Source organism: Embiotoca jacksoni, unplaced genomic scaffold (genome assembly GCF_022577435.1).
Source record: "Embiotoca jacksoni isolate LCO1_2020_lvr unplaced genomic scaffold, fEmbJac1.0.p SCAF_5, whole genome shotgun sequence".
In the NCBI taxonomy this organism is placed as follows: domain Eukaryota; kingdom Metazoa; phylum Chordata; class Actinopteri; family Embiotocidae; genus Embiotoca; species Embiotoca jacksoni.
In genome coordinates this window covers 21,141,174-21,213,262 of record NW_027185403.1, presented here as the reverse complement: position 1 = coordinate 21,213,262, position 72,089 = coordinate 21,141,174, and the positions used below count along the sequence as shown (strand labels likewise).

General features: G+C 39.7%; 1 protein-coding gene across 1 annotated transcript; it reads left to right on the top strand.

The window, feature by feature from the left end:
• Positions 1–42,480: 42,480 nt before the first annotated feature.
• LOC138211643 (craniofacial development protein 2-like) lies at positions 42,481–45,120 on the top strand. Its single transcript, XM_069171617.1, is given in 3 exon segments — positions 42,481–42,565; positions 44,319–44,588; positions 44,591–45,120. Coding segments are annotated over 3 exon segments (885 nt in total).
• Positions 45,121–72,089: the final 26,969 nt, after the last annotated feature.

Genomic DNA, 72,089 nt, shown 5'->3' with positions numbered 1-72,089 from the left:
AAAGCAAAGTAAAAATAAAGCTCAGGAAGAAGTGACAAGTACAACTTGAAAAAAAGAGCTAAACATCCAAATTAAAAGTCTCCACTTAAGCTACTAAGGATTTTACAAGAATGTAAAATGTTCATACCAGTGCAAAATCATCACATTACTACAATACATAAGGATGCAATTCATAACTTGCCCTCTGTTTTATGTTATTCTGCAAGGTAAATAATCAAATTAATAAGCAGTTGTATGGGTATGTCATGGTTTTGGTCATTCTGCCTCAAAATTTAGTTCACTGTCCCTCTGTCCACCCAACAGAGGTCCTAAGTCACTGGCCCAGTCCCAACGTCCACCCTCACAGACTCACAGACTCACAGACTTTGAGGCGTTCCTGGTAAGTCTGCGAGGGTTTAGGTCTGTCCCATTGTCAAATCATCGAGTCCATGAGGACTGTCCCACTGTCAAATCATCGAGTCCATGAGGACTGTCCCACTGTCAAATCATCAAGTCCATGAGGACTGTCCCACTGTCAAATCATCAAGTCCATGAGGACTGTCTGGAGACATTTTGAGCCCTTTAGGCACCCTTTCTGTAGGTACGCATTTCTGCAGACTTAGCTAAGGGAATTACCCACAGTTCATAGCAAAATTGATGATGTATTAAACGTGGTTGTCCCGCCGCCCATAAAATGAAAACAAACCAAGCATGGATTGTTTTTATCTGGAAGTAACAGAACCCGACTGCTCGCTGCTGTTGTTATTTACAGCATTTGTGTACATTTTTTTAAAAATTTTAAGTCAAATGTCTCATGTTAATGGTTTTACTGAGTTTTGGTAATTTGAAAACAATGTATAGGCTGAACATTAACACACAAACACACACATATGTAGACTATATATGCTGTGACGTCAGCTAAATCCGTGAGGGTGTAGGGTCTGGGGTTTAGGGTGGACATTGGGATCGGGCCACTGTCTCTCTCGATGCCAAATGTCCTGCCTTCTACACCCACCTCACCTCCTTCCACTTTCCTAAACTGTCGCAGCTCCAGCCAATCAGTGTACATATATGCTGCGTTCAAATGGGGTCGTATATACCGTGTACACTAGATGTCATGGGAGTTCATTTTTCGTTGGATGTTAAGATAAAATGTTGTAATTTCAGTCAGTTCGTCTTCATAACTTAGATAATAGCCTACGTCTGAGGAAAAATGTTGATCTTCAGCTTCGTCTGTGTTTCTACATTTTCTGCATTGCGTTACCCCACTGGTAGTTTGCTAAATTGTTAGCCACTGTGGCTTGTAGATGCCATCGACGTTGCCGTTGCCTAGTAACTGTGTTTTTACAACTTAACCACTTGAACATCAAGCATACAGTGCACACAACTTCCCATGTTGTAACCATGAGCTCGCGGGTTCCATCTGAACGCATCAATACTCCCAGTCTGTAACTGCTTGTTACTGCAGAATCAGTCGTTCGGCATTCTGTGTCACAAATCTTTGTGATCTTCTGGCTCGAATCAGAACCTGAGTTACCAGGAGTCCTTATTTTTGTCAGTCTTTTGTGAGCGTATGTATTTTCCACCACAGTTTGACCCAATTAGTCCATCTCAAATGCCTGGACATCTCAAAATTGTTAAGTAATTAAAGTGCAACACACGATTACCCAACAGTGGGTAAGGTTCATCTGGCTTGGACGAAGTAACATAAGTCTGCTTAGTATTAACATTATCCCAGGAAGGTTTAGCAATCAATGACATATTACATTTCTGGCACAAAACATGGTTTAGTTAGGAATCAGAGGTAACTTTTCTTGTTTCTTTTCACATTGGTTCTTCAACTTCAGATTATCTTTGTTCAGGGTTTTGATAAAGTTTGCACTGCAGCTGTGAGTAAAACTGTCCCTAATAAAAGTTGCTGTAGTAGTGGTTTCATTCGGTTGGTTAGAGTTGTTATATGCATTTGTTTCAGTCTTTATCGTTCTTGCTATGGACAATAACAAACCAGTAATCCAATGATGTCCTCCTTGTCCGCTGTGTTTGCGATTTCTCAATATGTTCACAGTGTAATGGTTAGCATAACCACCACAGATACATATTTTTGTACATACAGTAAGTTCCATCAAGCTTCTCCTCATTGATGTTTTTGCATTGCTACTTGTAACAACTTGTAACGATACCTTCAGCAGTGCATACACAGAACATAAAGGTGTTCTGACTGCAAATGGAGCATTCGCTCAACACAATGATGAGCTCAGCAGTTTGCTCTTTATCATGAAGCTTTCTCTGGCCAAGTGTAATGGTCCTGTAGATCTCCACCTGGGACATTACCATTTAAGCCGTAACAAATAAGCTATCAGCTCATTTAGACAGTGGAAGTTTACTTAGTTAGATGTGTCTCCTTGAAATGACATTGTCCTTCCAATTTAAAAGGCCTATTGGTGACTAAACGGAAGTCTTGTTGTTGCTGTTTGTCCAGACCATTACACTGTCAGCCATTAGGTGTTCTTATCTGTAGTTTGCATTACATACTGCCATAAGAATAATGGAACAATGTCCCTTTGCAATTTCTAAAGTCACCCCCTAATCCTCTGGGTGCTTTTATTTGTCCAGCTTTTACATCAGGGCTGCTGAGGCAATTCACAAAGTTCAGTAGCCCTCCAAAGTCACCCACAGTGCCCCTATGGAGTCCCAGTTGGGAAATGCACACACCAGCTCCTTGAAGCCTGCCAAAACACAAGCTACACTTTGCTGCAAGCCCTTGGCTGTAATTATACTCAAAGTCAGAGCCAACATCAGTCAAATATACCCATGGAGCACAGATTGAGACGTGAAATGTTGCAAAGGAATCAGTGCAGCAAGTCATTTAAATTTGACAAGATTTGTGAATTTCCAAAGGAAGCACAAAGAGGTACAGTGTTTATTTTTCCACCAGTTTTACCCAGTTAGTCCATCTGTCTACTTTTCCAATAATCTATCTCAAACAGTATCTCAGATGGTTCTGGTCGGTCTCTTACAATCCTCTATGCGGCAATATTTGAATAATTTTTTTGATGAAATTGTATTTACGACTTACAGTAACAACATCTGTGACATAGTTAGTAGCTCCGACATCATAACTAGGCATACGACTTCTGGTTTTGTTGAGTTTGAGGATTGTATCTTTTTTCTTTTTCATCAAACTTGTAAAACTAAAAATATTCAGCAGCAATTTAAGAAATAAAGAAATGATCAATACAGTAAGATGCATGCTCTAATTTAAACCAACAACATTTGCATGCCTGGCAACTGGGTTACCTAATGTGGGACCCAAGATTGGCATTACTTCAAAAGCCGTGTCATAAACTATCTACAATATTTTATGGTCTCCAAAGGTACAGTAGAAAAAAGGCCAGTTGTTGACTGGTACATCCAACGTGTGGAAACTGCTGGGTGCGACTGCTACCACAGTTATATTGAGGTTTCTGTCAGATTTGGCTGCTCAAACCTGAGACTTGTGCTACAGAACAGGATGTGAAGTTAGCGGGGCAACTTCAGGTTCAAACCTGGTTTCCAGGGTAATGACGGTTCACCTCTTTTCAGTATACATCGCCGTGGTAACCTATGCTGCAGACCTAACCTGCTCCGAAGTTGGTTATGATCGAGATAACAGATCAAAATCGATAAAAGAACCACCTACTGACCAATTAATTTTCTTCGCAAGTGGCATCACCATCGTAGAAGTTCCCATGGACCTCGGTGCACAGATCGTTCTTTTGTATACTAATATCATCCTGTAACAGAAGAACTAAAGCGTCATGCCAGTTGTACTTATAAAACATGAAATCAAGTCTATCGGCCAGTTTGATTTATGCTTTTATATTATTTATTATTTGCTCCCCAGTCCATTTGACACTGTTCAGGTTGAAGCCGAAAGAATATGACTAAAATGGTTATACACAACATAACGCTACATGTAAGCACATTAATCAAACAGAATATAATTATTGTCAGATGTACTCGCGCCCTAATGATGGGGAAGTAATATTATAAGCCTATTAATTAATCTATTCACACAGTCTGGGATTATTTTCTAATTGTTCTTTTGCCAGCTGTCCTTTGAGGGACTGCAGCTGTGATGCTTTTCTCCTGTATTATATGTAATTTATTCATATGTGTCTAATATTATAGTTTTATAGTCAACCAGCTTTGTAGTACAGGTCTATGCTCAGTGTTGGTAGGTTTGACTGATAATAAGTAGCCCATTTAGAGCATAGAACCCACAGAATCTTCATAGAAGTCATTTAATTACCATGCAGGATCAGAGTTTTGTCCTTCTTACGTGTCCATACAGCAATGGCACAAATCAGATACTAATCTGTAATCTGTAATTCTGTGCACTGCTTTACAACAACTTTTATGACTACTACTCAAGTCCAAATATTTCAAACACTGACTGTAAACACCATAATGACTTAGAACAGAAGAGTCATCCAAGGACAAAACATTTTTAGACTAGTGCAACAAGGCTCAATGTACCAAAACACTGCCCTATCAACACCAAATCATACAGCTACAGCTGCTGACGTCTACTGGGTCTGAGAGAAACACCAAAACTTAAAACTACTTAAAATACAAACACGATTAATATACATTAGTGCATGTGTCCGAGTGAACAGCAGAGACTTACCATTCCCTGTGGCATCTTCACTTGGCCTGTGTAAAGATGACTGCGCCCTACTCGTGAAAAGCTGAAACACTAACTGGTTTCTGTTGGATCTAGGTGAATATGTTTGAGTGCAGTACCATATTTCTAAAGTAAAAATCAAGCTAAACACATTTATATTGCTCAGTGGTTAATTTCCACCTTAAATAGACGAATCCAAGCTGACCACACCCCTTATTTTTCAGAATAAGCGTTCCCTTTTCTCAACATCTCCTGAATCATGTTTTATGTGCCTACAGCTATCTTCAGAATCCACGAGCTCTTGACTAGAATTGAAATGAAAACGGAGTGTGGGTTTGAACAGTGCTCGGCTGCGTTTGTAATGATGGGCCCACAGGTGAGTTCAGCAGGGTCACAGAGTTTAAATGTGAGATCAATCCCACATTTAAATCTGCCTGTCTCGGAAAAGGTGACACGAGGTCAGCAGGCAGATTCTTCACCATCAGTCATTCTCCTCACTCTCTCTGGAAGTGAATGGTAACTAGAGAATTTTCTGCTCTACCTGAAAGCATTTCAGTTACCTTCCTCCTTCAGAGCCTGTAACTCTGCCAAGAGGGGAGAGGAGGGCATTAGGAAGATGAAAAAAAAAAAAAAAAAAGAAGGGATGGAGGGATTTACTGAAGGGGGAGAAGTCAGGTTATTAATTTTAGGCATGAACACACTCACATGCACACATTCGTATCCTGCCAAGCTGTTTGGTATTAAGCTCACAACATTAATGTCCACATGAGTGAAGCATGGCAGGTTTGTATTATTTTGTGTGTGGTAAAATGATGTGTTTCTGTGTGCATGCATTGTTTCAGAGCTACACAGCGGTCCCCCATCTCACCCCACTTTCCATCCATCTGCCTTCTCCTCTCTCTGTAATCTTACCCATACATCTCTCACTCTCTCCCTCACTCATCCATCCAGTGTGCGGGGCAGTTGTTACGGCTCCAGCTGATCACTGCGTTTCATCACGACACATAGGTTAGGAAGGAAATTACTATCAGTCACAGGGTGTGTGTGAGGAAGCGTGAGAGAGAGGAGTAGATCTGCATGCGTGTCCGCAGGTTTAAGTGGCAGCGTTCAGTTTGCACCTGGAGAAGCAGCCTAATGGTATTTGGGAGACTACCAGTCAAAACAAGTCAAGAGGAGTTGTTTTGAGTGACACTAACACTGAGAACAATTTGAGTAGTTTAATCTGGCCTCTATGAACATGTTGGGTTTTTACAGGCTTTTTCCAGAGATCCTGTTCAGTCCAGTTTGTAACCCAACTAAAACAATTGCCACTGGATCAGAATAAAATACAGGCCTGTTCTAAAATGTATTATGTCAAACAGAGATCAGCTTTAAAATCAAACAAGTAGCATGAAACCCATCTTTATTTAATAAAACAACATTAAAACATAACTAAAACAACAATGAAGATTTACCAATTATTCTCCATAAGATAATCTTTATGGATAACTACTTAGCTTGTCATTTATAGATCTGATGATAAAGATATGCAATGGTTTACAAGCATGTACCTGCTAACTAGATGGATGAGTCCATCATGCAGCTACTCAGCATATTTAATTGGACTCTATGTACTTTTTTTCTATATATCAAAACCTACGACAACCAGCTGAATGAGAAAAATGTGTGAAAACAAGCAAACTATTAGTGTGCTGACTAGTTTATTCTGATCTTGAGATCATCTCATTCCCAACTATTTCTATTGACCTTTTTGAGAAATATTCACCAACATTGCTGTGAATGAGAGACTACATGCCTGTACGATTACAAGCAATTTAAATTCAAATTGCAGTTGATCTTAAACCTGGCTTGTTTTCTATAATGTGTTGCTATTATGGCCGTATAACGTAAGTGGAGAGTGGAAAGTTGTATGACACATGGAGAGTTGGAGAAATGAAGACTCGCAGAAAACAATGTAATATTTAACATCAAGCAGCTTTCATCTTTCCAAATCAACAGGATTTTTTGCACAAATCCTTTTCAACAGACCCCAACAATCTACACCTCTACCAGACCACCAACAATCTACACCTCTACCAGACCACCAACAATCTACACCTCTACCAGACCACCAACAATCTACACCTCTACCAGACCACCAACAATCTACACCTATACCAGACCACCAACAATTTACACCTCTACCAGACCCCCAACAATCTACACCTCTACCAGACCCCCAACAATCTACACCTCTACCAGACCACCAACAATCTACACCTCTACCAGACCCCCAACAATCTACACCTCTACCAGACCCCCAACAATCTACGCCTCTACCAGACCACCAACAACCCACACCTCTACCAGACCACCAACAACCCACACCTCTACCAGACCCCCAACAATCTACACCTCTACCAGACCACCAACAACCCACACCTCTACCAGACCACCAACAATCTACACCTCTACCAGACCACCAACAATCTACACCTCTACCAGACCACCAACAACCCACACCTCTACCAGACCACCAACAACCCACACCTCTACCAGACCACCAACAATCCACACCTCTACCAGACCACCAACAATCTACACCTCTACCAGACCACCAACAATCTACACCTCTACCAGACCACCAACAACCCACACCTCTACCAGACCACCAACAATCTACACCTCTACCAGACCACCAACAATCTACACCTCTACCAGACCACCAACAATCCACACCTCTACCAGACCACCAACAATCTACACCTTTTCAAGACCCCCAACAATCTACACCTCTTCCAGACCACCAGCAATCTCCAAAAATAATATTACATCCATAATGCACTCAGACCCCTGTTGCATCATTTGAAATGTCCCGTACACAGTAAATATTAACCATACACTATTATGCTTGTTATAAATGCTGCCTGCTCTCCCCTTAACCCCTCATGAGCCAATAAAAACTGTTATCACCTGTTCACAACCTACAATAGGCCATCAGTCTGTGTTGAAAGGAGGATGCTGATGACAGAGGTTCTGTGAAGCCAGTAAAAAAGAGCACTACCTGCAAACTAGCTTATTGTGTGTAAAAAAAACATAATAGTGTCCATCTGTGTTGTTGTAAATAGTTTGATGTGTTCTGTTTTTCTATAAATGACATTTTCCGCCATATCATTTTGTATGTCTCAGGTCTACAGTGATTCTAATAGTTCAGTGTGTTAACTTTCAAAAGAGATCAAAATTATGCATTTATGAAAAGTGGTGTAGGAACAACTTATATTTTACTTTGCGTATACTTCAGATGGTCTTTTAGGCAAATTTTACAGGAAAGTTAAGGAAAATATTCTTATCAGTTTTAGAATGCACTCTTTTTTTGTTTCAAAGTCAAGTTTGATCACAGCTCATGAATATCAGGTTAACCATCAGTTATTACCAAGCAGCTGAGCTGAAATATTCATGAAACATTATGAGCGATGAATAACAACCTAATCTACTGTAACTCAGCTTACTGTAACGCGTACCCATCACAGTAGATCATGATTCCAACATGGATTTTGCTATAAAAAAAGACAAATTGTGAGACATGGATGCTTCCAACACATATTTAACCCGACAGCATAGAGGATCTTTGTAATCACCACAGTTTGAACTTGGACAGCCAGGATTGTTGTCCCCAATTCAGTATCTGACCAAAAGAGAAATATGGTCACTATCTGCATTTCTCTTTTTGAGTTATGGCATGGTATTCACAAGAATGGGACATTCGGTAGCAGTAACCTTTAACCTTTGACCAGAACAATCTCATGAGTTCATCCTGCAGTACAAATGAATGGTTGTGGCAAATGTGATGAAATTCCCTGAAGGCATTCTTCAGATAATGTGTTCATGAGAGTGGGACGGACATGAAAGATATTTCAGACATGGCTAAAACCAGCATACATTTGTCAATGGTAGCCTGTTAAAGTAATGAGCTGCACCCAGGTCATGTTATGAGCTATTACTACATTAGCAAAGAAGATCATGTTAGCCTTTATGGATTTTGTGTGAGGAGTATTGGTACAAAAGATGTCAAGAGACTGATTTGAAAAACAGCTCATTGAACTCTGTTATGTTGATTCTTTAGATGGTTTATCATATTGCTGATGTTCAAAGAGTCGGCTACAGCTGGCAGTGGGAAAAAGCAACTTTGAAGACACCGAAGAAATCAAAAAATAAATACAATTTTGACTAATTTCTCTTGATAAACAGCCATTTTTGAGGCCTTATATTGTGGGATTTTGTCACCCTTTTAGTGCCTGAGCCAAAGCAGGAGATTTCTAGCTACTACATTACAGACACCATCTTACCAAAGGTGTATGACTGTGAAAAAGCACACTGACAGCCTGGACATTTCAGTCCTCATCTTCACTACTAATATTTGGACCATCAGCGTCTGACTAATGTCTCTCATTAGCTAAACTGTGCAGTGGATTTTCCTCCCCTGCCAAACTTTCGCAGGTGCACTCTTTGTTCAGTGCACTTTTATGGTACTTTCATGGTAATCGTTGGTCGTATCAACGATTCACTTTGACTGTTATTTTGTAGAAATTGATATTAACCAGACCTCCTGAATCTCATCTTTAACAAACCCGTCTGTCCACCTTTGCTCGCTCCCCGTTCAATACACCACATTTAAGTAGAAAATGACTTGTGACTGTTAACACAGTAAAAGCTTGTCTGCAGTCCCAGAGATCTTTAGCAGCAGCAGCAGGGCGTTAAATAGAGGAGTTGCAGTAGCACCAAAAGTATTAATCGCCACGTCATTCTGCTGCAGTCTCTTTCATTCTCTTTCTCCAACACGTTGTCAAAAGTGGACCCACGCCTCTTTTACTTGGTTATTGGAGAATGTCCAATGCTCTGATATCTCACATTTCTCTTTCCTTCAACATTTTCACCTATTGCAAGAGATCATATGAAGTATGTACTGGTTTCTCGCTCTCTCTCTTTCTCCCTTCCCCACTCTTCTCTGCCTGTTTTTGCCCAGTGCACCTCAGGTTTTCAGGATCTCAGGACTCAGAGGGTGATTTCATCCTTCACTGGGCCATGAAAGCTCTTTATAAGTACATCACCACCGCCAGCGCATTAATCGCCTCGGCCATATTGATTTGGCTGTTCTGTTGTGCAAGCCAGCGTATGGAAGAGAGGAGGAGAAAAAAAAAAAGTGAGACAGAAATAAAGGGTGCTGGAGAGGGACAAAGGTTGGCGAAGGAAATAGAGAGAGTGTTAGGATCTGGTAATTAGACTTATATAATGAGGTGGTCTAAAACTCAAGAGTGATTGAAATTATTATATGCTGGTGAGTTTGGCTCTTCAAGTCCCGAACAAAGCAGATGACTTTAACTGCAAGTTTGTTGAGTCATAGCAGCATCCCTTTTTGATCAATATCATAAATGAGAATTGGTAGAGCAAAATTAGAAAGGTGTGTTTAAACAGAATTCTGTCACATTCATCCAGAGGAAAACATTCACTCTCGATGTGAACTGAGGTCGAGTATCAAAGATCAAATCAATTAATTAAATGACAAAATAGTGCTAATCATATCAGTCCACATACAAAACAAATTGAATACATTATACCTCTAAATCAAACTTAATAGTGGGATAAATATTCTGATTATTTATTTCCCATTAAGAATGTCTTTTTAAAATGTTTTATTTTATGTATCACTTATCTATTTCAGAATGACCTCAACCTCCAGAGCAATATCAATACTGATTGGTTGCTGTGTCTTACAGCAGAAATGCTGGCAGTTTTTTGTTTTAAGTCTTGACAGTAAAATGTCGATTAATTTTGCTCAATTTTGTCAACTAAAATGTAAGCTAATTTTGATTTACATTGGATCAAGTGATTTTGAGGCTACAACAGTCGTTATCTGTGTGCATGGTTACCATGGTTAAATGTGTCGTTTCCATCTATAGTGAGGTTATCAGAAAAGGCCCTCTTTACTTGGTCACAGTGTTACAATGCAGTTATTGTTCCCTTAACTCACGCTGTTTCAACAGAAACACTCACTGTTATTCCTACTCACCCAGCATTAGCATTTGCATCAGGGTATATTTTTCAGACTGCAGTTAGCCGAGGGATAAAGACAGCTTTCACCCTGGCCCAGTCCTGAGACATTTGAGTGGGCTAACTCAAACTTTAACAAGGACTTTTCTGGCCCTGTCCTGAAGCAGGTTTAGCCCTGGGTTTGGAGGGTCATCCCCTGAAAATTGACCAAGTAAAGGGCTAAAAGGAGCTGGTGTGAAACAGGGCTACAGTAAAGTTGCTGCTCGCAGTTAAAGAGTAAGATATGGATGAAGCGTTAATTTTACAATGTCAAGATTAGTTTCAGACATTTAACTCAGGGCTAGAACTACATTGAGTATTGTATAACCTTGTGCTTACGTTAACACGGTTAGAAATGTACGTATGAACAAGGGCCAAGGGCTAAATTCAGCCTTAAGGCTAACAATATGCAGTGTAAAAAGCATAAAATCATTGTATCTTTTAACTCTGCATTGGTTTGGCAGCTCTGTAAACACCCAAACTTTTAAAACACTTTTGATTTAAATTGCACAATTGTTAACCACCATACATGTCATGACTTTATTATATTATATTTAATATATATCATACATGCCAACTGTTCCAGACTGTGTTGATTTGGTCCAATCTGCTCCAGTTATCTAGCTCCCTAAATCATTTATTAATCCAGCTCAACAATTGTAATTTGTCCTTGCCATAAGAGCAGTACACTGACCCTGAGAAATGGATGGCTTGCTCATGAGCACTGACCAGAATAAATGGGTGTGCGGGCAAAGCCAAAAAAATAATGAAAATATTATTGTAGTTTCATTGAGGAGTTCAGTGCTTGATAGAAAGAGGAATGAAGCAGCAAAAGTTTTGATATTAACTTCCTCTGCGCTGCAAAATAAGTCTGCAGGTATATTGTGTTTGTCCTCCTGGTCAAAGTTCATGAGCCGCTCTTATTGCACGTATGACCCGAGCTGGTTAGTCCTCTCTTCTCTCATTTTGTCATGGGATTGTTCCAAAGCGGGGTCATGGCTGATGGGAAAGGGATTATGGCGGAGATGTCATATTCTCACTGTGCTGAATAAAGAACACGACACATTCAGATGGATTTCTAAGGGAGGCATAATCTCGGGATTGACTTTATTATTTAGCTCCGTGCTTTGATGTAGCAGAACTGAGAAGAGGAGATTTTAGAGAGAAAGACAACATCATTTGATAACCATGACTGTAAGGAAGGAGCTGATCTAACTTGATTTTTCATAAGTCTTTCTTTAAAGTGGTTTTGAAAAGCCTTTTTATACTGCGAAAAATATCACATAACATATAGCGTAACATTCACAGAGTTTTACTGGCTGTCAGTTATTGATCTCTTACACTGAAAAGGCGCTTTTAAATGTATGAGTCAATAGAGAGCAATGAAGGCAAAGCTTTTACTCTGATATTTTATGAATTGTTAACAGGATCACAGTTCAAATATTGATACGAGAAAAGAGGCTCCAAAAAGACTGGCCTACAATCAAAACTTTCCAATCACCTGTATGACCCAGCATTTATTAATTACATTTATTCTGTGGACAGTAATTCCACCATAAACTGCTTCCATCGGTCAATAGAAACAAAAATGAGCCAACTGTTCGATTGAAATGATGAAACCATCACAGCGTATCTGAAGGAGTTTCAGCAGAACGGCCAAAATAGTTCACGGTGGATACTTGGTCACAGAGAGCACTCCTACTTTCTCGGCTTCAAAATGCTATATTGTTAATCTGCCACATCAATTCAACAGCAGCTGTCTAAAAATCCATATTTCATAGAGCGGAAGGTGCAGAGAGAGCGAGTCAGAGATTTTGCTTTATTTTGCTGTGATGGCATTAAAAAACGCTGAACTTTTCACATAAAGGAAGATTTAGACTGACGGGAAGTTTTGAAATATGGTATTCCTTTACCCTTTACATGGACGTTACAGCTTATAGTACTCAACAGAGTCCGGATGTCATAGCTAGAGGGAAGACTTTGCACCATCAACCTCCAATTGGGGAACGATAAAAACTGGAGACAGAACCATAATCAGCTGTAGCAGCAGCAGCAGCAGCAATGCTGGCTGATACACTTAAATGCATTAAGAGCAAAAGGGAATCTGTTTCTGTTTAAATACCATGCATGATGATTACTAAAGCATTTTATTAGAAGAGTATTTCAGTGCAAGTGGCTCTTTTTTTAATACTCATGACTACATACTTTGTCTGTTGTTAAAAAAAACAGGGTTGTAAGTGTAATACGTTTGTATTGTATTCAAGCTGGAGCCTGTGTAATTGATTCAACATTTTGAACTTAATAAGTCATAAAGTACCAAAACAAGGTAAAAAAAATAACTTTCATCCTAAACTAAACAGAGCAACAAGCTATTTTAGCATCTGTGGAATGGAGTACAAACCCACAAGACTCCCAAGACTCTTTGCATTACAAAGTAGAAGACAGTTCTTCCAGGAAATCACGATCTTGCGATCGCAATAATTGACGCAAATTCAAGCAAACTCCGCAGTATTTGCAGGAGTTTCAAATTTGTTTTTAATTCCTGTGATTTTTCTGCAAAACAGGTCGTCAGTACAAGCTGTGCTGAAAGTATTACGGCATAAAGTAAGTACTTTCAAAAATAAAACTCACTTTATTAACAAAAATAACTGAATTTCCAACCAGGAAGGCTCTGCTGCCTCTCATTACCCAAAACAAACTCTGTTTACCGGAGGAAGCCGGAACAAGCAGAAAAAACAGAAGTGACAGGGTTTTTGGAAAATATGGTCTTCACAATAACATTTTCAAATTAAATGCTTATTATCAAAGGATGTGATTACATATTACTGTATGCTAAAAACATGTATACACGTCAAGTTTTAAGTGACTGCACTTTGTTTTTGTGCATACAGTAGGTCTATGTGTTGAATTAAAATGAATTAAACATCTAAAGTATTTATATTGACAGAAGATGAAGTCGTTGTTTCTATATAACAGTCACAGACAGTCTGTTTCGTAAAGCTGCATCACTTTTATGATTTTTTGTAACTCAGTTCAATAAATACATAAAAAAAGATGAAAACTACAATATTTCTGATGTACAGCATAATTATTATCAAAGGAAGTGATTACATATTTATTCCTTTATGAGGTAGGGCTTAAACAAAAGTAAAAAAGTTGTTTTCCAACTTCAAATTTTCCCCAAGAAATCTCCCTTAAAACTCTACAAATTACATTGCCTTTTTTTCACAAAATCCACCACAAATCAAGCATTTTTGATTGCAACCATCACAAAAAAAAAAAACTCAGCAATTTCCTGGAGGGACTGAGAAGGCAGTCAGAGAGCGCAGACCTCAGCCAAGGTTAACAGTTCAGCCCTCTATGATGAACTAATCTGCAGCTGCAACCACTATATACATCTGCCAAGAAAACAGTCAACATTTCTTGGAAAGCAGAACACCAAGGGCATCACCAATGACCGTCAATGTTTCAACATGATGCATCTTATAGATGGGTGCAATAAAGTGTTAATAAAATCACATTATAGATTTAAGATTTAAGTATCCAACACCCCACTGCAAAGATTTTCAATTCTGTTGATCAGACGGGGGATCGGAGGTCAGCTTTAAATGTTAGTGCAAAGTCCTTCAGGACATTCGATGAGAGTATCACAGTTCACGGTGACTACTCTAAGACCACAAGACGGCCGGCAGTGAAATTCAATAATGCTAACCTGTCACATCAATTCAGCATCAGCAAATCTAAATTTTCCCACAACATCAGTTATGTCTGACAGAGCGGCGCATGGTGGAGCCGGTACCTCCAAGACTGATGAAAAAGAGAGACTGTTGGAGTCTCAGTGATGCTTCGCTGGTTCCATAGTGAGAGAAACACAAATGCAAATGCTGACAGAAGGAAATGAGAATGGGAGAAAAAGACATGCATTTTTTCCACTTTTACTTTTAGGAATGTCAACACGAACATCACATTTTCTATATGTAAAGGTTCACTTGATACCCTTATGAGAAAATTAAAATGTTTTACCTTATGCTGCCTAATGCTGCTGAAAGACGTGATGAGGTCGCCCAAATCAATACATCTCGTTGGCAGCACAAATGTACACAGTCATTTCCGTGCCAATCTGGCCATTCATTTCTGCAGATATACAAAGAAAGTCAGGGATGGAGAGAATCTCAAAGCCTCAAGAATCTACCGGAGACTTTGGAAGGAAACAGAATGAGGGATTTAAACTGATGCAATGCAAAAGCTTCCCGACTCTGACCTCTGATCTCCTTGCGAAGGAGAACACAAAATAAAATTTCCATGAGTAGTATTTGAGTAAATAGTATTTGTATCACATTATTATAATATGACTGTGTGAATGCACTGCATGAATACAGTTGAATCAGAACATTCCTTTTAATCTTAAATAGATAAAACTGCCTCTTTCTCATCAGTCCACTTTAACAGTCCATAGAGACAACGTGAAAACATTTGTTTTAGATTTTTTTTCAAAGTATGCATTGATTGGACTTTAATATAAACAATGTCACAATTCAAATTGCATGTCAGGACAAGAAACAGGCCATGAAGTCCAAGGAACTCTGTAAACTTTAGCAATAAAACTGTGATTATACAAAGAACAGAGCAGGGATATAAAACCACATCTAAAGCTGAATGTTCCCAGGAGCAAAGTGAATTAATAATTGTGAAATGGCAGGTGTTCTGGACCACCAGGACTTTTCATAAGTCTATGGCGAAATCGCTGGAGATGTCAACACGTCATTTTTCTCTGTCACACACATTTTCTTCTTTGTTTTTGTTTTAGAGTAGTGTCACTGTTCATGTCACTGTTCATGTTTGAGCGGAGTTTTTCCTTGAGAATTTCAAAAGAGGACTTTTGTTTCCTCGAACTATCTTAATGTCAATATAGATTGACTGGCTTGAAATGTATAGAGTCAAAGTGAAACCTGGAACTAAAAAGATCTGGATCCCATTGACTTTTCTCACTAAAACTAAACATGCAACTTTGGATCAAAGCCTTTATAATGTGTGACTCACTTGTTGTGTTTAAATAAGAACCTGACTGTAAACAAAATGATCTATGGGGGTAGTTTCAGGGGCATTCACATTTCAAGAAGGGCAGAACATTACTGTCCAGGACCGAGACATGGACATGGACATGGACATCAGGTAAGGAACCCAACCATGTGGGGTGTCTTTGCCATTTGCGGGCTTTTGGCCTGTGAATTTGTCCCCAAGGGTCAGACTATAAAACAACAATGACAACAACCAGAACTGTTGCACAACAGCACTTGGGTTCTCCAGCGTGACAAAACACATTGGAAATGGGTTTTAAATGTGTTTCTTGCCCACAACAACAATTGTCGATTTGGCTCCTTGTGACTTTCTATTATTCAAAAATTTGACGCAAACTTTGATGTGCGCTCTCTGCTCGGGTTTCAGGTCTATTTTGAAATCACAAAGGTGCATGTAACACAGGTACCGATGCTGATCAAGCAGTGCAAGTCAGAAAACTAAGTTTCGAAGATTATTGCATCCCACTGCTTTGTGCCTGCCACAGTGCTGTGCTTCATTCGTGCACAGCAAGGAATAGTTCAGAAGGGAAAAGTTGAATTGCCCCTCACAGAACTGAGCATTGGAAAGTTCCATGGCAGTGGATGAAGCTAAGTTATGAAGCTGCTGCGTTTTGTTATGTTTACACATACTTTAAGAACTTCCATCAATCCATCCATCCATTATCTATACCCACTTTATCCTGAACAGGGTCGGGGGGCCTGGAGTCTTTCCCAGCTCACTTTGGGCGAAGAAAGGGAACAAACTGGACAGATCACCAGTCTATCACAGGGCCAACAAGAACAAGCAATGAAAAAACAAATACCAGTGGAACTAAATCAAATACAGTATATGAATATCATGGTATGCTGTTAACAGATTTGTTAGATAATAATTCTTTGGTAGAACGTGGCATTATGATGGCAGAAGTAATGTGACAAACTAGCATCGAAATGGCTTTATCTTAAATGATCTGGCTACTTTCCTCCGCCCGGCCACCCTAGAACAGGTTCATTTTTGATTTAGGCCTCAGCGTTGCTCCCCAAGCAACCTCAGTGTCAATGTTTTTAGCACTCTTTTGCCAATAGAAACATTATCCCGCTGGGTGATAGATGGCTCTCGTGTTATCATGTTACAAATGTCTACTGGCAATGTCCACCTGGCCTGATAAGCAGATGATATGCAAAGCTCCAGTGTAATAATCCTCCATTCACAGCCATCTCTAAATAGTGCATTAGTTTCTAGCTCACTCTATCTGACTCAGTTCCATGCCCAGCAAGGATTTTGACATTGAGTAGATATTGACACGACTGCCTGCAGCTACATTCACAGCTCCTTGCTGCCAGAATGGAAACTGAGATCATTTATTTTTCTTTTTTTTTCTTTCTTTCACAATCCCATAATATTGAGAAAATCTTTGTGTGTGTCTGAGCTGAACTTGACCACTTGTTGCAAGTCAATCAAAAGCCTTGCAGAAACCTCTTTCTGTGGATTGCAGGCAGGTATGCTTTCATTGCAGCAGGGAACAGAGCAGGGGAATAGCTTAAAGGTCCATTGTGTTACAATTCTATAAGAGTTGAAAGGGAATGAAAAGATAGCTGTGATGAATACAAATAAAGCAGATATCCGGGTATGAGCTCACTGTGAGGTTATCAGGCTGGGCATGACCAGGCATGTTTTCTGGTAGAAATCACTTCTTGCTTTACATAACTGCTGGTGTAAAAGGCCAAACAGGAGATGTGATAGTGAGGGCACTGAGTAAATGTCAGACTACTCCACTGCATATCAATAACCTTTAACAATTGCAGTTTGCAGTCTGCCATGTGAGCTGTACAAACCTTTGGATTTTAATATTTCATGTTTTTACCCCAGTGCTTCTTGGATAATGAACTGTGCATCTGTGTACATCACCATGTTTATTTGAAGCATGCTGGGATCCTAAGAGTGAACAGGCACACCTGCATCAGTAAGAGGCTGTCATGTTTATTGTTAAGAAAGAGTGAGATGGATGGAAGTTAAGGGCCAACGTTGTTTTTTGAGGTGGTTGGTGTGCTGCCAATTAAATTGTTAGGTAATATGGTGGAGTCCCACACGTGAGCCATATAATGACCTGATGAACATGAGGCTATTTTTAGGGAAATTTCATTACCTTCATTTTCAAGCTCATATCATGGTCATTAAGAATAAATCCATCACTATCCATGCAGTATCCTGTTATTTTCAGCACAGTCTAGTGCTTTCTACATTCAATTTGAAAATACTTTAAGATGTTTTATATTAGTCTTTTAGAAAATAATTTGCCTTAAGAAATTGTTATGTTTTTACATGTAGAAAGGTCTGCTGTTTATTTTGATATGAAGTACATTGGGAAGCCATGCGGACTTTAGGACTCATTCCAATAAGAGTAGTGAGTGTGGAGACGGACACAGCGCTTCATTCAGAGTGGAATGAGACTTCAATTTAATGCAACTTCAAAGTTGATTTAAACGCTTCGTCACATATCAAAATTGTATTTCTAGTTGAGATTAGATCAAGTTTAGATTAGCATGCTACCAATTGCTAACATGCAAACTGACAATTAACATAATCTGCGTGGGACTAATTTAACAGCTATACAAGAGAGTGTACTAGCAAAGCTACCCAAGAGGACAGGAGCTCTGTCCATTCATTGGAAGTGATGGCCTTGTCCTGCACAATACTGGACTTTGCTGAGAAAGCCCCAAAGACAACGACACTGAGAAGTAGGTTAACATTGACACAGGAGATTGTTTTTCATCTTATATTTCATTCTAAGTGTCAACAATACTTCTAACTCTAATTGAAACCAACATTTCTGCTCAAGCAAAACATTGCAGTTAACATTTGCAGTTCAGATCACAAAAAATTAAAGTTAAAAAAGTTATTTTTCAAAAAATGTAACAGTGAATTTGACACACTAAGTTTCTTTCCAAATATAGCACCAACTTTTTTTTTTATTCCTGAATTGCTGCACTTTTCCATCTACAGATATTTAATATTTATTATGCAAATATTACACACTGGTTTGTCTAAATAAACAGCTGATTGCACCCAATCATTGCTAAGGAAGAGGGTGCAATGAGATAACAAAATGCAACCTCACTGGAGAGAGAGGTCCAGTACAAGTTTAACTACATCCATGTGTCTCATGGTTTATTTGCTGACTCTGTTTGAGTTGTACTTTGTTTTATTTAGTTTTTATTGATACAGCAACTGTTCCACTCCAACTAAGCAAATAATATTGACATTTCTGATAAGGTGGAAACCCACTAAATGTGGTGTTGCCTTAAGGTATCTGATCAAAAGGCTGGTGTTGTTCAGGGGGGCATAGAAGTCTTGTTAGCATAACTGTTAAGATATTTAAGTCTGGAACAAATATGTGGACAGACTCAGCGACGTATTGATGACCAACTTACAATAAGTGTGAGCATAAATGTCGGGTCTCTTAAATCCAAGATTGAGGGAATCTTTCTTGACTAAACTTTCATTAACGTTTCGTCAATCATCGAGATTCTCTTTTTTCGCTAATAAGAACAATAAACCAGCCCAGTTACTCCTTGAGGAGAAAAAAAAAAAAAAAAAAAACTTGATGAAAATGATGAAGGAAAGTGTAAATAAAAAAAGTAAATACATGATACTGAAGCGTCTGGACAATGCACAAAGGAGATTTTAAGGCAGATTTCTTCTTATTATGCATAACAAAGTAACACAATCAAACAAACTTGGCCGTTTTCCTCTCTCCTCGACCCTGACTAGGTTAAAGAGAAGAGCAGCAACAGGGAATCAACTGTACAAGCAGCCAAACTATGTCTATTAGCAGCTCTGGTTTCGACTACCTTCCTTGCACTGAAGCCAAATCGGCAATGTGGCGAAAAACCTATCAGTTGCTTATTAGAGTCATTAACCTTGCTATTGTGTCTCATGCTCACAAACTACAAGTCAGGAACCATCAGTCACACCTAACACACACACACACACACACACACACACACACACACACACACACACACACACACACACACACACACCTTCTCATGCAAATCAGAATTGAGATCACAAGTCTACATACAGGTCACTTCTGGCAACTTTCCAACGCTCCTCTTGCTTCGCGCACACACACAGATGGCATTTTGTAACAGAGGTCTTTGGAACAACACCAAAATATACACTGTATGGACTGAATGAGCACACACTCAGAAACCTGCTGTGCGTTCACTCAAAGTTTCAGACACACATAGGCAGACAAAATGTCACTGGGTTTTCTGAAAAGAGTTTGTCCAATGACCAATGAAACAGGCACATGCATGCACAAATGCACTTTTACTTTAAGGTCATTGATTAATTGTGGAATAGACTTGCACATGCACCAAGGCTATTTTTAGCATTTTATTGACGTATTGTTTGGAAACAGTGACTAAACATTTCAATAATGATGTGAAGAAGCGGCTAAATTAAGAACTTGTCTGGCCTACATGCTTTTTATTCTCTGTAAGCAACACTCAGTTGTCAAACATCTCTTTTTGATCACTAACCTTCTCTCCTGGGGCTGAAGAAACCACTTGTGGACATGTAATGCTTCGTAGGTGTCACAGCAGTCCTCCTCTAGCAACGTTTGGCAGCTTTGTGTCACGTTTCACTGAAATAAATTCAAGTTCAGAATGAGGATGAGAGGCAGGAAGGAAAGTGCTGCATTGTGCCTTTAGCACCACATCTGGTCTAGACTCGGTTGTGATGTAAATTAGAGACAGCCACATTCCCCACACATCAAAATGATGTAAGAGGGATTATATAGGATGGGAGGTTGTTGAAAAGATGACACAATAGCCTTCCTTTATCATCCATAAAATCAAGAATGATAAACTATGTTTAGCTGGCATCTCATTTTAGATGTCAGCAACACATTTATTTGATTTCCCTAATTTATCTGGAGAGGAAGCCAAACTACAAAACTGTTTGCTGATACGTGCTCAACTTCTACTGAAGTAACTCTGAGCAGCACAGCGATGCTCTGATTATCGCTGGTGCCTCAGCAAGAGATTTGTAGGTTCCAACTACAGATTGTATGTAAAATGGACGTTACTTCATCACCCACAGGTTTCCTGAACAGTGGTTTTGAAGGTCAATGTGAGTGTTTCCAACCATCTCCATCTTTGCAGTGCCTGACTACACCTAACTCGCGGCAAATTCAAAAATGGGCAAAGAGGTGGTGCGTGGGTCCAACAGCAGTATAGTAGTACTTAGTGGAAAAGAAAAACACTTTGTGTGGTGTTCAGGAACAGCTGCAGCTTCCTCAGAGCCTTAATTTGAAAATGCTTCACGTCAGTGGTCCCGCCCCTTCCTCTACATAGCCAAGACGGTTAAGGTGGAAAGTTTCCAACATGTCACACTTCTTTTTTACACTGTTTTGAGTGCATCATGATGGGACCTGCAGTGCACTGCATGTTTCTGCACTTGACAGCACAAACACACTGATGCACAGAGAATAGTGAGTGCTAGTACGCCATGTGGAACACAGCATTTGTCTGTATGGCTATGGATGACTGTGGCTGGCTGAAACCTGGAGCTACCTGGTCAAATGCCAACGTACCTGGCTGTCAATCAAAGCAGCCCCACTATACATTATTCAGCGTGGTGATGACAACACAATCTATTGTTCACAGCTTATTACTTTACTGTATAAGTTACTGTAGACCTACACACACACACACACACACAGTGCAGTGTACCAGCTGATGACTCAATGGCACTCTTATTTTGATATGTAATGCCAAAAAAAGGAAGACATCAAGGAAGGTGCTTCCACACATGTTCTCTGCGATAATTACAAATTAAACGTGGGCAACTGCCAGAAGCTTTTATCCAGCGTGACCAACAATAACTGCAAGAGTGACAATTCCTCAAACATCAGCAGGGTCCATTGCTTCAGAGTGCACTGAGCAGTTAGAGAAATATTAGTGCAGAAGATTAAATGGGAACATTTTCCCTGTCAGCAGTCCAAAGGTGTAGCAAGAACACATGCCTGTACAGAGCATGCAGGAGTGGAAGCATGGGAAAGCAGTGGAGGTGAGCATTGAGGTAAAACCTTAGATGTCAGGGAACAAGGTGGGACTGGAAGAATTGGATTTTTAGTAAGTGATGTAAAGTAGACAAACTATGCAGAACACCATTCACCATGACATCTGGTTTTTTTTGTACCTGCTGTAAACTCATCATCAAAATGTATTTTATTTCTTTGCTCCAGAAGGCTTTTGTTCTTAATTATATAGAAAGTTGGATGATTGAAAGAACTCAACATAACACTTTAGTTTTGCCGTAGCCACACTCATGTCTGCTGCCTGGAGAGGGCCATGCTCCGGTCTGAAGTTCATGTAGGCTTGCATCACAGTCTGAATGTAGTGTCAGGCATGTTATGTCAGTTCTGGGGGTGAGGTACTCCACCAGGGCCGAGAAAGCCTCCACCTCCCTGCAGCACCTACTCTCCATAGCTGATGCCATCGTCTGGCATTTCCCCCACATACACCTGTCAAACAGGAAAATGTCTTTCATCTCACCCTTCCTCCTCTCTCTCCCTCCTCTCTGACTCACCCATGTGGCAACTAAAACATGGTGTCCATTTACTGTAAGAGAAACTTCATATATTGTGCAGCCAGTATAAAAGCCCAACACTTGGATTGTTGTTATATCTTAATATGTTGTCGCAAACTTTACAGTCCTTTGATGTGAACTCACGAAGACACCTGACCATTTCTCTGCTGCTTCTCTATACACAACAAATTCATTTCTCACTGATAACTGTACCTGGCTCTCAGCAGCTTCATAATTATAAGGCTGTCGTCCATCAGGTGAAGGTATGTTTTTCACTTCTTCAGGGACAACACTACTGGTTTTGATTTATATGTCTCATGGTTAAACTTGACCAAGATTGACCACTCCGGGATGTCACGACAAAGTTGTGTTTATAAGGCAGCTACAAAAAGGACTGTTATTGTAGCCCACGTGTTTCAAGAAATGATACTTAATTGTCCCTAATTTCACTGAGATTGCCAATCCACAAGTTGCTCTTTAAAAGTAACATTAAATTGGAGGTCCTTTGGCTTGTTTTAGCTGATGAACCCTGAAATAAGTAACAAAAATACCATCTGGGCATTTTTCAAACTTACTTCACCAAGAACTGAAAAAGTTTGGACCTCAGCTTATAAACTTATACAAAAGTGCATCATTCATCAATTAGCATGGAAGCACCAAAAAGCACCAACAAGCGCAATATTGAGTTCACTGCAAGAGCCAAGAGTTTGGTTACCACATACACATCAGCTGCTCTACACACTAATTCAGCCCCATACAAATCTTATAACATTTGTTGGCCTGACAGAGAAACAAGTGTTCATAAGCATTTCTGATTTGTTGGGCATCAATTCCTGTGAATTATTTTATATAATTCTCTCCGGATGGCAGCAGAATCACCAGCAGGAATGTAATGATTGATTTCAGCCAGTCCTCCAGATGGTAAAATAATTTACTGGGGCCGGTGCTGAACCAGGGACTCCCACACACATTTAACCCACAGCACAGCAGAGTTGGCAGCTCTCCATTGTGGCTTCATGCAGTATATTTGTAACACCAGATGCTGCAGCGTGCACTCCTTTAACAGTTTTTTCGTTGTTTCTTTTTTCTTTGTTCTTTTTTTTTCAGTTCTTGGCATCTAGTTGTGCTTGAATGTATTTGCTGTTGTATGTCTGTGGAACAATTTAGGATCCTCCTGGAGATCGTCAAATCCCTGAGCTCTCAAAGGCAGACATATTTCAGTGAAATTACTCCACATCTGGGTAAATTAAACTGGAAGTTAAAGCTAATTTAATCAGGGACAGTGTTTGTTTTAATTTACTTTACTTACTTCTAATCAGAAAGAAACTAAAGTTCTTCAGTGAGCATACACTGGCTGACAGTCTGTAATTTGATAGGTGTATTTGGGGACACTGAAATGATCTCTTTCATTCCAACAGCCACACGCAGCCACTTAACCACCGGCATGGGCCAACCGCTGCCTTTTCTTTGTGCTGTCTTTGATTTCAGCGCGTGTTAAAGAGCGTCTGTGTGTTTTCAGCCTAACAAAGGTTCATTTTCCAGGTGAAAGCTAGTTTGGCTTGATTGCTAGCATCCATTTTCCTAACAGAATACTAACTTAAAAGCCCATCTGTAAAATGACAGCAGGCTTTCATTGCTAACAGTTCATTTCTAATGCTAAAGTGGTATATTGCAAAGGAGGTGAAATAAAGAAGACTGTGCAGAGACCTACAGCATTACGTATTAAGTGGTAACTGAGGCCACCTCTGTTGCTGCGTTGGTATGCTGCTGCTCTTAGACGGATGTCGAGTTCGGGAGGCTGACACGGTCTCTGTCGTCAAATCTACGCTTAAAACATATCTGTTTGGCATTTATACAAAGGCTGAATGGACCTTATGTGATCTGAATTGTTTCTTGGAGTTGATATTCTTTTATGTGGTTGTTGTTTTTTGTGGTGATATTGCACTCAAAAATAAAATGAAATTGAGAATTGTAATCAGCAAATTCTTATTAACCCTGAAGGAACCAGTCATATCTACTGCAATCTATTGCACAAGAGACTGAGATTTACAATGTGAAGGAGCCAACACCCAAATAATCCGTATCAAGATTTCCCAATATCTGACAATATAAAGCTACTTTCTAAGTCAATAATGTTGAAACATTAAAAACTGTAAACACTGTCTGTAACGGATTTGATGCTTTTAATTAGCAATATGTCAGTGAGATGATAAAAAAAAGTTGTTTTTACAGTGATACTGCAGCATTGGTGCTGTTCTAATTCAGGTTATGTTAGCTTCCTTAATGTTCATTCTTTATATGTTGCTGCTTCCCAGAGATTCACAGTATAGGAATGCCAAATACCAAAGGGTATTCCGCCACACAGAGAGGAAGACATGATGACATGCTTTACATGCACAGATCAGCTTTCTGCTCTTCACTTGCATCATTTTAGCTGAACCAAAGCATTGCAGAGGAAATGAAACAGAGAGAAGAGGGTGGTCGAAACAGACACAGCGAGCGAGCCGGAATCAGAGGGCAAAGAGATTAGCGAGGGCGAAAAATTGGAAAAGGGAGAGATACACAACAAATATCGGAGGAAAAAAAAAAGATGAGACAGAACAAATTGGATGAGAGTTCAGAAGTGGGAAGACAGAAATTGAGGAAACAATGAAGATGTGAGAGATGAGCGAGAAACGAGGGGAAGGAGAGGGCTGGGAGAAAATGAAGGACAGAAACGCATTAAAGAAGAAAGACATTATTAGCTTTTGGTTCAGAGTAACAAGCAGTCAGAGCAATTATCATTTGGCTCTCAGAGCAACGGCCTCTCCTGTACGACACACTTAAACACACAGGTTAATCAGGCCTGTGCACCGTGGCGTTGTGTATTCACAGTCACAGGTCTGGGTTTAATGATACCCCGACTGATAGTGGGAGAGTAGCCTAATATATCACTCTGTGTGTGTGTGTGTGTGTGTGTGTGTGTGTGTGTGTGTGTGTGTCTCAATGATTAGATTACCTCTCTCGTGTCAGTGGGACATTACAGATACTGTTCACCCACATCCTCTCACACACTCACTTCCTCTCACACCCCAGCAGATGAAGCACTGATGGCATTTCACTGATTTCTTACAAAAGGGAAAATCTAATAAAAAAAAAAAAAAAGCTCATTACTACACTTTTCTGAGTTAATGGTTAGCCGCAAAAGTTTGATATCGAACAGTTATTATGTTGTTAGCTGATATACTGCAAAGACTTGCAGTTTAGTTTTCCTGTTTGTGGCCTTACCGGTCTGTCTCATCTTAATAAACGTAACGTCTCAGAAACTGTTTTTGTTTTCTTTTTTTCTTAATACCTATTTCTGTTTTCCAAATGACATACTTCCTATAGCACACTAATAAATAGTGCTCTTGCACATAAGGACTCGTACTTGTGTAGTGGAGGAATTTTGACAGGGTGTTGTTTCAAATCTCACGCTGCTGTTCTGCATTAACTAGAAATAACCTCATCATGTGAACACATCACCCTCCACAATATCTGCAGCTTTAATTATTCTATCCAGAAATCAACGTGTTTTTGTGTCCTCTGTTTAACACACTCAATAAACAGACTGATTCTTCTCTGTAGTCTGGAACAAAACAAAGCACCAACAATTATGAATTCATACAAAACTCAACAAAAACTGAAAAAAATGTCTGCTTTCAAGTGTAGAACAGCTCTGATGGCAAAATACAACTTCCTGCATTTGTCCCCAGCTGCTACGAGCCTGGTTGGAAGCAAAGACGACTTTCAATATCAGTTCAAAACACATTTTTAAAACAGTTTTGCTTGACTTGAAGTCTAATTTGGCCACTACTTGCACAACAAAACCCGTGAAATGTTACATTATAAGGCAAAGTGCATTAAATAAAGAAGTAAAAGTGAACCTCATTTACTCTGACACAAATAAAAAGACAATAAGCTCTTGTACAAAAAGGAAGTAGAAGGTAAACATTATGGTAATGACTTACTGGGATGAATGGCTGCATATTAACAGCATGACAAAGCAACTAACTTTTAACAAGTGATTTAAATATTATTATGACGTTATTATTTTTAGATAATTAACCTACGCCCCAAATGCAGGTTGTATGAAAGCAGAAGGTGCTTAATGCCCACAGACAACTTTGAAAGTGACTCCTGAGTCAGAACCTCGGAGCAGGACCCACCTCCTGCTCCTCCCTCACGCAAGCAAAGTTCATAAGAGAACATTTTAATGAAAAGCGGATTGTTCACAGTAACTTTTTAAAATAAAAAGGGTCGAGAAGGAGGCTCCACAACACAGTGTGAGTTAACTGTAGAAAATGCTCTTAAAAACATCAATAATCATCAATGCATTACTTTTAGTGATGTTTCTATTAGTTATGCTAAAAAGAAAACATCACTTGAATATATAGATAATTATACTTTGACCCTTTTTTGAAGGTGTATAGGCTGACAAACTTGTTGAAACTAAGTTTTTTTCACACAGTTTTGTTCTGTTAAAAACAAAAAAAAAAAGGTAAATACTTTACCTAAACTAGCTCTTTAACTACTTTAAACTGGACTCAACTATATCAGATCATTTGGATTGGAATGTCGTGTAACCTTTGTGTACAGGATGACTTTGGCCATCCTTACTTTCCCCTAACAACACTAACTTCTCCAAGTTTTAATGTATACAGTGAAATTACTCAACATGGACACTACATTTGGTGCAAACATGAATGGTCAATAGTTGGCCTCTAAATTTGGACCTGGTGCCACTAGTAGGTGTAAAAGGTTTTTTTCACTGTTTAAAACATGTATGAACATGAAGTCCAGTTATCTAACAGACTTACTGACTATTTTAAAACATACAGGATAAAACTGGATCATGGTTTTATTATGATAAACACATTTAATTAATTTAAGTGGGTGCTTACTTTTTGATTAATGTATCACTCTTTTTGTATTAATATATGTATGAACCAAGTATTTATGGAACACATTGTTGTTTCGAATCATTTAGGATCAAGCATATGCAGCACAACTTACCATTTTGTAATGTTCAAACATATAAGGCAACATGAATAATTAGTCCTTAAATTACACTGAAAACTCCTGAAAAAAGATGATGTACGAGATCCAAAGCTTCAGTCAATCAGCGGTATTAGTTGGAGCGACATTATGTAGTAAAAAGCTGCAGGAGAGCGTTTAATAGTCTGAGCCTTCCTAACCTTCTGACTGCAGCAAAGATGGTGCTAACCAGGTACTTTGAAGTTTCTATACTGAAAAAGTTGAAATAATAATTTGCCGTGATTTTATGCTGATGTAGGCAAAGGTGCCTGGAGGGTAAACGAGTACACAGGAGGAGTGTCAGGAGGTGAGTTGGGGAATCAGCTCCCATCTGCTGCGGCGCTTTAGAGGCCATGGACTTTAACACCGCAGACAAGAAAGGACAGGTGCTGCAGGTTAGAGTCGGAGGGCACGGAGCATCTGTATTTCTATCCAATAACAGTCCTTTTCCTGTGTGTGTGGCGGCGCATGTGTGTCAGAAGGACAGATGCTGGCGTAGCGGGGGCTCCGTCCCCTGACAGGTGACAACTCAAACTGCTTTGAAAACCTTATGGCCAACAGACCGGGGTCACATTGTTAGTTAAATACGTTCTGATTCTCCGAGGGCGCTGACTTTAACCCGCCTGCCGTGCTGTGGGGACACTGTTAATTGGGTTCTTTAGGAAGTGTTGGCAGTGCTGGCGTTGTGTCCATGATAACCAGGCAGCTCTCTGAGACTGGAAAGAGCAGACAGGTTTGTTTGTGAATTGTTGGAGTGAACTTACCGTCCTCACATGAAAATAAACTATATGTTCATGTTCTAAAGTAATGAGAACATTTTACTACAGACCACAGGTCTGTGGTTTGACATTGAAGCTTGTTTTTGATGCAGAAAAAACAGTATTAAAGCATAACTTACACAATGTACGTGTGGTTGAGGGGAGTGACGGCCACCTTTTAAAACTTTAAAATGAATCGTTAAACTTCTTACTTTGCATTTGTAAAACAAGCAAAGGTAGTTACAGAGAAAACTCTCGACACTAACTGTCAAACATCACTTTCACTTGGAAAGAAAATATTATTTTCTCAAATCTCTGCGGGATGAAGTAAGTAAACAGTCCATCATTAATTTAGGACACAGAATTCAGTCAATCTGAACTTTCAAAGTTTCTGAAAAGTTTAGTTGCATAAATCATCAAATACTATGAAACTGTTTCTCATGACGACCGTCCAGAAAGAAAGACCGAGATTTTCCTCTGCTGCAGAGAAGTTGATTAGAGTTAGCAGCCTATGAAATCAACAATAAGCAGCACCTCAGATTTGAAGCATCATCAGTGCTTCCCAGAGTTCAAGTAGCAAACATCAGCTGTTGGGAAGACAACAATTTGTGTACATTTTACCTTCGTGGTCAATCTGTTGCACAGAAACCACTCCGGAGTGACAACGATAAGAAGAAGAGAACTTGTTGGATTGAGGACTTTAGACCAGTGGAAGGCTGGACTTTGGTCTCATGAGCCCAATCTGGATGTGTGGTTCCCTCTGTGAGGCAGCGAGGAGGAGACATGGTGGAGTATTGGGAGGCTTTGCTGGTGACACTGTTGGACATTCATTCATAATTTAAGACGAGATTCAACCAGCAATGGCTGCAACAACATTCTGCAGAGACCTCTGCTTTGAGCTGAGTGGGGCTATCACCAGTTTTTCAACAGGACATCAATGTCCAGGCTCTGCAAGGGCTGTTGGACCAAGAAGCAGAGTCATGGAGAGCTGCATCAGATTTGCCTGGTGTGAACCGGAACCACCCTCCATAATTATTTGCAGTGGTTCCATCCTACTTGGCGTAGACCTCCAGTTCATTTGAACAAATCAGCCTGTGGCGAAACCATCTATCACTCTGCAACTACCTGCGGCCCTTGTCCACCAACATGTTTTTTTCCTGATTACAGCACAAATTTGTTTTTATTGTTTTAATTATTGCCAGCAGGGTGACGAGGTGCTGAGAAATTATCCTGTGCCGAATGCTGAACGTTTGGCAATTTGTTCCGGTGAACAAAAGTTGAAAAATATAAACACTGTGCTGGTCACTGTCACCAGCCGTCCAATCACAGCGAAGGTGGGGTTGGACAAACACTGTTAACCACCGACACTGGTCACCGATTGGTCCGGCCTTCAGAGCTGCTGAGCCAACGCTAATATGAGCCGAGTTACCAGACTCTATTCACTGCGAAGAAAACTGAAGCGGTGACCGACAGTCGGCGCTGCCAGGCGAGCATCAGATGACCAGCTGAGATCCTTCAAGACTTTTCAAAGAATGGACATTGTGCAAAGCAAAAGGGGGCTTCTCTGAAGAATAGGAAATTTAACATGTATTTTTCTTTTCCATACTTTTTTGTTTACATGGTTTTTCATAGTTTTTCAGTTTTTTACTTTGTAGAAAATAATATATATGACCTTTATTTAACCAGGTAAAATCAATTGAGAACCAATTCTCATTTACAATGATGACCTGTCAGCACAGTCCACTTTACTTTTACTTTACTTTTACTTTCTTTAATGAAAGTAAAGAAAAGCCTTTAATTTGTAGGTGTGTCCAAACATTTAGCTGATACAATAATTGTCACTTTATATGCTCATAGAACATTATGTGTGTAATTCTGTGACTATTTTGCATTACACAGTATTTGCAAGATACAAATGGGTTCAGGACACATGTTCTAAAATCAGCGTTTTTCCTTGGAGAAGGATTTAAAAAACAAAACAAAACAAAAAAACAAGTTGAGAAACAGGATGCCATTACATATACAGACTGTTACACATATAATAACAATAATAACAACTTTATTTATACAGCACCTTTAAAAACAGAGTTTACAAAGTGCTCTACAGAGAAGCAAAGCATAGTCATACATAACGTCAATACCCGTAAACATTTAAGAAAACAGGAGGCAAAAAAAGACCATACCATTAAGGTAATGAATACAAGAAAACCAAACAAATAACCAAAACGAGCAAATGGAATAGAAAACAAACAAATAAATAAATGAATAAAATAAACAAACAAAAACAGGGGAACAAAAGAACTGCATAAAAGGACGACATCACTTAAAAGCAATTCTATAAAAATGTGTTTTAAGTAGTGATTTAACAGAAGTCAATGATTCTGCAAGCTTTATCTCCTCAGGTAGGTCGTTCCAAAGTCGAGGGGCCCCAATGGAAAAAGCACGGTCACCCTTTGATTTAAGTCTCGACTTTGGAACGGCCAGAAGGGCCCACCGGAAGATCTAAGGCTGCGAGTTGGCTCATATGGGGCTAACATTTCAGCAATGTAGCTCGGGGCCAGACCGAGGCGGGCCTTAAAAGTGATCAACAAAATCTTAAAATCAATTCTAAAACCAACCGGGAGCCAGTGGAGAGAGGCCAGAACTGTGATGTTGTCTGTTAAAACCAATAATAAGCCGAGCTGCTGCATCCTGGACTAGTTGGAGGCGGGAGAGAGAGTTTTGGTTAATGCCAGAAAGGAGGGAGTTACAGTAATCGAGTCGAGAGAAAGTGAGTGCATGGATTACTTTTTCCAGGTCAGAGTGTGACAGTATGGGTTTGATCCTGGAGATGGTTCTTAATTGAAGGAAGCAGGACTGGACCATTTTTTTGATCTGTGTTTCAAAGCTTAACTGAGAGTCAAACATTACTCCCAAGTTTCTGGCAACAGGTTTTAAATAAGCAGACAGAAGACCAAGTTGACTCTTAATGAGACTGGTGTTATTGTTTGGGGAATTAAACAATATGACTTCTGATTTTGAGTTGTTGAGCTGAAGAAAGTTTTGAGCCATCCAATAGTTAATGTCAGAGAGACAATCTAAGACAGCATCCAGGCTCTTTGGGTCACCAGGTCTCAGCGGAAGGTATATCTGTGTGTCGTCTGCATAGCAATGAAAAGATGCATCGTGTCGTTGGAGGATTTGGCCGAGTGGAAGCATGCAGATAGAAAATAAAACTGGACCTAAAATTGAACCTTGTGGTTACCTCGTGGAAGACGAGTAATTACCGATGGTGACCGAGTAGGTTCTTTCTAAAAGGTAAGAATAAAACCAGCTAAGTGCAGCGTCCTTGATGCCAACCCAGGTTTTGAGGCGATCGATTAAAATGGTGTGATCTACGGTGTCAAAAGCTGCACTTAGGTCTAACAGAATTAAAACTGCACTCTCCCCCATCTGCTGCTAAAAGGAGGTCATTAGTTACCTTGAGGAGGGCAGTTTGTGTGCTATGTAGTGCTTAAAACCAGACTGAAATTTATCAAAGATGTTGTTATGATATGGACAACATAGGCTATTGCTCCATATGGCTTAAAAATATACACAGATTTTACAATTATAATATGATAATATCAGATGAATTAGTTGAATATTATATTACATTAGACTTTATTAATCCTACAGTGGGCAAAATAATTGTCACCTTTAACACTGTTTCGCTCTCTTTTGATTCCGTTCAACCTTTGGCTCTGTCTGTGTTCCTCGTCCTTGAAAACAACGTGGCCTCAGGCCAGACTGAAGGGCATCTTTGACAAGAATGAGTAGGTTTGTTCAGGAATAAATGGACAAATGCCCAAAATTTGAAAGTAAATTCCTTTTTCACCTTGGCTTGATGATCAGTGTGGAATGGCTTATCTTTCTGGAGCGGGTCCAGTGGGTGCCATTTTGTCAGGCTCCCCTGCAAGACAATTCCTCTGTAACAAGGTGGAGGTGGCTGGCACAAATCAAGCCTTCACACACCAATCATGTTTGCTCATTCAGCCGCCAGGGTGCAGCGGAGACAGGCCGCAGAGCCAAAAGCAGCCAATACGGAATGATAAACTATGAAGACAGCTATTTGCTTAAACATTAAGTCAGGAACATTATTTTAAGCCACTAAGAGGGTACTAACATTGCTCCTTAGTTCAGTTAATCATCATAAACTGCCCTTTTCCTTTGACAGAACATAGACGGATATAAAAGCCTGTGGAAGCCTTTTAACTGGAGCGGATGGAAAAATGTTGCAGCTCCTCTGCAATACATTTCAAAAATAGTTGACATTTTTGGACAGATGCAAATCAGCTTTGTAGCAAAGAGTTCCATCTGTCTTTCTGAATGTCATTGGCATGTGTCAGCAGGTTAGCTTAGCATAACATAAAGACTGAAAACAAGGGGAAAGAGCTCACCAGCTCCTTTTAGCACCCCTAAAGCTGATTTAAAACATCTTTTATCGTGTTTGTTTAATGTGAGCCCCCCCCAAAAAAGTAAGTTGTGCTTTTTACAAGAATGTGTGCTGAATTATTTCTTTAGCTATTTTATTTCATATCTGTGACAGACATCTTTGGTGTCACTGTGGGTTCTATCGGCTGAACACACAACACTTCGCCAAAGTACGATGTTCCAACTGGTTTATTCCACACAAACGATGACTTTTAACTCTGGTGCTCTCCTGCCAGGAATTCGAGCACATGCCACACAACCTGTCCGCAGCCAGGCAGCCAGCCAGCCAGCCAGCCTTTCCGTGTCCCCAGGAATGAGAGACCTGGTGTCCTGCTGCCTGGGTTTTTAAAGGAAGAGAGGGACAATCAGTCATTGACTTCAGCTGAGGCTAATGAAGCCTCTTCCAGGCACCTTTCCCTGAACCACTCCCCCAATCAGTCCCTCCTGCAGCTGAGCCAAACCACCCCCCCACCACAATATCTTATTTACAGTAGGCTATATGTATATTTTATTTGAGCCGGGATAGCCCTTTTCAACTATCTAAAGTCTTTATGCTAAACTACACTGCTTTTCCTAACCAATTTATTTGTGCGCAGAGATGATTCAAATAAAGTTGGAAAGAGAGATGGTTCCCTTTATGGCATTAAACCCACCGTGAAAAGGTGATGTGAACCCAGTACGGCTAAGGTTTATGTGAAGGGCTCGAGTCTAAAGTAGCTTCTAGTCAGGTCAGTGGAGACAGTCAGCATTAGTCCTGACTGTTGCTCAAGAAAAATTGTGATTTATTTCCACGAGTTCAGTATTTTTAGATCTGGAGATCTGAGTATCCTATACTGCTAAAAATACTGGAGGTCCGGCGAGCCAACAAATACAAGTCAAACAATGGGAGAGGTTCTCCAAAAAAAGAAGATTTGTTTGGGATAAAAAAAATAAATATTACGGTGATATTAATACCTAAATTGCAATGTTAAAATATGTATTTGCTTTTGCAAGTATAATGGCATAAAAACTGACAGTATAAAAATGAACCCGTGATTTTGATAAAGCATACTTTTCCTTTAAAATTTCTCAAATCAAAAAGGTAGATTTTCAGGGGCTTTAAGGTGGAGCCTGAAAAACATTATTTTAGTCCTGCCGATAAAACGTACAGTTCTCAACTTTGTTCAATTATATTTAATTTGCGTGCAAGAGTTTTAAAAGCACATTCAACGAGATTAGAAATGGTCATATTTTAAGTTTTAATTTCCTAAAGATACTTTTTAAAAACTTTTGTTTGACAACAAAGAATAATGGACAGAAATACTTTGTAAGAAGTTTCAGGTCTGGATGATACTTCGGCTAAGGGGCCTTTGCCATGATACACACTGCAAGATGTCCTGCTGGTGAGCAGATCAGTGGACGTGACTTGGATGGTCATCGTGTGTGTTTTTGTGTGGGTGTTTGTTGAATGAATGTTTGCCTGGTCCTATTTGAACTCATCCAAACGTTTCCACACAAGGCCACGGTTCAGCAGCCCATCTGTGTGTGTGTACACCGAAAAAGCCGAGCATTGTGTGTGTGGTCATGACAGCTAATCTGTGAGCAGGTGTGGTTTTTGAACACACACACACACACACACACACACACACACACACAGTAAATCAGTTAAATCTCGCTGTCTGTGGATGATGCATGACACCACTAGAGGCACATCACTCACGCTGTCACGACATGCATTTGGACCAAACTCGCTCGCAGAGATTTCTCCTTTCAACTTTTCCTCTTCAGATGACTTCAAAACTCTCTGAACCTGCTGAGAAGGTTTGTGGTCAGATTTGATGCTTTTGGTGGAACTAAAAAGAAGACTGAACAAATTATAATGCAAAATAAAGGCAGAAATTCTTGCAGCAGTCACAAAAGCTTTACTTTTACCACCACACTTTTTTTTATTTTTTTTTTTAAAACAAAGAAAAATGTTTCCTGAACTATACTCTATTTTTTTTCTCTCTAGCTACACTGCAGTTACCACACTGCTCACCATACAAATGATAATATTGATTATCGGTACAATTAGCGTTCACTCCAGCATCCACCTGTTCGCCCACAGTGTTTTAAAATGGAGACAAATTATCATTGCAACAATTTACCGAAATCAAACTTTAAAACAACAACATTTAATTTCCTGAGGTTTTAGTGCATTTTGACTTATTAATAGTTGCATTTCAGTACATAGCAAGTCCACTCCTTTTGGAAAGTGTTAAGATGTATTACAATGATAACGTGCCGACAGTCCATTTGTAAGGTAGTTTTCAATAAGGTGAGACGGCTGCGTCTCCTTGCTGTTCTGCTGTGCTCTGTCCTTTTTGCCTTCACTTCCTGTTTGTAGTGGGACTCTTCCTGCTCTGGATTCGTGACCCAATAATGAACTATCTCACTAATAAGTATAGCATGTTTAACTAAAGCCTGATATGTTATTATTTGGTGTCTTGGAGCTCCGTTGTCGTCGGAAAAACTATTAGTCAAAGCCTGTATATAAAGATGGACGACTCCTTACCACTTCGTCCCGCTGCACATTGCACGCGGCCATCTTGCGCTGGTTGTAACGAGGTCTCACTTCCAGCACACACCCATTGAACTCCATGTAGCTTTGGCATTTCAATAGTTCCTGTAGTGGATGTTCACTGTATGCTTTTCTAAATCAACAGATTTGTAGTAACTGCTGCAGTAGTGATGCATCAGCTCCTGTTTCCCTATAGATTGGTTGTGTGGTGAGCCTGCAGGTTATAACATTAGCAATAACTTACTCATCAAGTTAGTCTTTGTAACAAAAACTGAAATCATCAAACAGCACAAATATCATGCCTGTCAGAAAAATGAAAACTTTAACAAACACCACGAACACACACTATCATTACAATCCTACGTTTAACACCGTGCAGCCTTCCAGCCCTGTACAATTTAACTGTAAAGATTTATGTCCTCAGTAGGAACGTATGAGCTTGGGGCTCTTTAATTAATCATGTAAAGTCTTCTTTTGTAAGAATTCCTGTGCATTGTCCCTAAACAAAGGATACAACCCTCTCTCCATCTGCTCCTGCATTCTTAAACAATGTATTTCAGCCAAAACACATCAGGACACTTGAACATGAAGCCGTGTGCCGGTTTGCTTCTGTGGTCTGTGTCTCCCCCCAATGTCCCAGTGTAAGGCGGTGGAGCTGTCAGTGTTAGACATGGTCTGTGGGTTATCAGAGCTGGAAGCTGCTATCCAGTGCAGGACAGGACAGTTAAAGCAGACGGGCTGACAGGCTGACAGGTGTCAACTCTCCGGGATTTAGGCTGATCCAGACCTCTCACTCGCCACAGTGTTTCAAGAACAGGTGGCTCACGCTGATATTTCACCACACACACACACACACACACACACACACACACACACACACACACACACACACACACACACACACACACACAAACACACAGAGCCATGTTCACACACACGCAACAGAAAACACACTGCCTCAGAAGCACGGATGCGTGTACAGGGAAGCATGAGGGGTTGGCAAGCATCAGTAAGCATGCATGTACAATATGCATGTAGGTGCTAAAACTGATGCATCACGCCTGGTACATGAGTGTGGTTGTGTTCTCATACAGTGGTGATAAAACCACACACACACAAACACACCAGTATATACTGTATGTTTACAGGCTGCACTAATTATTAAAATACTGTTACATCTATGAAACAGATCATACATCTGTCAGAACTTGTGTCACACACACTCTGACACGTGACACACATGCATGGATGAATACTTCTGTCCCCCCTTGATAAACACCCCGTTTTTTGTGCACAAAAAATGAAATGCTGATTAAGGTTGTGAATAGAGACCAAGCAGCAACCAACAGTGACGTCACCCGTTGGTTTGTAAACGGCCGTATCGAAGCCTCGAGTTCAGAATATGGCCGGCGCCATCTTGCTGGTCCCGATCGGTTTGGAGTCGGTAGTGACCATATTTGAGCGAGCTGGAGGGGAGCGAATGGGGGATCTGACCCATTACCTGACTGCAACACAGGCCTGTCAATCAAACAGACACACCCCCAAAAACATGTCTTTTTGAAGCTTATTTTATAATTAATGACGTGATTATTTTCAGATGGACCTCCAGTACATTCATGTGACTTTAGCGAGTGGCAGACAGAAAACTTTTATTGACTGAGAATTTCATGAGAGAAGTTAAAATGCTAGTCTGAGGAAACCAACGCTTTTCGTAGCCAACCTCTAGCTGCACCTTGTGGTATTGCAGTTTATGGCATTTGCGTTGGCCTCATTTTTCAGAGCTGGAATCTACGTCCAATTTTATATAAAGTCTAAAGAACAGACATGATCTTAGTGTCCTCTGGAAGATACCTTGTGGTCAGCAATCAGGAGAGATCTATGGCATTGACTATTGTTTGTCCTAAACGTCACACTTCCTTAAGTTGTATTGTACTAAGTTTCAAGTACTTTAACCTGCAGCCATTGTTCACCTGCTATAAATATGGCTGAGTTAAGTTTCCAGAGTCAAGTTTCCAGCAGAATATTGCTGACAAAGCAGCATTGTGATAGTGGGAAACATGGCATCAGATCTAAGTGAAAGTGTCAGAAGTCAAATTGTTATTCAAAGCAAAGATGTGCTTTCTCAGCATCAAATCATGAAGACTTCTAAGGAGCAAGTGCATGGAGCTCTGAAACACTGTGGAGACTGGATCCCTTGTGTCCAAAACACAATCAGGCAGGCCAACAGGGATGACACCATCCGAGGATCAATAAATCAAGCTCTGTTTACTGAGAGAGAAGCAACTTCTTCTGACATACAGAATTTGGTAAATAAAGAACACAACTCTCCAATCAGCAAAAGTCCCGTCAAAAGAAGACTGCGTATTAGAGGTCTGATAAACCCCACCCTGACCGAGGAGAGGAAAAACTCCATTCAGTTTTGTGGATGAGGATTCACACTGCAGCAGAATAATGACATCAACCCCTCTGAATATTTATGGAGGCACTGGAAGACTGAGAAAGCCAAAGATGTCTGACATTACAAGAAGCTCTTTGGAACATTGTCACATCATAACGGGAGAACACGGGCTATTAGGTTTGAACAAACGTGTGGAGTCCAGCTTGAGTGCTGCTGCAGACACTAAGAACTGAAATATGCAGCAACTTAGCATCAAATTCCAAATTAATGCAAAATAGAAGTACCGTTTATGGTCGTCTCACACATATACTTTAACATACACAAGTAAGGAGACTGAATGTGTTCAGAGCCTCACATTCTTGCAGCACGTTCCAAAATCATCCACCCTGACAGCTTGTTGTGTAGTTTAATTTCCTGCCTTAAAGCAGCTTTTGAATGCGATTACTCAACGTCTCACTGTTCGCCTAACATGACGCATGCACACATGTACAAAAGCACACATCTGTCACACCCTCAATTAAACAAACACAGCTGCATGACGAGTAGTATCCAAAAAGATCAGGCTCGCTGACTTCTTGAGATGTATGGTGTCATTTAGAAGAAGAGGAAAATAAACTGTTCTCGGAAGAGTTATCACCTAAACAGATCACAGTAATTGAACACAATCAAGGGGAAAGTGGTGGGAGATGAAAGGGGTGGGGGGCACTAAAGAGAACCCCCAGTAATGAGCTGTCAAACTGATTACCGTCATACAAACAGAGCCTGAGCATTGTCTTCATAGCCATTCTGTCTCTCACCCCCTCCATTGTCTGTGTATTTATATATATATATATATATACACTATTATATACCGTATCGCATCATTGTATTCATTTTGCCACTATTACATTATATTATACAACAAGTACTTTGGACCAAGGGATCTGATTGTTCAACTGTATGTTTGGAACGTGCTTAAATCATCATAACATCACACTCTGCTCATCACTGGAAATATCACTTCGCTTTCTCAATGGGAACATAGAATTGGAATTGAATTTCATACAATATGCAATATAATGTTGTTTTTACTTGTTATAGGTATATTAAATGTGACCCATTTGGTGAAATTGGGTCTCTTTGGTCCTTGTTTGTTGCACCTGTACAGTAACACCATGGACAAAAATTCACGAGTTCATTGATTTATTGTTTTGCAGATATGTTAGTTACAACCAGACTGAGCTAGCTGAGCAGTTTAGTGTTTCTATGTCTCTAGAAAGCAATAAAATGGACTAAAAATCCTCTCTGTTGCTAGGTGGTTGCTAAGGGTCGGACTAATTATTGGAGTAGTAAACATTACATACATTACATAAGAGTCTACTGAACCGACTGATTGTTTTCCAGCTCTTAGTCATGGTGTTGCCATGGAAACAGAGGTTGACGGTAAAATAAAAATAATATTTTGAGAGCATAATTGCCACACAATATGAATACATGTTGATTGCATATTTTATTTGGATTATGACTTGTAGTATGATCGCAATATTACACAAGGGTGACGTTAAAACACCCTCTCGTGTAATATCGTTTCATTAGTTACATCAGTATCCATTGCAATTGCACACTTGATTGTATCAAATATTCCATTGTATGACATTGCTACTATAAAACATTATTATTACTGCAGTATGATTGTTACTATTATACTGATATGATATTATGATATATTATATAAGGGGTGTTAATTCAGGTATGTAATTAAGGCCGTGAGGTATTTTTCATACATTGACCCCCAAAGCTTTTATAGAAAGTGCAATACTGGCAAATGATGGTAAACACACAACATGCTGCTGATGACAGAGCTTAACAAAATAGTTCAGGCTTACCAACAGTAACATTACCTTAAGCAGGATACACAGTGTGGCTACATCTACTGTATGTGCTGACACTTGCCAAGGACACACACCCATACTGGCCTCTCATTGAATAGCTGCTTCGCCTGCTAAACACAGAAACCCCCCCTAGAAAGTCTCTCAGAAGGGTATAAATGTGCTTCTAGTGCCTGTCAAAGCAGCACTGATCTTCCCTCTTGGCAGAAACACACACAGTCTTAGAGGAGCTGACATGGCTGGTTAGCTCTGACTGCCGGCATTATGCTCCTATCCATGCTACATTGTGCAGTGGTCAGTCACTCTGCTGTTCACTGGATTCATTCATAAGCATATCCAGTCAAAGTATAGCTTCAGCAGAGACTTTTAAATATCAAGCAATCAACATTTATTTGTATAGCACATTTTAAAACACAACACAGGTTGCCCAAAGTGCGGCACATAGATAAGCAGTCATACATTCGAAATGACTGGATTAATACAAGTAAGTAACGTTAAAATTAAGACAAACTAACAAATCACACAAAAATGCCAAGTTAAGATCAAAGCAGATGGGCCAGGGAAAATAAATATTTTTTTTAAATGGCTTTTAAACTTTGGTAAGGTGGATGACAACCTAATATGAAGGGGAAGGTTGTTCCAGAGTTTAGGGGCAGCAACAGAGAAGGACCGGTTGGCCCAGGTTGTCATTTTTGTTCTAGGAACAACTAAAAACTGTTGGTTGAGAGACCTGAGTGAGCGAGGTGGGGTCAAAACTGACTTTGACAACAGACACAACTTGGAGATCCAATATAAAAGATGAGTCCAAAATCACACCCAGGTTTTTGATATGGAAATGACAGTGGGTTGCCATGGGGCCAAAACACAATGAGGGAGTGTCCGGTATAGCAGCTGAAAGGTGAGAGGGATTGATTAGCAGGATCTCTGTTTTACCTTCATTGAGGAATAGAACATTTGACATCAGCCGGGCAGCTCATTAATCAAATTATAGAGGCAGTTCCAGATTTGAGGGGAAGGTATATTTGAATATCGTCTGCAGAGAGGTGATAAGAAATGTTATGTTTTTGGAAAATGGATCCAAGAGGAAGCATGTAGAGTGAGAACAGTAGTGGACCCAAAATGGACCCCTGTGGTACCCCACAGGTCAGGGGGGCCTGTTGAGAGGAGCAGTTGCCCACGTTGACAGAGAATGATCTGTCATTCAGGTAGGACTTAAAACATCGTAGGGCAGTACCTCGGATGCCGACGGAGGGCTCAAGGCGGGAGATTAAACTCTCATGGTCCACAGTGTCAAAAGCAGCAGTGAGATCAAGTAAAAGCAAAATGACGGGATCACCAACATCAGCAATGAGTAAGAGGTTGTTAAACACTTTTAAAAATGCAGATTCAGTGCTGTGAGACGTTCTAAAACCAGATTGAAAAACATCACAGATGCCATTAAAACTGATAAAAAATTGAAGCTGTTGAAATACAACGTTCTCAAAAATCTTGGACAGAAAAGGGAAGGTGGTTATTGGTCTGTAATTTGATGGGTCAGAGGGCTCCAGATTAGTTTTTTTTGATGAGAGGAATCACTGTTGCGTGTTTAAAATAGACTGGGACTGAACCAGAAGACAGACAGCTGTTGATAATTGACAGTATACATTGGAAGGTTGTCCAATTTCAACAAAAAACTTTTTAAACAGACCTGAGGGGATGATGTCAGAGTGGCACATTGTAGTTTTTAGTTGATCAACAATTTTACTGAGAGCCGTGAGGGAAATGGGCTCAAAGTGGTCCAACACAGCAGAGGAAGTGGGAGAATTAGTTGGATCAATGTAATGGGATGTAACACCAGACCTAAGTTTGGAGATTTTATCCTGGAAGAACCTAAGAAAGGTGTCACACTGTGTCGGAGACGTACTTGAACATGTCGAGTGCCCGAGTGGCTTCAATTAACCAGGATCGAGGCTTCAGATTGGGGCAGTATGACCTCAGGGGGGCGACACTATCAAGAATTACAAAGCAGGTGGAGTTAAAATTTGTTAAAAACATCCCAACTGGGGAGATTCATTAGTAGAAATTGGGGAGTTTCATTAGTAGAAAACAGTGGCATGTCATTTAAAAACTGTTGTGCGGTGCTGGAGGTGATAAAACGAGAGCAGCGAACAGGAGAGGGAGTGTCTGAGTCAGCAGTAACAGCGTCAAAGATAACAGGCTTGTGGTCCGAGAACGTTGCTTCAAAAATTTGACTGATGCTTACAGAAATACCAAAAGATAAAACAAGGTCCAATGTATGACCATGTTCATGAGTGGGACCAGAGACTAACTGCTCAAGATTAAAAGAGTCAATTAGGTTTAAAAAGTAATTCACCATCGGCTTAAAAGAACAACACACATGAATATTACAATCCCCCAAAATGTTAATACTATCATATCTTGGGAAGATTTCAGCTAAAAATTCTGAAAACTCCTGGATAAAAACTCCATTAAGTTTAGGAGGCCGATAGACAAGTGCGCATAAAGTTCTGGTGGGCTGTGAAAACTCAAAGAGTCGAAGCTCAAAGCTAGAGAATGGATCCATTTTAACCTGGCGGCAAAAGAGACGGCTCTTAAAGACTGTGGCAAGCCCACCACCTCTACCATTGCGGCCTGTGATATCCAAAAAGAGGGAGACCTGATTTCTGAGACACCGAGAGCAGATGACTGGATGTGGGAAATGTGTTTTGACTGAGTCGTTGCCACCGATATAAAATCCTCAAGATTGTTTTGGAGCTCAGACTTCAGGCGATGAATGGAATCCTCCAGATGTGAGTAAATTATTTTGTAGTCCTTACATACAGCCATATTAAAATCCAGACATCCAATGGTAAAAATCTCGTATCTTATAAAAAAAAAAAAAAAATGACCACTTGAAAAACAGAATGAAAACAGAATTAAAAACGGAGCTCCCGACAGCACACCGACAGTCAATTTAAGAAAAGGTTTGCAGATGGCACGAGGTCCGAAAATGAAAAACCTTCTCAGTGTGGTCAGTCTTCCTTCATACATTACTTTGCAAGATGGGCAATGCTGCCGATCTGAGAAGGTTTCGCGATGATACGGGTGTGCTGACCGACAGCTGTGTGCTCTGTCTGCTCATGAGAGGTTTAGAGGTGGTCTGCTTCAACTGCAGCATCTGAATGAATGTTATATAATACCTGAAGCGCACAATGTGATTGGTTGATGCCAATAATTTTGGTGTAAAAGTTTAAAAAAATTCACCTCCCTCTGCAAAAATAAAGTGCCACTTTTCCCTGCGTAATATTTACATTCTGTGTAAAAGGGCTTGTGACTAAAAACAGGCTGAAAAAAATATATTGACCAGAAATTTAATTGAATAAAAGTGTATGAAGGATGCTGCTTTTATGACTGTAGTTGTTTTCTTATTGGACTTGTCCAGAATATGGTGAGAGATGAATCATTGGACTGCATTATGTGTTTTTTCGACATCTCGTTAGACTCGTGCCACTCAACTCTCAAATGTGTATTTGTCTTTGTATTGAGGGGGTTATAAACTGTAACCTTACAATAACATCCATGTACAGTATATGTAAAGGCTCTTTTGGAAGAACAGAGTTATATCAAAGCTCCAGAAACTCAGATCATATTTGCCAATGAGGCCTAAAACTGTTGTTATAGGAGTACATCAACTTTTTCTTTAATTTTTCACCTGTATGTATACAGTACGTCATATACACATACATTTTCATGTTGAAAAATGGTAATGATACCGATTTAAAACCATTAACATGTTTATTTTAGTTCAATTTTTCACAGGAAGTCTGCGTGCTCATTTCCTCTGTGAGTGACTCTGTGCACAGTAACGGGTTAGACATATTCCCCAGACTAGATGGGAGATCAGGGTGGTGTTCCCAACAAAAAGGTTCATGTTAGGTGCACACTGCAGAAGTGGTGAGTCGAGCTGTATACAAGGGCGAATAATCCCACTGTGCATCAACAGCTGAAAGCTCCAGTGCAGTGCAAAGATCTGAATCTTATATATCAAGGACTTGCTGATATACATCTCTTCATAACCATAACCACTCCCTAGTTTTGTTATTGATGTAACAGAACACATCAATAAATCCTAGGCTGTACACAGGCACACTGTAAACCAGAGCGACCTTGACATTAGAGGTGCGAAAGTGAACTCCATAAATATGACACGCTGTTCTATGTAGAACACATTGAAGCTATGCAATCAGATAACAAGTGTGAGACATTGTGGTTACGAGAGCAAATACAACATGTTTATCAAGATAAAGCCGCATCCCATCAGTTACACACCAAGATTAGAATTACTGCAGTTGTCTGTCTCCGCTAACCACCCAAGTTGTTGTTGACATACATACCCGTCCAACCTCGTGTGTTGTTGCCAAAGCTATACATTATAAAATGTGGATAGTTGACACACAACTTCAATCCTGACAGTACAGATGATCACCCAGATGTAATGTTGTCAGGTCAGATGTCAGGAGATTTATGGAGACCGGTGAGGAGGGTGGCTGGACACCCTGGTGGAATTAAAAACAAGATTCATCTCTAAAGGGCGTATGAGCTCATGCTGTATATGAGCCATTGGCCATCCAGCAACTCTCTTCAGCTTCCTGACACTGGATAGATGAAGTTCATTAGCCCTGTAAAGCAATTAGTCTGGGAGAGGGACCTCCAATATAAACATCCCCCTTCCAATCCACACCAGGCCAACGTGGAAGGATAGGCCTACAACCAGCATGGAAAAAACACAAAGCCAAAGGCCCTATTATCCCAGACCAAGGTGGCAGTCTGACCAGAAATGGAGCAGGGGATGCTACGAATCTCTGGGTAAAGACAGGCCACAAATAGAATCTGAATGTAGGAACGTATAATGTCAGGATGCTGATGCAAGAAGAGAGACTCCTAGAACTGGAGGAGGAACTAGAGGGGATCAAATGGGACATCGTAGGAATCAGCGAAGTACGTAGGAAGGGCGAGCAGTTTGAAGAACTAAAAAGTGGACACCATTTTTACCATATTGGATTGAAAGACAAAAGTCAAGCAGGGGTAGGTTTCCTTGTGCATAGAAACCTCGTAGGAAACGTAATAGAAATAAAAGGAGTAAATTAACATTTGGCACAACTCACACTGAAAATTATAAAGTAAAGATGATTCAGGTGTATGCACCAGCATCTACCCATGGAGATGAAGAAGTAGAACAACTCTATGAAGACATCGCAAACCTGTTAGAGGAAGGGAATGCACAGTTTAAAATACTAATGGGAGACTTCAACGCTAAGGTGGGGAAAAAAGAAGACGGAGAAGAGGAAGCAGTTGGAAACTTCGGTACAAACCACAGGAACAACAGTGGAGATAGACTTGTGGAATTTGCCATAAGCAACAAACTGAAGATTTTGAATACCTTCTTTAAAAAGAGGGGTTCAAGGAAGTGGACATGGAAAAGTCCAGATGGGAGAACAAAGAACGAAATAGACTTCATACTGTCAAACAAATTAAACAACATTCAAGATGTCACAACAATCAACAAAGCAAATATAGGTAGCGACCACAGAATGCTAATGTGCAAGTTGAAAATCAACACCCGTCTCGAGAGAAATAAACTGGTCAGACCCAAATACAGCAACATCAATTTAGAAAAGCACCAGGCCCAGACAATATACTAATGGACACACTCAAAGAAGGTGGAGATATAGTTTGCACAGAGTTTGCGAAACTATTCTCCGCATGTATACAACAAGAGAAAGTACCGCAAGAGTGGAAAAAAGTCAACATGATAATTCTGCACAAAAAAGGGGATAAGAAAGACTTGAAAAAGTATAGGCCCATCAGTTTACTTTCGAACATCTACAAACTTTTCACAAAGATTATCACCAACAGACTGGAAAGCACATTGGATGAAAGCCAACCAAAAGAGCAAGCAGGTTTCAGAAGAAATTACTCAACAATGGACCACATACACTCTCCAAATCAACTCAAAGAGAAGTGCCTTGAATACAACATCCCTCTCTGTGTAGCGTTTGTCGACTACGAGAAGGCTTTTGATTCCGTAGAGACCCAGTTTGTATTGAAAGCACTTCAAGAACAAGGCATTAATGGTAAATACGTAGCGTTAATAAGAGACATCGACTGTGACTGCACTACCACAGTGAGATTACATAATCAGTATCTATCATAAATGTGAAATGTGGTCACAATCTCTTCTTCTGCTCCTCAGTAATGGTGTTACATAATGCACATCATATCTATATATGTTTTTATTATTATTGATTTTTGGCCACAAATGTGTTTTGTGAGGTCACAGTGACCTTTGACCCAACAAATTCTAATAGGTTTGCCCTTGAGCACAAGTAAATGTCAATGCCAATGTTAATACAAATCCGTCAAGGTGTTCCTGAGATATCGCATTCACAATAACAGAACTGAACGAAAGGACGGCTGCTATATTAACAAAATGTCCTCACTTCATCGTTGAGTCCAAGTGAATACTCCAAATTGACTTGCTAAATTTGAAGAAAGTCCCTCAAGTCATTCCTGGGATATCGCGTTCACAAGAAAGATGAGTTCACAGTGACCATGACCTCTGACCTCTGACCACCAAAAATGTAATTACTTTATTGTTGAGTGAAGATTTGTGAAAAAATTGAAGAGTTCCACAGATGTTTTGCTCACAAGCGGCATCAATGTGAGGTGACCTTGACCTTTGACCTCTAAAATCAAATCAGTTTATCCTTTAGTTAAAGTGAATGTTTGGGACAAATTTAGATAAATAATATATCATATTCAGTCTAGCAAGTTTAAGATCACACGTTTTCCTGAGTAACTAATAGATACACTTTTTTGTCACATTTCTTCCATTCAACAAAAATATGATCATTAGGGGGTTAAGAACATAAAGTCTGATAAGATGCTTTTTCTTACGTCAATTTCCAGTGTTTGATATTAATGTCTGAAGAGCTGCATGCCAATAAACCTGCATTATCAGCTTTCAGACCATATCTTTTCATAACATTGCCACCCAGTGGATATAATCAGCAATAGATCAGCCATCCAGGCCAACTTAAGCAGTCAACAGACAACATATTTTAAGTACAAGAAACGTGTCCTGTGAAACACTCCACTGAAGCCTGATTGCAGGTCACGTCACCCTCCAGGCTGCTCACAGACCCTCGTGGAGCCTAAAACCACTTTTCTTTAACAGTAGACAAGTTCATACTCAGAAGTTACTTCATTTTTTTGTCAGTTGGCCCCATTTGCTGCTGTTTTAGTCATTCTCATCTCAGCTGCCTGGCAGATCCGTGACTGAATATGTCTTTAAATCCCAACAGCTCTTTTGACAGCCTCCACCAATTTACTTGCTCACAATCACACTGTGGTGCCAATCAAGCAACAGCCCAGGAGGCCCTGTTGCACCCTCCATACGTAATTTCTGAAAAAGTGATTATACTTTCAGGGAAGGCTTTTCATGTGTGTAATTTTACCTAAAATAGATTGTCTTGGCCAAGCCAACCATTGTGTAGATAAATAATGCCCTATGGAGGCTGGTAAAATAATTAAATTTCCACAAATTTAAGCATAATTCGCTTCGATAATGCACACTTCTGGTGTTGTGAGAGTGACTGTTCCATGATTTTGCAGTATCAAATACGCAATCTCAGTTTTTGTCTTAACCTTTTTCTGACCTGACAAAAGAGGAAACATCAAACTGGTTAACAGCAGAAAGGAAACTGACCACCACTGTGTACGCCCGGTTGTTGGTGGCTGCAGTCAGGTACACCATGAATCATAAATGTTAATTTAATAAGTAGCCCCATGTATTTTATATTTTTATGATTTATATATAATTGCTCAATATATATTATAATCTGTGGGCTTTCTTCAGCAATGCACACGTATGCACTCTTTGCTTATAAACTTGTGTATTCTTCATCCAAATGTTTGCCAGCTTATGAATTTAACAAAGTTAGTTTTAAATGTCATTCTGAGGCCCCATTGAATTGAGTCATTTCCAGCAGTGCTTCAGGAACGTTCAAGTGTATTAGAATGCCCCAAATTTTAAACCGACATTCACATATTTTGTCTACAATTTTTTAAATTGGTCTGCTCTTTCAGCCATTTCTGAAGCAATATAACTCACTAACTTGTGACTTTGGTTGTCTGCAGACAACACAGCTATCTGTGAACTGAAACACTTCCCACAATTTTTCACATACATGGACATTAACAATAAAAAACAATGTTCAGCTGTGTTTCCTCTAACATCTGATATTGTTATGTCAGTGATATTTATACCGATATTAATGTTCCTGACGTCTGTCTCTCTCTTTTATGCCAAACCCTTTTATTATTAGCACTACTAGCTGGCATTATTACAATCAGATCTATAATGTTTCTTCTGTTTATCCTTTTATATATTTGCCGTCAACAGTAGATTATTTATTTCCTTTAAGGTCTGTTTTTGTTCCCTGTTTGAGACTTTTCTCCTTAAAATGTGTACAATAAAAAGGAAATGGAGAGAAAACAGATTCCTGAGGTGATAGTGGGAGGTGGAGGTTGATAGAAATAAAATAAATAAAAATAAAAAAAGGAAACGCACTGAGTTTTGTCGCTTCATGATAATAAATGGATACTGCTCCTTGGATCATTTTAACGCATCATAAACTCTCCCCTTCTCTTGCTTTCCCTCCTACCTTCCCGTTTCTTTCAGCAACTCTCCCTCTGCTTTCATTTGAAAGGTGCATGCTTCAGAGGTTTGGCTAATATTCCCAACTGGCTGTCAGGTTTCATATGGAGCCCCCCCCCCCCCCCCCCCCCCCCCCCCCCTGCTAACGTAGCATACAACCATTGGCCTTTGTTAAAAGGAAGAGTGGCACCTCAAAGAGATTCAATATTAAAGGGAATCATTTTTGGACAGCAGAGACAGAAGAGACAAAAGAATGGAGATAAATACAAAGTGTGAGAACAAGCTATTAAGAAACATGACAGCTGTGGTCTGTTTCCCGCGTCATCTTCTTTGTTGATCAGTGAGTTTAACTTCCTGTCTGGAAGTTCTTAAAAATGTATCTCCTTCTTGGTTTATGTCACTGCAGTCACATTAAATCCACACAAAACATCACCAGAGTCTCCTTGTAGGAACTGTGTTGATTTGCACTTCGTCGCAGAAACTCTCACATGTCAGATTTGAGACATTCTCCATTCAGTATCAAAGGTTTGGTTTGATGTCACAGTTCCCAAACACTTAATAAATCCAAGAGTCGGAGTCAGCTGTCACATGCTAGTTCTAAAAATATACTGTACATTCAAAGAAGTTCAAAGCAGTCAGAAATAAATCATAGTATCAGAATAACCAAATTATTTAATTATTCAGTACAGTGTTGAAAAGGTTATTTCTGAAGTATGTTTACACAACCTCTCTATGCAACTAGATTATATTTGACATTGTTAATTTCGTTCAAGTTGAAAATTAAATATCTAAAAATCAAAAAAAGTAGTCAGCTTCGTAATGTGATAAGAAATAGATGGACATTGGATATTAAATTATGTGGAACACTTCAATATTACTCAAAAGGACAATTGTTTATGTGACAATAATTGTCATATTAGGGTTAGGGTTGGTGTGATGGCTTTTTTGTGTGTTCACAAATATTTTAGGAGTTGTCTAAAAATATGACTTGCCAAAATAATGGAAAAAAATAAATGTTTAAGAAAACAACAACAAAAAAAATCATATTAATATACAAAATAATGACATTAGATATATTGATAAAAAAAGTGAGTCAAACTCCAGGTGTATGCAGAAATGTCATGTTTCATTTAAATCTATCACAAAAGTAAATAACTGTTAGTACATATGCATGCATTTAAAACCCCTTAACATCCACCTAGTTTTCGCAATAAAATACAAAATGATTCGCAGCATTTTGTTCACTGGACTCATGTTGTGAAAATTGTGTGCACATAGTGAAGTATGTGCTACTATGACAACACAAAAGGCAAGAATGTGCAATTTTGCTATATATGCACTCGTATCACAAAGTACTATTATTGCTGTGGGATTGGCCTCTTCAAAAAGTTTTACACAGTTTGAATCATGACAATTGTGTGCTTTTATACAATGATTCAGAATGAGCTGATGTCATTCAAAATACAGCAGCAGAATGGTCGCTTGGTATTATTATGTTATTATTATTTGTGGAGTCGAGTCTTAAGGGTTTAATCAGCTGTTGTCAATTCATACAAAAGGTAGCTTCGACCAATAAAACCGGTCAACTGTACATTTGGAACGTTCTCAAATCAACACGACAGCACACATGGCGCTACTATCGTAAAAATACACGTGTCCAAGGATTTCCTTTTTCTGAAGATTTCTTAGTAACACCAAGATTGAGCAGTTTTGTGTTTCTATGTGTGGTATTTATTCAGTATGAGAAATCCCACCATATCTAGAAGCATTAAAACAGACTAGAAATCGTCTCTGTTGCTAGGTCGTTAGCAAGGGTCGAGAGTGATGCTTACAGACCTCAGCGCAAGTGCTTCGGTCCTGACCGCGTCACTGTTGTACCAATTCACAATATGAAAGCACACCTGTGTGTGTAATATAGCTTGACTATTAAATGTTAACAATAAATCAAGACAGCTTGTGTGTATGAAAAGGACCACACATTGTAATAAATCAACAGAGAATTGTCACTCAGCTCAACTCAGAACCCTTTCAGATCCACCAGGACGGTGAATTTTAGACTTAACTTTGCCATTTGGCCAGTGAAAGCGGACCTTGCTCTGTGACTGCTGGATGTGTGAATGGTAACTAACATATCAGCTTTATAAGTTCAATAGATGTCTGTTTGTTTCTGCTGCCCCTAAGTGGCCACATTTTTTTTTAATGTGATTTAAGATGAAGAATTGTTCAATTACCACCTTAATAGTTTCACAAATGAATCACTCTATTGGTGTGAAGTTAACTTTATTGAGTGAGCATCAAAGCACAATACGCATGTGCTTTGATTGAAGGTAGTACTGAGTCGAGCTAGTTGAGCTTTGGTTGAAAGACAGTTAATCACTGCTATCTGTGCACACAACTTTGGTATCATATAAACTTAAACTGGAGAGCTTTTTCAAACAAAAATTCCCGTGCAGCACACCTGAGTACGACTCCTGTCATTCGGTTATCTGGTTAACTTGGTCATTTCCATTTTCAAACATTTCCAGATGAATGGAGTGTTAACGCATTCATGTTGACATCTCTAACTGTAAAATAAAACCCACTGGTTGGTTCCATTAGACTGGACTTTACTAGAGATAGAAGTTTACTGAAGGTTCAGTGTTGTAGCACCGTTGGCTTTTACAGTTTGATCAATCTTTTAAGAATGAAAGATAAAAAACAGATGGTGTGAGAGGGTGCAGTGTTTTAGTCCCTAATAGAGAAACACAGGGGTAGAAAAGGAAACAGAGACAGACTAAGAGCTTGCAGTCGGCCAGCCAGCTAGTAGTCAGTAATTTAGACTAAAAAGGTCAGAACAACTGATGGCTCCATCCATCTAAAATGGCAGCTGACCTGTGCGAGTGGGTTTGGGGTCAGGGTGGATTAGACAGAGATGCACAACAACGGCCGTGCGATGCCAAACTGTGAGAGCCGAGCCGATTCTCTGCTGTCGACGACGGGCTTGTCTTCATTTTCTGTTTGCATTTCATTTAGTCAATGACACGTCCTAATATCTCTCCTTCATTTCATCTCCAGCAAGAAGTTGCAACGGGTTGTCTGATGGCTCCATCGATCTAACATGGCAGCTGACCCCTGTGAGCTTCCAAGAGTTGGGCGGGAAGAAGCAGGAAAACACATGCAGATGACTTTAATAAAGCTGGAAAGAGAAAAACTATCATCGCCACAGAGAGTATTTACCAGGTGAGAGAGAGAACTAAAGCTTCTATTTTGGAACAAGATGTGGATTTGGAGATTGGGTTGAAGCTCTACGTCTGTACCTCCATCATATCTAACAGCCCCTCTCCTCACTACAGGCTATCTGCTGATGGCTTCATCCATCTAACATGACAACCAACCTCTGAGAATTGCTTCGGGGACATGATGGGTCAAAGCTAGAGAGATAGAAAGATCGAAATACAAAGAGACAGAGAAAGAGGGTGAAACGTGTTTGAGTTCGCTGGTCTTTAATATAACTTTGATGATGAATGATCTAATCAAGGACCAGTATTGATACGACGGGGCCCTGTGAAATCTGGATAAATACAAATTAATTTCTCCCTTTAAAGTCGCATGGGTAACTCGTACAATACTGGAGAACCAGAATTCATACATTTCATGTGACGTGCTTGTTGTATTTATAAGTAGCAGAGGAAATGTAGCAGCCTGATCTGAGACAGACAGTCTAAGTCATGGAAAGAATTATGAACACACTGAAGAGTCTCTATAAAGTCTCCATAGATCCTCAGGTTCGATAAACCTGCACTGGTGCAATGGTTGCGCTACAAAAACCGGTATGACCACATCATCATGTATTTTAATCATGGCAATCAAAGGCTTCTTTATCCTGTGGGACAACGATGAGTGTATCATTTTATTGGATGTTATATTGTGTGAGATGACTCCAATGACTTCTCTATCTCAATCTGTGTCACACAACTTTATTCCTTTCACCAAAACCATCGTTTTGGAGTGACGACCACAGATTTCACCTCGTTTCTCCTTCGATTCTCAACCTTCATCTCAGACGGCTGGAAATCACACAATGGAAACGAGGCCTTAAATCTGTAAGTCAAAGTGTCCCTCTGGGCATATTTGTCTTATGTCAATGTCAATGATTTTAAGGCTGCCAGTTCTACTTGCAATCTCTTTCTTTATGCAAATGATGTTGCATTGATTGCATCGTATTTATTTATTTACACCAATGGCAAAAATAATCATTATGTTAGACAAGCTTTACATTCTAATTTACCTCTGCCTCATAATTAATGTAATATCATGACTTCCTCTATGTTCACTTGTTGCCTTAATACATTCTGTGTAGCGTCCATTTCCACAACATGGATTCCAACAATAGTCATGCTCATCACTCTGCTGCCTTTAATTTCATGTCTAGAATACATATCAATTAACCACCTATAAAGTCCAGTCCTTTATCTAATCATCCAACTGGATGTAAAGTTGGCCCAACAACATAAGAGAATAAGTCAATTTTGAGTCTGATTCTCCCTTCCTGACAATTGTAGCTGGTCTGAACCGATCAGCTGCCTAAATGATCCCGTCCTCTGGTTGGGGTGTACATATAACATTGTAGTGTTAACTTGTGGACCAGTCTCCCCGATTTTCCAAAAACTGAACAGAAACCTGCAATAGCCAATGAGAGAAAGCTGACTAGGAAGCACCACCAACTTCTATGCAAGCCCAAAGTACAGTGGTATGTAATATTAAACTTTCAGGAATGTGCTCTACATACAACAAACATGTGTCACACAAGAACGGCCTCATTTACAGTCCTCTGAGGGGAATTTCATCCAATTTCATCTCAGTTTATTTCACCAATCCGGACATTTTAATTATTAACAACTTCAGTATTCATCTAAATAATGCATCTGACCCCCTCAGTGAGCCAAAGTCTTCACTTATCGACATATTTGCATGCAATCAACTTGTATATGAAAAGACCTGCGAACACCTTTGATCTGGATGTGGCTCGATTAAAATATCGCTTCTGATCTAACAGTTCTGTCATATCCTTCAGCTCGTTCTCGTCATGTATTTTTTATTTAAACTGCCATGTCAACTGACTAACGGTTGACACCGTGGCAACGAAGCTGAAAAGACTGGAACGAGTCAAAGTATTTTGAAGAAATGAAAGGTCAACAGGACGTCATGTGTCTGATACTTGGTAGAGAAAAGAGTGACTGATTAATGATGTTTAGATTTAAGGTTTTGATCAGTATGTGAACTTAACTAATATGAAATATTTACAACTAGTTTAATGGATGGTTCAGCTCGACTTAAAATGACTCCAAATCTAACAAACGTTGAGGGGGAAGGAGAGCAGAATGTACCCCCGTAATGCCGTTGAGGAAACAGAATCAGTAGATTACTTCCTAACATGTGACTGTCAGCCCCATGGGTGTGGATGTTCAACCTCTTTTAACATCAAATGACTTGGCTTGCTTACACAAGACATCTTATTCCCAGGCACAGCTAATTATCTTTGCCTCAGCAAAATCACACAGAGCCTGGTAGGATCATGCAACAGCAGCAGGAAAGAGGTCAGGAGGCATGAAAATGCAGAAAGAGAAAATATGATCAAAGGAAAATTTCACAATCATTGTGGTTTTCCTAAAAAAGCGAGTGGATTCTTAGGGCACATGGATGAATGTGCCCTATGGGACACCTGTTTTCTTGTGTGTTATTCCTGGCCGTGAAGCATTTAACAACATGACGGCAACTATTAACGTTATCTTATTCAATTCATTGTTTGATGACTGCAAACATTTTGGGTGTCAAAATGAGACATTTTCAAATTCTACATTTGATTTTGAACAAAGTGGTTTTGTCAAAAGAAAAAAAAAAGGGGGGGAGGCACACCTTAATATTGTTTTCATGGAATCAGAGACTTGTTAATGTAGGCAAAGATACCATGAGCACAAATTTAGCATTTCAATTTCTAAAATTGGACTTCCAATATTCACTGCATTTTCTCAGCTGAATAAAACTGAATGTGCACATTTTTTTCCCAAGTAAGGTAACAGCATACTTTGCTTCACCGTGCCGACAGAGAACAAGCAATTAAAGTGGATGAAATGATATTGTAGCCTCTTAACTTTGTTGCATATTCCGCTTATTTTGACATCTGTCAGAGAATGAAAGGCTGCATAAAAGAGGAATGGTTTGCAGACAGTTATGAGTCTGAATTTATCATCCTAATAGAAACTAGTCTAAACAGGTCGCTGCTCTACCGACAGTCAGCTCTGTTAAATTAAGTCAGTACTGATTTTTGGATCATATTCAGTCTCAGCCCTAATTTCAAAACCAAAAGAGGAATTGAACACTCCATGCAACTTTTAAAATGGATATATTTATTGAACACAGTAAAATGTCTTGTTAGGAGTTCATCTTATGTGTGGAGAACATGACGGCCTAACCATGATTCTAGTATGTCTAGAAGCACACGCAAATCAGCTGTTTTGAGTCCGCAGCTACTGACAGACATGCTGCAGAAATCTTTAATTGGCCTTTAATAGCACTTCTGTTTGCTCTTCAAATTTCATCCATTTGTTGTTTTTTTGTTTTTTTTATTTGGGTGCCCCTAAAATTAAATATGCGCCCTGTTACAAATAAATTAGGTACAAACTCAGAGGAGTTTATGATTGATTGGAGCTAGCATGTGTCTGCGGGACAAGCTCGTTGGCAGTTAGCTTCCCAGCTACAGCAGTTAACCCACGAACCCCCTGAATAAATCAGGATGACAGTTTGTACAGACAAATATTTCACCATGAAAGGTGAATGAATTGTGTAGTGCCACAGTCTGGTGTAAAAAGAAAAGGAAGAGTGACTCACTGAGTAACTGAGGTGTTTCGGTATATATTTTGAACACACACCTGCCAGCTAAGTAGAAACATGAAGATTTGTATTGTATGTCATTAGCCATACTACATAAGTGCTCCCTCACAGGAGGAAAAACAAAAGGCAGTTGATGAAACCAAGTGCAAACTGAATCGGAGCCGTTTACATGCTGACACAGATGGACTGAAGGCTGCGGGAGAGTCTGTCTAACTAAGATGAGCTGGTTCTATCTGCTCTATCTGTTCTGATTCTGCAGCATGCAGCGCTCAGCCCTGGGCCAAATGTGTGCTGCAAGTTACTGTTGACATCACCATATGGCTGGGAGCCACACGGGGAGAGATCAGCGAGGAAACCAAGGAAGGATGGGAGGGAGGGAAGAAGCATGAAGCAGCAATTAAGCTGCTGCTTAAAGAGGAGATGAAGGGTGTCGGAGATGAAACGGCAAAGGTGGGATTCCTCTTTGGAGCGGTGGACGGCAAAGAAAAGAAGACCGATGGAAGGAACACAAAAATGGAACAACTGAGAAAAGAAGAAAGGATTGTACGGTTCCACAAATGTTGTAGGTGTTAGCTTGCTGACGAGCCCCGTGACGAGTGGGTACGTCAAGTATTGTGTCGCCTCTGTCCCAGAAATATTCTTAAAATGAGCATAAATCTGTGAACATGTGGAGGACGGCCAAAGGTATTATTTTCATATTTGTATCTATTTTAATTATTTTCCCTCTGTATTCACTTAATACATTTAATTACATTTATTTATGTATTCATTTATTTACACTCAGGTCACTTTTTGTCCTCTTTTTTTTAACATAACGTAACAATGAAGAAACAGCTTAAATAAAACCTGATGTATGGAAATAGACGTAGAATTAAATTCAAGACATAAATTAATTGGTCTTTTTTCATCACGTCTACATATATTTGTCATTATTGTTTATTGAATTATTGTATTCCGCATTCATGTATTTATACTCAAGTTGTTTTGTTACATATTTATAAAATAAAAACAATATGCATCAAACATTTTAAAAAAGTCAGCTATGATGCTGCTAAAAAGTATATTTATTTTCACTTGTAAATAGCAGCGCAGACATTTTCCTGTTCCTCTGTGCTAATGTGGGGTAAACATTAGGCGAACTATACTTAACGTGAGATAGAAATGATACCAATCAGATTGTTTCTTCAGCGTTAGGTTAGACTTTTCTGTCCATATTCACAAAATGGTTGTTTTTGTTGTCTTTTTTTTTTTTGTTGCTCGATCTCTTGTCACCTCGTGTCCTCTGTCCAATTCGTTTGTTGTGGTGAAACGTATATTCTTGAGAAGACAAAGAATGAAAGAGTGAAGACAACATGAGTGGGTACGGTAGAAGTAGGAGGGGGTGGAAGTGAAAGAGGGACGGTTCCTCGTCGTCCCAGGAGAGTGCGCTGGCTGGGAGGACATGACAGACATCTTGGAGGAGCGTTTTCAGTCCGTATGTTGCCTGTCAGGCGACAAAGCTTTGCCCTGTTGCACAGACACCCTGGAGGAAAGAGATTTACAACGGAGCTCTTTTGAAAATGATACACACACTCACACACACATATCGACAGACTCACACACCCTCACTCATGCATGGAAAACCACCCACACAGGAGAGGAGGGATTTACAACTGAATTGCTGTTAACACAGGGCCTCTTGTGGAACACACATGGCTGGTTTTGAAGCCAGCGTGCTGGATAACACTGAAGCCGTCATTCTATGTAAAATCCTCACATGCTGCCGAGTCACATCTGAGGGACATCTGCCCTTTTTCACAGAAACTACACAATTACAATTTGGTGTCAAATTTTTGGGGGGAACAGAAAGAAGTCGCAGCGAGAAATCCCGCAAGTTGAGGGGAAGAGCTACGATTGTGTTGTTGAAGGGGGAAGGACTTGTGCATTTTTGAGGCACGTTGTTGTGTTGGAGAACCCACGTGACATCGTGCTCCAGTTTACGTAAATGTTTCCTCTCAGCCACCTCAGGACATCACAGCTGAACGTGCACACAGTTGAATTCACGGTGCACAACCCTGCAGATGTCAGAGGACACCCACCTGCTTGCTCTCCTGACCTGACGCACTTTTGTCAGTGACGTTCTGAAAACAACTGTCACTCTGAACACTTCGCCTGGCTCGTTGCTTCGATGCTGGAGATTCTCTGAAACATTTCAAGGGTCTCTGTTGACAATTGTCTGACTTCTGCTCATGTCTATGGTGAAACCTCAGATGCTCTCAGACCACCAGGCAACAAAAACATGTCACTCAGGCGCTGAAATACTTACTAATGACAGTTATAGCTCTGTGCACTTCAACAGCAGCAGACTCTGACTTTTTTAATTGCCCTTCTTATTTTACTTTTTATAACAGCATGAACTGTATTATTCCAGTAGCATGAAGTCATGTGGCTTAACTGTGATTTATCCAGATAATAGAGAATGCAATGAGGAGACCTGTCAGTCGTGACAGCATCACTTTGTTTCACTCACACCTTAGAGATCTTCTTAATTACAACATATGTTCCATAATGCTGAGCTAGAATCTGTTAGGTTTTTTTTCTTTCATTTTTGTAACTTAGTTTGGTTCCACAGTGATTTGTAATTTATGAAATATTTTAAGCTTTACTGTCAATGAAACTTGGAGATATGTTTAATGTATGGTGACTTAATAGTTTTTGGCAGGTCTATCATTTTTGGGGGTAATGGATTTGATATGTTTGATGGCACTAAGATTCATGATTATCAGACATCGTGCCCTTTAATCACCCATTCTTTTCTATTTTTTGACCTTTGAAAAGTTTTGAAGTTTCATGGATGTCAATTCAGTTATAGTTATCATGCTATTTCTAATCTTCCTCTCCTTGATTAAATGCCTAAAAACTCTGTTCATCAAAATCACATACATTATTTCGAAGAAAACATCTACTTTCAGCGTGGCTGAGATGTAACTCAACACCCCCCCCCCCCCCACCCCCCACCCCCAAACACACACACACACAATGTATAAGTTGGTGTGGAAAATGCTTTTGAATTTAATATTAAGTGAGACAAATCATTAATTGAAAGCAAAAACAACACCTGCTTCTACAGCGCTGATTATGATTCTCCAGGAAAATAAACTTTGAATAGATTTGATGAAGATTCCCTATTGAAAGGATTAAAATGATGCTAATCTCCTGCAAGACAAATATGTATTATCTGTTCTCTGCTCGGCCCGCCTTCGTTTACGTTTCCCACATTGTGATGCAGCAGTGCTTTCCAGTCAGACTGGTGTGTAACTGATAGCATTTTCTTCATTTTATGAAATTCTACCTTTTCTGTTTTCAAATGACCATAAGCCGTCAGAAATAGCACACATGCAACAGATCGGATGGATATATTACATTTTATCTGTTAACAATGAAGCTTGAAATCAATGACAAGAACTGCAGCACGCCGTCTCTGACTGCTGAAATATTTAACGTTTTAGTCTGTCTCACCTTCAGATGGTTGAATCGCACTGCCAGATATTATACAGTTTAAACCCAACTGAGCTGCCACCATCATCCAATCAGAGGACACGGACACTGTTGTGGCTTATGAGCAGCCTGAACATCACAAAGCATGTGAGTCACCACATTTGTTTTTATTAAAGACACCTTTCAACGAAAGTATTAGTATTGCTTAGTATTTGCAGTGCTGTGTACTAATGATAGTTTTAAAACACGGATTCAGACAGCCAGGGTGTCATAAGTCACATACATGTGGAACCGATTACAACTTAAACTACAAAATCTCAAGAGGGACAATTTCAATAAGTACATAATGCTGTCTTAGGAGGTGAAAGTTAATTTCTTTGTGTATTTTTGGGGGGATTTACACGCTAATTCTTGCACGCTTCAGAAGTACGTTGTGTCCCACAAACACACTGCGAAGTATCAGGAATGGTTAGCTGAGATAAGTAGTGATTTTGAAAGATGTGCCGAAACACTTATAAACTCGGGTCAATGAGAATTAAAGCAGATGAGTTTCATATGAAATCTGAAAAGCACAGACTCTATTCTGGTGTTTGATAAAATATGGAGTGTTGTGTGTCTGCTGCCGTAACATCCTCAGCTCCCTCACACACTTCCCAAAGGTCACGACTCCGGACATTTAGAAAACATAAAAAAGTTGTGAAAGAGATAAATCAGCGTACATAGTAAGAACTGGCATTTCATATTTATCAAAAGACACAAGTCACAGATGACACGCTTAACACGTTACTCGGGTTCACCTGTGTTAACGTGTCTTCTGCTGTGGACTTGTTTGTCTTAAAAGTTATTTTAAAAAGTGTGCAGCAACCCTGCTCCCTGTGGCATAGATCAGTAGTCACTAATGGACAGATTGACAATCTAAATTTTTAACCTTTTGTGTTAATGACTAAACTACACTTTTTAGTTTTAGAATAAGCCGGAAAAGCTGTGTTCCCTTGTTTCTGGTCATTATGCTAAACTAATTGCATCCTGTTTTGGCATCAACCTCCTCATCTGGAACTGTGTATGAAACATGAAAAAGAAAATAGTTTTGAAAATATTCAACTATTTCTCTGAGTTCATTAGCTTGACAGCTGTGAATCTGGATCCGCCCAGAGATTCAAGGTCAACTGTTTTGTAAAAAAATGTCTATAGAAAAGCATTTTTGGTGGACCTGGGAGGAACTCAGCTATGATAAACTGCATTATTATTGTTAGGAAAAATAGTAACTCATTGTCAGTGTGTAAATTAAGTTACTGTTATGTGTGTAAAGTTTCCGTTAGTCTATGCATTAAACTGTAGTTGAAATGTCTCATACTGCATGCACATTCCACGAGTTCCTCACTTGCATTATATGGCCCCTTGGGGGAAGGAGGAACTGGTTTATCTAGTTTAGCACACATAGGTTAAAAGCAAATGGATGTTAAAAGCAAACATACCCATATAGGAGACAAAGAGACCACATGCTGTTTTATCACCCCATGTATACAATAAAAGGAGCAAAGAGGGAAGTATGTGTTGGAGTTGGCTGATGCCAGGTGAAGACCCTGCACGGACTTCCCTTGCTGCAAGTAAAACTCAGATTTGGGTCCAAGCCTTGTTTTGTCTGACTGTGGGTTTGATTCTTATCCTATCAGCGCTATGTTATAGTTCTGAACCTAACATATTACTTGGTCCTTCGAGCCGGATGCCGAAAAAGGCATCAAACCAGTAATAAAAGACATGATAAGAGCAGGAATCTTAATAGAAGCCCCCGAAGCTACATGTAATACACCTATTTTTCCAGTTAGAAAGGCAGACTCAGACAATTGGAGGATGATTCAAGATTTAAGAGCGGTTAATGAAGCTGTTGAGAGTATGGCCCCATGTGTACCGGACCCACACACATTATTGAATCAGTTGAAAGCAGATCAAAAGGTGTTTACGGTAGTAGATCTAAGCAATGCATTTTTCTCCATCCCAGTGGACAAAGATTCACAGGGGTGGTTCGGGTTTACAATAGAGGGAAGAAAATATACGTACACCAGGCTCCCACAAGGGTACTGTGATAGCCCCACTATATTTTCAATGGCAATACAGAACTGCTTGGCAGATTTCCCTACACCTGAACATTCACAGGTGATAGTGTATGTCGATGACACATTGATTGCAGCAGACACCAAGGAACACTGCATACACACGTCCATAGCATTGCTGAAACACCTCGCTCAAACAGGAAATAAGGCATCACTGTCTAAACTACAGTGGGTGCAAGAGGAAGTGACCTTTTTAGGTCATGTGGTCAGTGGTGACGGAAGACGCATACAAGAAGAAAGGAAACAAGCTATAACGCAGACACCAAAACCACAAACTAAACGACAAATGATGCAATTCCTTGGGTTATGTAACTACTGTAGATTATGGATCCCAAACTATGCAGAGCAGACTCAACCCCTGCTAGATCTCATCTATGCAAGTCCAATGAACCTCTCTGAAAAGATTAAATGGTCACTGGAAGGAGAAACAGCATTAGTAGCCCTTAAACAAGCATTAACCAGTGCCACGGTTCTGGGACTGCCGGACTATGATAAACCTCTCACACAAACAGTGGACTGCAAAGGTCTGTTTATGACATCGGTACCGACACAAGAATATGGAGGAAAAATGAAGCCAGTAGCTTTCTACTCTAAAAGATTGGACCCAGTGGCGTGTGCACTACCCCCGTGTGTAAGAGCAGTATGCGCAGCAGCACAAGCCGTACAGTGCTCCGCGGAAGTGGTGTTGTTTCACCAATTAACACTGCTAGTCACACACGAGGTGGATGTTCTGATGACACAAACTAAAATGACATTCTTATCACCAGCAAGACATCTCGCTATAATATCGTTACTGCTTTCACAGCCACACATAACTCTGAAGCGATGCACCACATTAAATCCATCCACACTCATGCCCACGCCAGAAGACGGTACACCACACAACTGTAAAGCCTTGACAGAACAAATGTGCAAACCCAGACCAGACTTAACCGACATACCCCTAATAGAAGGTATGACACTGTATGTTGATGGTTCAAGCTCAAAGTCACCAGATGGAAAAACACAAACAGGATTCGCTGTGGTCACAGACAAAGAAATTGTACAGGCGAAAAAATTAGCCTCGAACCTCTCAGCCCAGGCGGCTGAAGTTATAGCCTTAACAGAAGCATGCAAAATAGCACAAGATCAGAGCGTCACTATATATACTGATAGTCAATATGCATTTTCTACACTACATTTATTCGCAGCCCAATGGGCACGGAGAGGAATGACCACATCCACAGGAAAACCTGTCGAGCACGCGGACTTATTAAAAGAACTCCTTAAAGCAGTCCTGTTACCAAAAAGAAAAGCAGTATGCAAATGTGCAGCGCATACAAAGAAAACGGACAGAGTAAGCAAAGGCAATGCATTTGCCGATAAAACAGCCAAAGAAGCAGCAACAGGACAATATGGCATATACACCATAGTCCATCAGAAACCAAATGAGGAAATCGAACCAATATCTAATGAAATTTTAATAGATATGCAAGCAAATTCACCAACATCAGAAAAACAGCTATGGTTAAAAAATGGAGCACAAATACAAAACGGCATATATCACATAAACAACAAACCTGTACTACCACGAAACCTGTACAAAACAGCAGCCATTTTGAGTCATGGGCCTTGCCATGTCTCAACAGGAGGGATGGTTGAAGGGATACATCAACATTTCTATACAATAGGATTCAATTCATACTCAAAAAATTTTTGTAGATCATGCTTAATCTGCTGTAAACATAACTCCCAAGGAAACGTCAGACCAAAACGCGGTGTATTCCCGAGAGCTGAACACCCGTTTGAAATAATACACATGGATTTTATTGAATTAAATAAAAAAAATAACTTCCAATATTGTTTGGTTCTGATATGCCCATTCTCCAAATGGGTGGAGATTATCCCAAGCAGAAAGGCAGATGCTATAACAGTAGCTAAAGCTATATGCAAAAACATCATCCCACAGCATGGCATGAGCTTCTCTAAGACCCTGCACGGACTTCCCTTGCTGCAAGTAAAACTCAGATTTGGGTCCAAGCCTTGTTTTGTCTGACTGTGGGTTTGATTCTTATCCTATCAGCGCTATGTTATAGTTCTGAACCTAACAATTATATAGAAGCAAGTATGAGATATTTTAAAACCCACAAACTTGGAGTTAAATTAATAGTAAACAATCCCAATTTAAATTACAGTATTGGTCAGAAAACTTCTATTTGATATGTTCCTCATAGTTCAGCTCCAGAGATTACATATCACAGGTTTTCTGTGTTTAGCCAGTGCATTTTTCAACTACAAACAATTTAGTCACACTTTTAGCTCATGTTCCAACATTAATGGGATGTTTGCATGGTAATTAAAGTGTTGAGTAAAATTCTTCCACCCCGGGCGCCCGAGTCCTGTTATAAACCCTTAAATCCCAAAATAGGCTGCACGAGCATCAATGAGCTGTCAAAGTCTACTTTTTATCCTTCAACTGTGAATCACGCTGCTACAGGCTTTAGGTTTGCTGTAATAAAAATTAAATTAAGCGGTTGTACTAATTAGACTATTTATGCTAATAATAATGTGTAATATTACATGAACAGGGTCATAAATTTAATTACACTAGCCGTCACTGAAGAACTGAGCCTTTCAGACATGAATCTTATTAAACATGAAATATCTTTTAAATCGCCTGTGAACCTTCAGCCTCCTTCCATTTAGCACTGAAGAATGATGCTGCAATCCTCAGTAACTGTCAACTAAACAGGAAGTCATTAAAAGTAACAAAGCCTGAGATCAAAATGTAGGGAAAGACCAAAAGGTAGAAACTAAGAAACCAAAATGTAATATGGTTTGCAATCTGGAGAAAGACCAACATGTTCCACTTGAATGTACAGTAGAAGCGGCAGAGAATAAACTCTCATTTTCTGACACACACACACACACACACACACACACACACACACACACACACACACACACACACACACACACACACACACACACACACACGGGTCGGCTCTAATATGGGGATTATTAATTGACAAAATGAGTTTGACACTTGTTTGATAGATGTGCAGAACAGAGCAGAAGGCAGACCTAATCACTCCGGCCCTAAATGGATTCATTATGACGACAGCCTGACATGCTGCTACCGCTACTGCTGCAATGCAGAGAAAGAAGGGTGTGTGTGTGTGTGTGTGTGTGTGTGTGTGTGTGTGTGTGTGTGTGTGTGTGTATAGTACCATGACAGCAATAAAATCAGCTTTGGCTTTACGACAGGACATTACACGAGCTGAGAGCGGCGTACGGTCCAGGACTGATAGTAACTTCAGGTTCTATACACTCCCTCATCCAGCTGGAATTATTTAGTTTTAAAAACAATACGAGGGTATTATGGTTCGTGTTTAAGTTTTTTTTTTTCAGCAGGTTTTTGAGTTTGTTTTGTTTCTACAATGTTCTTCTTAAAGGTTAGAAAATATGCTCTAAAAACATTGTGGAAGTGTTTCCAGTAACATGTTCCTAGATTTATGTTGTTGTGTATTTTGGCCTTCATTTGATTCAGACAGTTAGAGAGCTTTGATGTGTGGATGAAGAGCAGTGGAGTGACATGTAGCTAGTTAGGGCTTTGCAGTTCAGAGCTTCTGTGCCCAGGTGTTTTGTGCACTGACAACTCAACTATCAGATGATCTAAGAATAAAGCAGAAAAATGTGCTTGAAAAAACATTATTCAAATGTAGTAAACATCCTGAAAACATTCCCTGAACGCTGCATTGAGACTGTTCTTCCTCTGTAGGAATGTTTTATAAAAGAAAAAGTTGGTACCTAAACAACATTCCTCAAACATCTTCTGAATGCTTTAGTTACAATAATCTTAGAGGAACATTATTTGAATTTGGAAACATCCCTTAACCGTTTTTTTTGCTTATTAGATTAAAACATAACTTCAAACATTATTAGAAATTGTAAATAATGTCACTTATGGGAAACACGGCATAGACTTCATTGCCAGTTTATGTTTCTGGGATTTCTGTTTGTTCCTGGTTTATTCGGTGCAGAACATGTAGCTCTGAACACAGTTTGCCTGCAGTCATTAACACAAATCCAGTACATCTTTATATTTTAACCACACCATCTTTTTTTAGTCTGCTTAATTTTTCAACATTTTGGGAAATACATGTATTTGAGCAATACCACGCTACCAGATATAACTGAGGTGATCCATAACGACCTGAATCAGGTGACAACAGCTAGCCTATCAGTACAGAGTGGAAGTGGTCTCGACTTTTTCATCTGACTCCCAGCGAGACAGAACATAATAAGATTTCCTAAAATGCCTAACTATATCTCAAACTGACAGGACACACAGCCTGCTGAGATCTGAACCAATTAGTTTCATATCTGAATAACAACTTACCAAAACATCATGAGTTCTAAGTAGGTAGTCTGAAGGAGTATAGTTGAACATTTTGGGAAATCTGATTATGTTCTGTCTCGCTGGGAGTTTGAGGTTAGCATAGCTCCATAAGCTGCATTATGTACTATTGGTAGCGAAGTTGCAGTGTGTGTTATGTAGGGTCCAGTTTTTGAAAGGAAGAATGGATGTATTGAAAAAAAAAAAAAAAAACATATGTATGATTATGTTGCAATGAATTTGTATTTGTTTTTTTAACTATCCATCATAAGTCAGATAAAATGCTGTGATTCTGCATCTAGAGGTGTCTCTGGTACAATTTGTACAAATTTTCTTCATCCAAATTTTTTTTTTTTTTAATTTTAAACTAGTTTATCTTGTTTACCAGGAAGTATGGTTACAAATCCCTGTATACATTTTAATATTAGTATCCTCGTTACTAATCACTTAATGCTATTTACACGGGCACGTCTTTACAAACACATGCTATCTCAAATGACAGACTTCCCTTCGTACACTAGCAAATAGTTCTCTTGTTGTCTCAAAACAATACTTAGTAAGGAGTCTGGTGGCTTTAAAATGATCTATGGATAGAACTCAGAAAGGCTGTCTGACAGCAATGTGAAACATTGGGCATATTCTTAATACGGCATACAATTAAAGGGATGTTAAGGTTTTTAGGCAGCTAAAATATATATTCTCCAAACTGGAGATGTGCCTGACTGTAGGTAAGACTGGCCTGATATGATTAAGTACCTGATACAAACCCACTTCAAACAATCCAAACGATCCCTTCAAAGCATTAGCATTGCCTCAACCATCTTCTCAGGTATTCCAAGCAGGAAGTTTGAAATAATAAAGCCTATCTCAAAGAATTTGCATAGACAAGTGTTTTTTGGAGATTAAAAACACAGCTGTGGTGCAACATTTTGGCATTTTGCCTTTATCTGAACATGACTCTGAGGCTTAATTTTATCTGCGAATGTTTTTTAAGTACATGAAATGCCCCCTAAGCAAAGGAGCTGTCTGACACTGAATGTACTGAGTAGTTTGTTTTTCCATACAATACTTGGTTTGTAAAAGGAGAGAGATAAAAAAAAAATAAGTGAAATTAAATAAATACTGCAGTATTTGGGGGCCTACGGTGCTTTTGAAGGCAACATTTTTCCCATAATTTTGACCTAACTCAGAATGACGAGAAAATATCTCATAATTTGTAGCATATTGTGCAACAGACTAACGGGACAGGAATCACTACAATGTAGAACTTCAGGTGTTTAAAATGTCTTCAGAATTCAATTAATTCAGTGATAGGATTTAATATATCCAGTGGCACATACTGTAGCGAAAAGTAATAGCTAATATGGCGTACTTCATTTTCGATACCCACAGTGTCACTCACTGTATCCATGGCAACACTAATGCTGTACTGTATGCTGTAGATAGGATATTATTGTAACAGTTTTCAGTTTTCACAAAAGTGAAATATATCTAGCATTTACATAATATTCCCCATGTTACATTTATGTTGGTATTCGAGCATATACTATATAGCTTATTACATTGATGGCCTAAATGGGACAGATAACTCAGGTAGCACCAGCATGCCTTTAACTTCTCAAACAGACCGGATTAATTACCACCTTAACCTTTTCTCATAATTACCAGATCTGGATCGTAACACAGGAAAAGGAACACAATATTTAAATCCAGCTAGTTCAGGGCTGTGTGCAGTACAACCCTGATCAGGTTTAAGATTACAGCTCCAGATGTGGACACCACAGCATTCGTTTACAACAGTATTGAGAGGAAAGTGTAATCTGGTTTTGCAAATAGTAGATGTTTACTTGTCTTTCAGTATTATATCTGTGTATCTGTGCAAATGTTAAAGTAACAACCACAACTTTGGGTTGGGAAATAATATCATGTCTAATCCCAACTAGACTGAGTGTGTTTTACATTGGTGGACTGAGAATAGTAGTTAGATTGGGGGTCATGACCAGGCACACATTCAGAAACTTTTACTTCCCCGTAAAAGACACCAATTCACCGGTTGTTGTTCCAAGCTTGACCTTTGTTGTTTAAGAGACAAGAAATATGTCTGTGAAATATGTACCAATAATCCAATCATGTGGCAGCAGTGCAGCAAAAAAATCCTGCAGATACGAGTCAGAAGCTTCAGTTAAACATCACATTTAAGAATCAGAATGGGGGAAAAAAAAAAAAAGTCTGGTTTTAGTGACCGTTTAGTATTTCTGAAACTCTGGCTATTTTAATAAAACACCTTTTGGGCCTCACCTAGCATTAGTTTGGTGTTCCTAAAAACAGAGCTCAATTAAATAGCTGATAAATCAAGGAGCTGTTTCATATTGATGCCAAAGTCATAAAATAAAACTCACTTAACCTGTTTCAGTGCCTCAAAGCTTTAAATCGCATCGTATCAACCTTCGCCAATGATTTCCAAACTTTCTTCGCTCGTGATGCATTAAAATGAAGCCCGTGAGCACCACCTGCATATATCAAAGTTCTGAGGACATCAATGAAAGAGTTTTCTTTTCTTTTTTACTTTGTCCACCTATCCATCAATCCTTCCATGTTCCATCTTCTACTACTAATCTGGTGTCCAGTCCCGATGTCAGCAGGTTGAGTAAGTTAGCTCACACGTCCCTCTCCCAACACAATTTTCCAGCTGCACCTGGGGAGATCCAAAGGTGTTCCCAGGACAGATGAGACATGTAATCCCTTCAGCCTTTCCTGAGTCTACCCCGGGGTTTCCTACCAGTTGGACATGCCAAGAAAATCTCCAACAGGAGGCTCCCAGAAGGCATCCCAGTCTGAAACACTACAACTGGCTCCTTCCAACAGGAAGGAGCAGCTGATCTACTCTGAGCTGCCTCCAGATGTCAGAGCTTCTTACCCTAAATTCAAGGCACAACCTGCCCACCCAGCACAGTAAACATATTGCAGCCGTGTTCTCATTCTTTCTGTCTCTACCCAGCAAACAAGCGACTCATGGTGATGTTCACATCATATCAGTATGTCGTCGGTCGGTCCAGACCCACATGTACGTCTGGTGGACCAGGAAAGGTTCAATATCTGAACAACTGAGTTGGACCCTATTTGGACATCCACAGGCGTCATGGATGGGTTCAATATCATTCTGACTCCTCAATGGGTGTCATTACAACTTTGGCAAAGATGTTAAACCTATGTCTTTTGGACATTTGAGGTTCAGAACGTAGGTCCCTCCTCGCAAAAACAACCCAAATGAAGCTTTTGTTTGCCCAAATTAAGACACCAAAAGTGGATAATTTGTATTTCACAATGCAGAAAGCAGGACCAAAGCATGTGTCTCTTTGTTAGTGACATCGGCAGCTGAGCTGTGGTACATTAAGAGGGACATTTTCCAGAACAGGTCCCTTACCGTGCTGTCACCATGTACCATAGAGTGTCTCTTCACGCTGCCAGCTGTGGAGGACACTCCACACGTAGAGGGAGGGTAGGAATAAATTAATTCTTACAATGGATAGGATTTTCTACTGTTTACTGTTTAACATGTCACCATGGATGCTTATTAGAGTCTTGCATGCTAAATTGCTGCGACAACTTCCCTTATTTCACTGCACGGTGATGCAGAGAGAGATGAGCCAACATGTTACAAAATTAATTAAGCATTCTACTTTCAATTCTTAGATATGGATACAAGTCAAATATTTAAAGTTGCAATTCTTAAAATGTTTAAATTAAATCCTGTTTTTGGCACCGTTTAGACAACAATGTTGCTTTTGTTGTTTTCAGAAAAAGACAGTCAATATATGTATTATCAGTAATGACCTATCAAGATGTTAGTTTTTATTGTAAGTCTGCTATTCAGTGATGCAAGGATTACTGGAGCAGTCAGTGAGCTGTTGGATGACCAGCTGAGGCAACACCTCTGACTTCAAAGCAAGGTACCAAACGTTGCTGTATCCTGTTGTTCTGTGGAAAGCCGCATGCTGTGTGCAGCATGTGTCAAATATTGCCATTTTGTAACAGCCTGCTGGTATCTCGGACAGACACGGTGCCTCAGGTTCAACAGTCAAACTACATTCCTATCTTCACCTTTGACCCTGAACTCTGAGTAGTGACCAAAAGAACAAGGTACAGGAGGTTTCTCCACAGGCTCTGCAAAGTCAAGGAAAAGATGAGGAGCTCAGATGTTAGAAGAAAGCTCTGACTCTGACTGCTGATCCTTCATGTTAAAAGGAGCCAACTGAGGTTGTTTGGGAATCTGAAAAGGATGCCACCTGGACACCTTTATTAATAGATATTCTGGGCGTGGGAGGAGACCATGGGGAAGACTTATGTGATATGGTGATATGCTTGAGAATGCCTCGGGAACCCTCAAGAGTGTGAGGAAGTAACTAGTGATCAGGGTACTTTGACTGCTGCCGAGACGGCCTGGTAGCCAAATGGTTGGGAACGTTACCGCATGCTCAATTCAATTCCCTGTTGGCCAGACCTTACATATTGTATCTCTGCATGCATTCCACTGTTCTCTTTCCCCACATTTCTTTTCAAGCTTGCACTATGAAATAAAGGCAAACAATGCCCAAAGTAATAATCTAGATACAAATAAAATAAACACAACTTGTGTGGTTCCACTTGTCTTTCATAGTGTGATGAAATATTGTAAATTAGCAGAAGTAAAGACTCCCCAGTTAAAAAAGGTTTGTTATGCATTTTTACTCCCCTCTAGCTGGCTTGGGATCTGCATATCGTGGACCGTCAAGACAAATATGTGAAGAGTGAATAAGGTGAGGATGCATTTGCAGGAATTAGCCTGACCATGCGATTCTTTGGATTCAAAGCATCCCGATACATCAGCAAACCAATCAAACTGGCAATATAAAAGTGTGCCTTCCAGCCTCATGGAAATTATCATGTAAACTGATAATCAGAATCACCTTCAATCTATTTGGAGTTATTACACTCATCAGATTATCAGGATTATGTTCCGTTTGGCTCAGTGAAGCTGCACCTTTTGTCTTCTGTTCAAAAACATTTCATTGCTATCCTTGGATCAAATCCCTCTATTTTCAAAAGGCTACTAACCACTTGCCGTGTAGCGGTGTGTGGCTGTTTTACGGGAGTTCAGACATTTATCTAACATAGTGCTTCCATCAATATTCTGTGGGCTTCCAAAGACTGGTGTCCCTGCTTGCTCTCTGGTTTGCTGAATGCTTTATTACTCATTTAGCCCAGTCTCAGACTCACAGGAGATCATACAAGAACACCATTAATAGCTTTGTCCAATTTACACAGTACAAAGTTAGAGGAATCTTTTCAAAGATAAATAAAACCAAGCTATTAAAAGCAGGGCAAAGCACAAAGATAGGAAAACAAACAATTAAACCAAAGCTGACTCAAGTAATTCGAGCAGTCTGGTGCAAAATAAGAGCACGGTGGGGAATGGTAGAAGAGGGATGAACACAATAAAGGCTACAACTGGGTGATGAAGTATGACAATTAGTGAGACTGTTACATAAAGCTCTTTTTTTCAGATTTAAAAGCTCACCCTGCAGTGACTGAGTGTGTTTCGGTGCTGAGATTGTGTGTATACCTCTTCATGTCCTCTGACTACTCAGGCAGCTAATTGCAGTTGAGTGGCAGCTGTCAGCTCCAGCTTGACAGCACTCTCTTGTCCAGGCACAGTGACATCACTTTCCTCATCATTTTTCCCCCCTCCTTTTAAATACCCATCTCTTTAGTAACAACTGAATTCACCGCATTTTGTCTCTCCTTCATAGAACTTCTAACCCTGAGGAAATGTGGTCTGCATGTGAAGTATCAACACACAGAATGTAAGCATGCACTCATGACAATGGAAAGAACAATTAACAGTAAAGGACCTAAAACAATGACGTATAAATTATTACATTGAAGATGATGTGGGGAATTTATCTGTTGCTTTTGTATTCTTCCTCAAATTAATTCTGTACAGTTGGACGACCAAGAATTTGTTGGACACACCTTGTGACTCGCAATAAACTTACATGGACATAATTGTTGTCGTTGTACAGTCTAAAGGAGCCTTAATTCCAAATCAGTACCACATCAGCCTCTACACAACCATGACCCACCCAAACACGCTGTCACTTATTTCCCTCATCAGACCTCACCTTAACACTATGTACAAAATACGTACTATGATTAATGAATGTATTTGTCTTGCTTTTTTTGTTTCTTTGTACAGGACTGAACATGTTTCACATCTACCATAGCTCTTTCTTGTTTTCCAATTGTAGCAAGAAAAGCAGCAGTGTAGTTAATGACGATAAAAATGACTGTTTTTCCATTAACGTTAGCTAGTTCAACGATCCTATGTATGCCACTGATATACAGTATACACATAAAATAACAACATTAGGTTTGTGAGATGTGTCTCTGCCACTGCCATGTTGCAGCAGGGATTCTGTCCAGTTGAATTATTGGAAAATACCTTAAGACTTTTGTGCTATTTTAGGATGTTTTAATAACAGAAATGTCTGAAACAAACAAAGGGAATAACATTTTTGTGTGTGAGAAATTACATTACAATATTTCACTGTTCTCAAACACAGACCGTATTTAAAAGCGATGACATGGCTGCACCCCAGAAGTGAAGCTGAAATATCTAGATCGCCCCCTGCTGGCTGATTGGAGTATAGGTAACAAACCCCACCCACTTTATGTTAGCGAGTCAGAAATGAACCACACAAACAAGTAAATGTACACTTCAAATTATTTCTTCCCAAATATATTTTCTGTCATAATACGTTTTTCTTATCACGTTAATGTTTGCTCATAATTTGTTTTTCGATGCTATAAATAAAGGTGTTTTTCATTATGCCTGACAGCTGTGATTGAAAGCTGCTCTAAATAAAGAATTAGTTGTTTTGCAGTAAACTGCTAGTCTGACGGATCTGGACCCTGTGTTTTGGAGGCTAACTTCATAAGATAATGGTAATGCTATCGGCTACACACCATTCTACAGAGAAGTCGTGGAAATGAAGCTAAGTAGAAAAAGAAAAAAGGGGCTAAAGAACTTTGAACAGGCAGCAGGTGCACTGCTCCACTCCCCAGGTCACCACACCA